The sequence below is a fragment of the Molothrus ater genome, chromosome 23 (genome assembly GCF_012460135.2).
Source record: "Molothrus ater isolate BHLD 08-10-18 breed brown headed cowbird chromosome 23, BPBGC_Mater_1.1, whole genome shotgun sequence".
Lineage (NCBI taxonomy): Eukaryota > Metazoa > Chordata > Aves > Passeriformes > Icteridae > Molothrus > Molothrus ater.
Window position 1 is genome coordinate 7,241,611 of NC_050500.2, and position 69,222 is coordinate 7,310,832.

The 69,222-nt window shown below is 50.7% G+C and overlaps 4 protein-coding genes and 1 long non-coding RNA gene across 5 annotated transcripts; 1 reads left to right on the top strand and 4 right to left on the bottom strand.

The window, feature by feature from the left end:
* Positions 1-1,206: 1,206 nt before the first annotated feature.
* Positions 1,207-3,122, bottom strand: LOC118695043 (chymotrypsin-C-like). Its single transcript, XM_036396428.2, has 8 exons — positions 2,756-3,122; positions 2,548-2,639; positions 2,373-2,470; positions 2,165-2,290; positions 1,912-2,048; positions 1,683-1,828; positions 1,372-1,524; positions 1,207-1,279 (listed from the first exon to the last, which is right to left on the bottom strand). Exons 1-8 carry the CDS (start codon positions 2,937-2,939, stop codon positions 1,262-1,264), a joined length of 954 nt encoding a protein of 317 aa, XP_036252321.1. The 5' UTR covers positions 2,940-3,122; the 3' UTR covers positions 1,207-1,261.
* Positions 3,123-16,148: 13,026 nt separating this feature from the next.
* LOC118694902 (chymotrypsin-C-like) lies at positions 16,149-18,354 on the bottom strand. Its single transcript, XM_036396221.2, has 8 exons — positions 17,698-18,354; positions 17,490-17,581; positions 17,315-17,412; positions 17,107-17,232; positions 16,854-16,990; positions 16,625-16,770; positions 16,314-16,466; positions 16,149-16,221 (listed from the first exon to the last, which is right to left on the bottom strand). Exons 1-8 carry the CDS (start codon positions 17,879-17,881, stop codon positions 16,204-16,206), a joined length of 954 nt encoding a protein of 317 aa, XP_036252114.1. The 5' UTR covers positions 17,882-18,354; the 3' UTR covers positions 16,149-16,203.
* Positions 18,355-18,428: 74 nt separating this feature from the next.
* On the bottom strand, positions 18,429-23,069 carry EFHD2 (EF-hand domain family member D2). The gene is made up of 4 exons (XM_036396223.2): positions 22,870-23,069; positions 19,809-19,956; positions 19,543-19,677; positions 18,429-19,404 (listed from the first exon to the last, which is right to left on the bottom strand). Exons 1-4 carry the CDS (start codon positions 23,067-23,069, stop codon positions 19,270-19,272), a joined length of 618 nt encoding a protein of 205 aa, XP_036252116.1. The 3' UTR covers positions 18,429-19,269.
* A 1,119-nt stretch (positions 23,070-24,188) lies between these two features.
* Positions 24,189-42,658, bottom strand: FHAD1 (forkhead associated phosphopeptide binding domain 1). The gene is given in 29 exon segments (XM_054517147.1): positions 24,189-24,653; positions 24,930-25,095; positions 25,497-25,588; positions 25,590-25,718; positions 26,314-26,409; positions 26,739-26,869; positions 27,150-27,285; positions 28,492-28,600; positions 28,928-29,087; positions 29,731-29,846; positions 30,245-30,326; positions 30,816-31,041; positions 31,220-31,309; positions 31,501-31,608; positions 32,409-32,546; positions 32,853-32,923; positions 33,241-33,436; positions 33,772-33,924; positions 34,655-34,738; positions 35,139-35,246; positions 35,645-35,737; positions 36,133-36,198; positions 36,925-37,055; positions 37,412-37,535; positions 37,982-38,209; positions 38,469-38,560; positions 39,584-39,854; positions 41,736-41,942; positions 42,361-42,658. Coding segments are annotated over 29 exon segments (3,783 nt in total). The 5' UTR covers positions 42,457-42,658; the 3' UTR covers positions 24,189-24,569.
* On the top strand, positions 42,369-43,892 carry LOC118694904 (uncharacterized). The gene is made up of 2 exons (XR_004981489.1): positions 42,369-42,672; positions 43,532-43,892. It is a non-coding gene; the product is annotated as an uncharacterized LOC118694904 (long non-coding RNA).
* The last annotated feature ends 25,330 nt before the right edge of the window (positions 43,893-69,222 follow it).

Here is a 69,222-nt window from a genome sequence, read left to right on the forward strand (position 1 = left end):
CACCTCCACACATCATCTGACTGGCAGGCAGGCCTTTGATCGCCTTAGGGGTGATCCCTACAGTTCCTTTGCCATAGCACATCTCCTGCCCATCCAAACCGTTTCCCACCCTGCATCCCTCTTCACCTGCTAAAGCTTTGGGCAGGCTGACAAGTGCCAGGGGGTGCCTGGAGAGTCCCCAAGTGGCTCACAGGGTGCCAGGGCTCGTGCCAGTGCTCTTGGGCTGCAGTGCAGGTGCCAGTGCTGCTCTCTGGGCTGGTGACGGTGCCGCTCAATGGTCCAGTGGCACCATGGCTCCTAAACCAGGCACTGTCCACCACGTCCCCCACTGAGCCTGAGCTGCTGCCGTCCATCCCTGCTCGCTCTGCTCCTCCTCCTCACCCCGTGAGGATCCCGGCTGGGCTGCAGCAGCCACGATGGGATGATGGTGTGATGGATGGCTCTGCTCGGGGGCTGAGGGTGCGGCACCCAGCCCCACTTCCTGGACAGCTCCTTCACACCTGCTCCCTCCAACACACTGCCCTCTTCCTGGAACCCTTCCCTGCCTCCTCCAGGGCAGCTCGGGCTCCTCCTGGGAACTCCACAGCTGGGAGTTCTGTGTGCTGCCCACCACCCACCTTGTTCCTCCAGCCACCACAGAAGGAGATCCATGGTAAGATGCTCCGCTCCTGGGCCATGTCACAGGTCCTGTTGTTGGAGCCGGCAGTGCCGTGCAGCTGCCAAAGGTTCCGTCTCCAAGAGAGCTCCTGCAGGCACCCCTGACCCCTCCCAAACCAGTCAGACACTCTCATGCTCCCCAAGGCCAACCCAGTTCCCTCAAGGGCCCCATTTGAAAGTCAGCCCTCATCTAGGCAGTGCCAGCGAGGTCCCCTAAAGCACCCTGGGAGCTACCAAGTGTTCCAGATTGTCCCCGAGGGCCAGCTGGGTTCCCTGGAGCTCCCCTGAATAACCTGGAGAAACCCCAGCCCCTCTCCCATCAAAGTAATTGCCAACCCTCAAGGCCCGTGCCTCAGCCATGGCTTGAGGACTAGAAGCATCTTGCAGGCGGTGCCTGACAGCCTCTGCAGAGTCCTGCCCAGCCCCACCGCACAACAGGGACACCTTCCCCAGCACACAAGCAGGACCTTGGCATCAGCAGACCCAGCCCTGGATGTGTGTCCCCAGCTCCACTACATCCCCTCCCCCCAAAAAACCAGCGAGACCAGCTCAGCATTTTTTGCTTTTATCTTGTCAACAGCGGTATCTCCACAATGCCGTGTCCTCAGTTCGCGCTCATTTTCTGCCAAAAAGACACAGGGTGGTCACAGTAAGAGCCTCAGTGGGGCAAGAACAGCCCCGCTGTGGGGTGGGGGCAGAGGAAGGGGCACCCACCTCGTTGATCCAGTCGATGTAGGCGGACACCCTGGTGAAGACTGTCGGCTTCTTGGCCACGTTGCAGCCCAGGCCGGAGCCGAAGCTGACGATGCCCTCGACCTCCCAGATCCCATCGTCGCGCTGGCAGTTCAGGGGGCCCCCAGAATCGCCCTGTGCAAACAGACAGTGAGGGCCATCTGTCCTGGGCACCTGCCAACACTCCCCTCATCCCTCCTGGCCATCCACCACCGTGGCTCCATCCCCTCTCCTCCCAGTGCCCACGGTTCCACACCATTTGGGGATCCACCACGCGCAGTGCCCACACTCACGTTGCATCCAGAGACGACGCCGTCGCCGCCGGCGCACACCATGGTCTCCTCCACAAGGCTGCCCCACCAGTCCCTCTTGGAGCAGGTCTCATAGTCCACCACGGGCAGCAGACCCTGCTGCAGGATCGTGGCCAGGGGCCCGTTGGCTGCAATGAGAGCAGAAGCTCGTACCTCTCACCCTCTGCCGGCATCCCCCTTCTGGAGACCCTCCCGGGGACCCTCTGCTTACTCCTGATGCGTCCCCAGCCGGTGACATAGCAGGGGTAGTCATTGGGCAGGACCTTGCCAGCAGCCGGCAGGCAGGAGGCACGGATGGTGTCAGTCTCCTGCACCTCCTCTGCCAGCTTGATCAGGGCAATGTCGTTGCTGCAAGGAGACATGAACCATGGTCCCTGGCCATGAGAACAGGGTCCCTGGCCAAGCCAGCCAGGCTCTGTGGCCACACCACCCACAACCCAGCCCTGATGACTCCCATCCCGTACATGATGAGGTAGGAGTCCCAGTCCTCATGGACGATCGTCTTCTCCACACCCACGGCCACAGAACCAGGCTCGTCATCCTCTGACAGGTCCTGCTTGCCCAACACCACACGATAGGTCATGTAAGAGCTGCCAGGGGGAGAGCGAGTGTCAGTCCCCACAGATATCTCATGCTGCTTGTACAGATGCCCCCCAGCACCCCAACACCCACCTGATGCAGTGGGCAGCTGTCAGCACCCACTGGGGGGCAATGAGGGTCCCGCCACAAGTGTGGTACCAGGATCCAGAGCTCCGGTACTGCAGCGAGATCTGCGAGGGCAGAGGCACAGGGTCAGAGCAGGAATGTCCCCATCCCTGTCGCCATCCCTGTCCCTGTGCCCCCTCACCTGCCATGGCCAGCTGTGGGCTACAGCGTCTTCACCGCCCACCACGCGGGAGCTCAGCTGTGGTGGCACGGCCGGCTGACCGCATCCGTAGGCTGTGTGACACCCGGCAAAGGGACATCAGAGGCTGCCTGTGCCCGTGCCCAGGGCCAGGGCAGGCGCCACGGGCCTGTCCCCCCTGCCCTGACCCTTGCCCATCCCCTGCACCTACCGTAGCCCAGCAGCACGACGAGACAGACGGCTCCCAGCATGGTTGTGCGGAGCAAAGGTGCCGTGGTGGGGCTGCTCACCCCTCTTATAGTGTCTGGACTGCTGGGGACCTTGGAGTGTCCCTGCTGGCTGCTGACACGTGGGGACTGTCCCACGCTGTGGGCACAGGGGCTCCTCAGCCCCATTGCCCGCTCTTATCGCACTCACGGTCCTGCCTGGGAACTGCCACATCTGCCCCTCATGTGCTGGCACCATGCTGGGACATGGTGGGGACACCTGGCCCTGCTCTGGGAAGGGGCAGGGTCCCTGTTGGGGCACAGGGTCACTCCCTCCTGGGACAGCCCCCCAGCCATGATGCTGTCAGTGAGGGGCTGGGCCGCCCTGCTGCCCCCCAGCCCTGAGCAGTGACTCCCCCAGGACACTCTCTGCCCCCAGCTGTAAGAGCCGAAATGAGGGATGTGTGAGTCCAGGTGGGTCTCCAAAATGCAGTTTATTACTTCCAAGAATTTACAGCAGTCCAGGATCATGGGTGACAGAGCCTGTGCCTACAGCTTTCAGTTCCAGCTGCAGGCAGGCTTGGAGACCCTTTAATTTTGGATACAATCAATTCTAGACTTTTCTTTGCTGTGTGTTTTAGTGCAGTAGAACCAATCTATACCTTTACTTTTACCTGTAGCCTATCATAACTGCTATAATTACCAGATTCATGTTACTATTCTCCAATCACTAAAAGTTAGTACGTTACAGTTTAAGCTAGAATTTGTTTTTCAATTTTCTTTCAGTGGAAAATTCTGTGACCTTTTTTCTACTTGCAAGATTGGCAGATTTGTTTGCCTGTGCTATCTTTCTGCTTGGTAAAATAATTTTCTTTTTTGAGGTGGGTTTATCCTTTTCTCTAAGTCATAAAACCTCTTACCATCTCGACATAACCTTTGCCTTTTTGTTGTCCAGCAGAACTGGATCCGCAATTGTTAATTAACACATCTATTATTCTTCTATATCCAAACTTGCTTTCATTTCTATTCCTTCTTTGGATTCTACATCCAAAAATCTTTCTGCTAAGCATGCATATCTGTCTGACTTTTTTTTCAAACTTTCATCCTTCCTAACACCCGGCTCCTCAGTTCCCCAGAGATAAGGTGCTCCCTTTCCTGAAAGGCTCATCACTGGGGATCTCTGAGTCCCTGTCAGTGTTTGTTCACCTTGTGTATCCATCCTTGGCATGTCTGGGTGCTTCTTCCTGGCTGCTGCCTTGGCTGTGGCATCATTGTGGGTGCTGGTGGTACATTCTGTGCTCAGGAAAGCCTGGGGGTGAGTGGCTGTTCCATGTATGACAGTCAATTGCATGCGTTTGGATTTGGGTGGCTTTTGCTTTGCTTTATGTTGTCATTTTAGATTGTTGTGATTATGGTTTGAAGATAACTGTAGAAGTTTATTTTTGGGGGTTCTTTTTGTATCTTTGTATCTTTGGTTGGTGGTGGGTGCCCCAGGGCAGTGGTGGAGGCCAATGCCCACGTGTGGCTGGAGAAGAGCACCTGGACAGGTGTGGCTACTTCTGCCAGAGGGAGCCAGGGCCAGCCAAGCACCCCAAGGGGGTCCAGCAGGAGCCAGGATGTGGCTGGAATGGCCTTGCCTCTGCCCAAGGTTTTCCAAGAACTCAGTTGCACATGTGCCCCCTTCCCCACCACCTGTGGTGTGAGAATCTGGGTTGCCCTGTTCTGTCTTGGCTACTTCTGCACAGGGCACCTGGGTGTACAGGTGGTGCTGGGGCTGATCCCATCTCCCCTGGACCTGTTTTCCTTTGAGAAAGGTGACCATGCACTCTTCTCCCTGTTTATTTCCCCAGTTCTCTTGCCAGTGGAGCCTTGGGACTGGGCTGTCCCATGGGCTGGGGATGCAGGGAGCTGGTGCTTGAGTTTGGGCACAGATGGCTCCATCTTTTCCTTTTCCTTCTTCCATGATGTGGACTGCAGTGGCTTGTCCCTTCCTGGGACATTCTTGGTGGAGGTTAGAACAGACCAGAAGCATTGCAGTGGCACAGCTGTGGTGTTGGGGTGTGTGGTGGAGCTGGAGGAGAGTGGGGGCTGAGGGAGAGATGGGGAAATGCTCTTTTGGGCTTTCTCCATGGGCCCCACTGCTCTTCTCCCTCCTCCTTGCGTTTCAGTGCTGGATGCCTGTCTTGGATTGAAAAGACAGGTGTCTGCTAAGGAAGGCAGGAACATCCCCTGAAATGGAAAATATAAACCCCCTCCCTCTGAATTGCTAAAATTTTGAAATTAAACGGCTCTCAGGCAAAGATATGGGAATAGGAATAACAGTTCTTTACTAGGAAAACTAAGAAAATACAAATGTAATAGTACAAACAAATAAACTATTGACAGAGTCAGAATAGGCCCTGACACCCTGTTGGCAGCAGTCCCATTAAATGTTGGCTCAGCCCTCCTGCAGTGCCAGCTGTCGTTCTGTTGGAGCAGGGATCCTGTAGAAGGGTGGAGTTTCCTCTGAAGGTCCAGGGTTGGTGTAGATGGGCCTGGTCTTGCACTGGGAATCCAGTGGAAAGACAGCTGCTTCTCTGGGAATGCAGTGGGAAAAGGCTGCCCTGGTCTTCCAAATGTCAGATTATATCCAGGTAGTAATGCTTGGCTCCTCCCTCTGGGCAGAGCTTCTCACAATGGAATGATGGAATTTTATCAGTCATGTGGTGAGACTCAATGGCCCATTAACAGAAAATATCTCCCAGAGGGAGGATTGGTTGTGGAAGAGATAAATAAAACTGCCCATTTAACAGAAGAGAACTGCTCCACATATAGGAATAGAATACACACACCCATTTCCAGCCTAAGGCATTACTCACTCCTTATTCTATTACTTTCTGCATCATACTCAAATAAATAAACTCTACTCAATGAAATCTTACACACAGTTCTCACTTAAAACTAGGTTTTCCTGTGGTACACAATGGGTTTCTCTATCTTTCTGCATTACCCACCAAGTGTAACCAGGTCCTTGAGCAAAAACAATCCCACAGATGGGTTTGTCTTTGCCTGAGGTGGGATTAATCCAAGTAGTCTTTCCTAAAATACCTTTCATATGTACCACAGGGACATTGTTTCCATCCACTGTGTGCAAGGGCTCAGACTGGGCAGGACCAGCTCGATTGATGGACCCTCGGGTATTGACCATCTAGGTCACTTTTGCTAAGTCCATTTCCCAATTTCTAAAGGGTTCTCCCCCAAGTGTAGCAGCCACAGAGCTTGCAAGGCCCCCCTGGTGGTCAGTTGCCTTAGAGAAGAAATGCCTAGTCATGATGACTGGACCAAGAAACCCGTCTTCCACCTTCGGACCCTTGTTATCTCTCTGTAACACTATAGGTCATATTCACCTTGACCCTTTCTGTTGGACTGTTTGCCAAAACCCACATACCCCATATAATCCCTACTTCTGCCCAGTTTGGCAGAAGAGCTGTCACTGTCACCCTTAGTAGAAGCTTCCAATAAAGCTTATTATAAAAATCTGTGGAACTTCATACAACTCTTCTCTTCTCTCATCCCTGCATCTGCTGAGGCACTTAGCAAGCAAAGAGCTGAAATTGTTAAAGAGCTGAATTCATCAAAGAGCTGATCTCACTCAAAGAGCTGAGCTGCTTGCTAAGATGTTTCAACACAAATAAGGTTCGATTCACTAGTTCTTTTGGATTGAGGACCTCCTTGAATTTGCTTAAATAGTCCTTTAAAGTTCTGTTGTTTCTCTCTACAATAGCTTGTCCTGTAGGGGAGTTTGGAATGCCTGTTTTGTGTTGCACTCGCCATGTGAGCATGAATTGTCGGACCGCATTGCTAGTGTAGGCGGGCCCATTATCAGTTTTTCTCAGCTCTGGTATGCCCAAAACGGTGAAGCAGGCAGTCAAATGTTTACAAACATGAACAGCTTTTTCTCCTGGTTGTGCAGTGGCCCATATAAATTTTGAAAAGGTATAGATGGTGACATGAACATATTTTAATCTTCTGAACTTGGGTACATGAGTTACATCCATTTGCCAGAGTTCTAAGGCTTGTAAACCTTTTGGATTTACTCCTATTCTGAGGCCTGGTCCATGATTGCTGCATTGAGGGCAAGTGCAGACTATGCCTTTGGCCTCATTTATTGATAAAGAGAATTGCCGCCTTAATCCTTTAGCATTCTGAAGAAACTGTTCATGGGAGATTCTGGCTGCTTCAAATTGATTGACTGGTGCTTGATTTTTCTTTACCATGCTAACCAACTGATCAGCTCTGTGATTTCCTTCCCCAAGTCCTTCTTGCCACTTATGACTCCGAATGTGAATAATGCAATAGGCAGCTATTCTTTGTCTTGTGGCTCTCTGCAGTTGCTGGAAAAGGGCAAGCAACCGTTCGTTCTGTATATCCTTGATGAATGCATCTTCTATCCTTTGGGCCACTCCAGCAACATAAAGAGAGTCTGTGACAATATTCAACGGTGTAGAGAGCCATTGTGACATGGCCCAGCAGACAGCTGCCAGCTCTAATGTTTGGAGTGTATCCTCTGCTAGGGCTTGCAAAATTTGATTTTTCCATTGATTGTTCTGGTACCAAGTGATAGTGGCTCTTCTGGTGTTTTTTCCAGCATCAGTATATACTGTGAGGCCATCCTTTAATGGTCTACGTGAATATTTTTCCAATGCTATCCAAGAATGCTCTGTAAGAAACTGAGCTTCTTTTCCTTTGGGAAGAGCTGTTGAAATGTACCCTGTGTAATCTAAGAGCGCAAGTTGCAGAGCAGTAGAATGTCTGAGTGCCCATTCAAAGTCAGATGTGCTCATAGGGATTCGAATACTTGCAGCCTCCATCCCCAAGATAGCTGTCACCTGATCTTGTCCTTTCCGGACCACATCTCCTACTGTATCCAGTTGGGTTTGAATACTTCATTTAGGTTGGAAACTGACAAATATCATTCAAGGATATATAGTTTGTCTTCATTTCTTCCTTTCTTGGTTTTCTTTTTCTACTGCGCCACAATGGCAAACACAGAAGTCGGTCGAGAAATGACCAGGACATGGACAGGGAGACATAGGTAGCGTTGGGATGCCCACTGTGTGGATATAAGGGTGCCGATATTAGAAATGCACTGTTCTTGCTCTGGGGTGAGAGAAATCTGTTTTGCAGCATCTGTACCTTTCAGGAGAGGCTGCAGAGGAGCCAGATCATCATTTGTAATGCCCACGAGGGGTTGGACCCATTGCAAATTGCCCATCAGGATTTGAATGTCAGTATGATTCTTGATTTCAGTAGTGATGGTGGTTTTTTGCAGGCAAATAACACTATTGGTGATCTGCCACTCAAGATATTTGCACGATGAGGTGCGTTGGACCTTTCAGGTGCAATCTGCAATCCTGCCTTGGACAGGACTGCCGTTAGAATCTGCAACTGATCATTGGTGAAAGGATTTTCTTGTGCCAATAAGATGTCATCCATGTAACGATAGATCAGGGCGCATGGCCAGAGTCACCATACTGGCTGCTAGGCTGTGGCCACAAACAACTGACACATAGTGGGGCTGTTACGCGTTCCTTGTGGTAGTACAACCCATTCGAATCTTTGTGCAGGCCGGACCTTATTCACTGCTGGCAGGGTGAAGGTGAAATGTTGAGTATCATGAGGGTGCAATGGAATGGTGAAAAAGCAGTCCTTTGGATCTATAATTAGCAGGGGCCACCTTGCTGGTAACATGGAAGGTGATGGCAGACCAGGTTGTAGGGCTCCCATAGCTTGCATCTGCTCATTCACCTTCCTGAGATCATGCAGCAACTGATATTTTCCAGATTTCTTGGGAATGACAAAAATGGGGGTGTTCCATGGGTTAGTAGATGGTTTGATATGTTGAGCTGCAAGTTGTTCCTGGACCAGCTCATGTGCCTTTTGCAGCCTCTCTTGGCTTAGTGGCCACTGTTCTACCCATAGAGGCTCATCCGTTACCCAAGTCAGCTTTAGAATGGGGGGCTGCTCGACAGGGGCCATTGCCAGAAAACCGTGTCTGGGGTGGTAAGAACAACTCCCCATTGTGTCATGCATTCCCTTCCAATCAGGGTGTTCACTCCTTTCGGCGGTGACAATACTGTAACTAGTATGGTAGCAATCTTCTATCTGGAAGGTGATGGGCTGAGTATTTAGGCATGCCAAGGACACTCCTCCCACTCTGTTCACCACTGAGTTGCTATGCTGAAGAGGCCAATGCCTTGGCCAAATATTGTTTGAAACAATAGTAATATCAGCTCTAGTGTCCAACAAGGCCGTTGAAAGTAATAGTTTCACTGCCATTCGTTATGGTCACTCATTGCTCTGGTCTATTATGCATATCCAATATAAGGCAGACGATCTCTCCTGTGGAACCAAAACTTGCATCTCCTCGCACACCGACTTCTTTCAAGGGGGTTTTACATACTTGGATGGTAAGATTTTGCAATGGTACAAGTTGTGCAATCTTGCTGCCTTTTGGAATGTGTAGGGGTGGATGCATAGTATATGTGACAATTTGGATTTCCCCAGTAAAATCTGCATCAATCAAACCTGGTATTACTATGATTCCTTTAAGGCTGGAGGATGATCGGCCTATCAGTAGGGCCCCTATCTGGTACTGTGATTCGTGCAATGGGCCATTTATCGATGTAGGGATTCGGAGTGGCTTATCATCGATTAGTGTTATGTCTACTGCTGTTGCCAGGTCGATCCCCAAGCTCCCCCGGGTTGCTGGTTGGCCAGTTCTGGAGTTTGAGCAGCCATTATTGCCTGCGCACAGCTGCTCCCCACACTCCTCTTAACGTTTCCCAAACTGCGACATGCCAAAGTGGAGTGGGAGTTGGACTGGCAGTAGTCACACCATACCGTGACGGAGCAAGTTCTATGCAAGTGGCCTTTTTTCCCGCATCGATAACAGGCACCTCCATTATTCCCGGGTCTAGGGCGATTATTAGTCTTTGTCAGTGGCTTTAATGCTGCAGCTAGAACTTGAGTTTGAGTAGATACAGCACTTTTCACAGCTTCTGAAACAAAGGCAGCTTGTTGGCTCAAGGCACTGTGCGCCATTTGTTCTACCATTTCTTCTATAGACGTGGTTCTCGGCAAAGTTGATAAAATCATCTTGGATTTGCCATTCGCATTCTCAAATGCAAAAGTTCACAGCATTTGATTCCGCATGTCATCCAATAGATCAGGAGCCTGCTCAAGTGATTGCACAGGTCTGTTGATAAAACTCTCATATGGTTCTTGTAGTCCCTGTTTAATAGTAGTATATGAAGGAGCCTTGCCCTTTCTCTATCAGCCAAGCCTGTATGCTTTCTGCACTACAAGTATCTATACTCTTAACATGGCAGATGGTGGAGACATGCTTCCACCCCTGGGGCAGTCAGTTCCAGTGTACTGCACGCCCCTCCAGGGGAAAGCAAACTGAGGCCTGCATTCTGCTGCAAGAGAAATGGAGAAAAATGGGTTAGCAATGTCAACAGTGGCGTACCGCTTTGCTGCCTTGGACTCCCCCTCGTACTGGAGTTCCAGCATGTCTGGCACAGCAGCGTTCATCGGTGGAGTCACTTCATTCAAGCCACGGTAGTCCACAGTCAATCTCCATTCTCTGTCAAACTTGGGCACAGGCCAGATAGGACTGTTGAAGGGTGAGTGGGTTTTGCTGACCACCCAGTTGGCTCTCCAGTTCACGGATAATTCTGTGGATGGGGATCATGGCATCCTGATTCATTCAATACTGCTGGCAGTGCACCGTTGAGGTGGCAATTGGCACTTTTTGCTCTTACACCCTCAGGAGTCCTACTGCAGATGGGTTTTCTGGTAGTCCAGGCAAGGTGTTCAACTGCTTAATGTTCTCTGCCTCTACAGCAGCTATGCCAAAAGCCCATCTGAGTCCCTTTGGGTTTTTGTAATAACCATTCTGGAGGAAGTCTATGCCCAGAATACACAGGGCCTCTGAGTCAGTCACAATAGGATGTTTCTGCCACTCCTTCCCAGTCAGGCTCACCCTGGCTTCCAACAGGGTCAATTGCTGTGATCTCCCTGTCACCCCGGCAATGGAAAGAGGTTCTGCCCCCACATGTCCCAGTGGCATTAGGGTACACTGCGCACCAGTATCAACTAAGGCGTTGTATTTTTGTGGCTCTAATGTCCTAGGCCATTGGATTCATGCCATCCAGAAGATCTGGTTTCCCCGCGCCTCTCCCTGGCTAGAGGCAGGGCCCCTCTAACCCTGGTTATTATTTCTTTCCTGGGCATATATGCTAGAGGTACCTTCAAGGGGATCTGACAGATCATACTCAGCAGCTCAGTCATGGTTGAGACTGCTTTCACTTTAGTGGAATTCCCTCGGTTAGTGTTTCCCTCCTTGAGTTGATGCACCCATGCTGCCAGGACAGAAGTGGGTTTCCCATCCCACCTTCCCATGTCTTCCCCATGGTCACGCAGAAAGAACCACAGGTCAGCCCGTGGGCTGTATCCTCTCTCTCTAGCAGGGGGATGTTGGGCTCTGACTTTGAGGCTTGTGACTACCATGGGTGCTGCATTGATCTTCCTCACCTCCTCCCGCATCTCCCTCATCTCCTCTTTGAACTCCTTAATCGCAGCAGAGACATGATCCTGCACCAGGCCATTGATCATATTCTCATAATTTCTAAGCTTGTTGGTGACAGAACCCACTGTCTCTCAGTTAGTATTGGCATCAATCGTTGCAATGAGGTGATGTATTGAGATGGCTCTAGATTTGCCAGACTCCACAACATTTGCCCTGTGCACCTGACCTTGTCAGGGTCATTATTGTGCTGTCCATCCCTCCCAAAGAGTACCTCCAATACTGCCATGTCTCTCAACTGTTGGACCCCTTCCTCAAGGGCCTTCCAGCACATTCTGTGGTGGTGGTCCTGCATTCTCTCCCTGTGGACAAACCTCTCTCTGACACTCATTAAAAGCTGCTCCCAGAGGGAAAGGGACTCTGACTCCTGTGCATATCTCAGTTCAGTTGAAGAGAGAACAGAAACAATTTCTCCCAGATTGAGCCTGGGAATCTTAGACAAAAGAATTCAAACAATTATTATGTCTCTTTCTGGAATCATTGTTTATTGTTATGGCTATTCATAGTCACCAATAATGTGAGATGTTTCTACTTTGAGACCAATCAGGTCTCAGTGTAGCGAGTGAGGCTTAAAAGCTCGCAACTTCTTGCTAATAAAGGAATTATTCTTGAGCCTTCTGACCTGAAGACTGGAGACTTTCTTACCGTCCCTGACTCAACAGCGTCAGACTCCCTTACAAAAATCTGATTCATACCTGAGTCCTGGGTCAAGGGTCCCAAATTCCTTGCCTCACCACCATCCAGTTGCACGCCTGTAAGGTCCCAGACCCAAAGTAGCCAGTTTGTATAAGCTTCACGTCCCCGTTGTAAAATGTCTTTGTGCAGATTACGGAGACTTTTGTATGTCAGAGACTCAGTGATGATTTAAACTTCTGGCTCCCCTGTGGATTTTGAAAGCCCTCCATTCTTATCCTTGTCTGGGTGTTCTGATTTCATCTTAGACTTCCTTGTTTCCACAGGGGCGGCTGTTGCTGGCTGTGACTGCCTTTGTGGTTCAGCTGGAACTTGGGCTGTTGTAACATCTGTGGGTTCCACTGCTGCACCATCAGATTCTCCTTCTTTGAGGAAGGGTGAGGGCTTCTCACCAGCTGGGGAAATGTACTTCTTTACATCTGGCTCATCTCGTGTATCTCTTTTTCCAGAACCCCCACCCAATCTGGGGGTTCATTTCTGAGGTGGGCTGAGAGGCAGGGTCAGGCTCTAGAGTAGCAGCATCCCTAGTCTTTGAGGTAGGTGTCAGGGTGGTAATCCAGGTTAATCTTCCCTTATCTCTAAATGCTAAATAGACAACAGGCATATCGGTAACACCAACCATTGTATGATAGCATTAGCATTTAGAGTGCACCTGAACCCTTCGAAAACTGGTAGGGTAGACCCAAAAAGCTGGTTGAAGGGTTAGGAGAAAATTTCCCCTGGTGTCATTTCCTCACAGTAATTACCATTATTAAAGTAACCCCCAAAAACATACAGTCAGTGTGTGATAGCTCTGAATTCATGTGCTTGCCATCCAGAGGAACTTAAAGATCCATTAATTCCTCACCTTATTAACCCATAAAACAAACTGTAAAACAGCCACAGTAGGCACAGTTATAGGACCCATATTTAGATAAGGGCCTGAATGGCCTGAATGGGAGAAATACAGCAACTATCACATGCCACCCAAACCAGGGTAAGCTGGACCACATGGTGATACTAAACAGAGGTTCTATATTAGCACAGAAAAATTAGATTACTCAAGAACTGTTATTCCCTATTTTCACTCTTTTTCTCTCTATGCCCTTGAGCCCCATCTTGGGCGCCAAAAATCTGTCATAGCTTGAAAAGACAGGTGTCTGTTTAAGAAAGGCAGGGCCCTCGCCTGAAATGGAAACTATAAACCCCCTCCCTCTGAATTGTTATAATTTTGAAATTAAAAGGCTCTCAGGCAAAGATATGGGAATAGGAATAACAGTTCTTTACTAGGAAAACTAAAAAAACCCACAAATGTAAAAGTACAAACAAATAAACTATGGACAGAGTCAGAATAGGCCCTGACCCCCTGTGGGTCAGGGAGGTGGCAGCAGTCCCATTAAATGTTGGCTCAGCCCTCCTGCAGTGCCAGCTGTGGTTCTGCTGGAGCAGGGATCCTGGAGAAGGATGTAGGTCCAGTGGTGGCCTAGATGGGCCTGGTCTTGCCCTGGAAATCCAATGGAGAAGACAGCTGCTCCTCTGGGAATGCAGTGGGAAAAGGCTGCCCTGGTCTTCCAGATCTCTGATGATATCCAGGTAGGAATACTTGGTGGGCCCTTTCCCCAGAGCTTCTCACAATGGGATGATGGAATTTTACCAGTCATATGAGGAGACTCACTGGCCCATTAACAGAAGATATCTCCCCAGAGGGAGGATTGGTTGTGGAGGAGATAAATAAAACTGCCCATTTAACAGAACTGCTCCAGAGATAGGAAGAGAACACACCCTAAGACAATGCCCCTGAGTGGAGCCCAGGATGTGGACTGGCACCATGTGTCAGGGCAGTGCTTCCCTATGCTCTGAGCCATCAGCATTGGGATGCTGCTCAGTGTCAGGGGAGTTTGTTCATGTGTCCCTGGGTGTCCCGAGCTCTCATTCCCAGGAGTGGGTAAAGATCACTTTTGACATGTAATTTTTATGTAAGGGATTGTATGAGTACTTATACTTCAATAGTGAAGTAAAAGCAATGAACTTCACAAAGTTTTGTTGTATTCTTTTAAACTTCCCCTTATTCTCCCATATTGTTAAATACTTGCTAATGGACACATCCTATAGGGTGTACATAAGATGTTAGACATTCAATAAAAAGAAAGCTTACACTTCTTTAGGTTAACCTGTAGATTTAATGTGTCAGTTATAAACTGTATGAACAGAATACAACAATAATTGAGAATTAACATGTAAGCGTATCAAATATTCATTAAACTCTATGCAGCCATAGAGATTAAAAGTAGTTGAGGCTGAAGTCACACGGTTAGTTCAGCTGGAGGAGGCTGAGGTCAGACCTCTCTGGAGGCTGCAGCTCCTCCCAAGGGGCAGCTCTGATCTCTGCTCTCTATGACCAGGGACAGGACCCAAGGGAACGGGTGGAGATCTGGCCAAGGAAAGACTGGATGTTAGAAAAAGGTTCTTCACCCAGAGGGATCACAACTCCTGACCACCTCCTGGGCAGGGGGACACAAGTTATTGGGGTGAGACACACGGTGGAGGGATGCCAATGCCTGGCTGGGTGGGGCAGGGCTGACGCCCCAGCACAGAGGCGTGTGGCACTCTGGGGCCCTGTCCAGGGCTCCTCCATACACCAAAGCCCCTCTGAGGATGGGACACAACGCACAAGGACACACACAACAGGCTGTGACACCAAGGTCCTGCACTCCCAGGTCAAACAGCTGTCCCCATGGCACAGGTGGGTACACACAGAGGGGACAGGAGTGCCCCACATTGTTCAGCCTCCCATGGACAGCCTGGAGCTCTCCATCCAAGCCAGCAGATCATGCTGCCAGTCCCACGCCAGTGTCCCAAGTACCTGGCCCCATCCTGCTGTGCAGAGTAGCCACCTCCACACATCATCTGACTGGCAGGCAGGCCTTTGATCGCCTTAGGGGTGATCCCTACAGTTCCTTTGCCATAGCACATCTCCTGCCCATCCAAACCATTTCCCACCCTGCATCCCTCTTCACCTGCTAAAGCTTTGGGCAGGCTGACAAGTGCCAGGGAGTCCCTGGAGAGTCCCCAAGTGGCTCACAGGGTGCCAGGGCTCGTGCCAGTGCTCTTGGGCCGCAGTGCAGGTGCCAGTGCTGCTCTCTGGGCTGGTGACGGTGCCGCTCAATGGTCCAGTGGCACCATGGCTCCTAAACCAGGCACTGTCCACCACGTCCCCCACTGAGCCTGAGCTGCTGCCGTCCATCCCTGCTCGCTCTGCTCCTCCTCCTCACCCCGTGAGGATCCCGGCTGGGCTGCAGCAGCCACGATGGGATGATGGTGTGATGGATGGCTCTGCTCGGGGGCTGAGGGTGCGGCACCCAGCCCCACTTCCTGGACAGCTCCTTCACACCTGCTCCCTCCAACACACTGCCCTCTTCCTGGAACCCTTCCCTGCCTCCTCCAGGGCAGCTCGGGCTCCTCCTGGGAACCCCACAGCTGGGAGTTCTGTGTGCTGCCCACCACCCACCTTGTTCCTCCAGCCACCACAGAAGGAGATCCATGGTAAGATGCTCCGCTCCTGGGCCATGTCACAGGTCCTGTTGTTGGAGCCGGCAGTGCCATGCAGCTGCCAAGGGTTCCGTCTCCAAGAGAGCTCCTGCAGGCACCCCTGAACCCTCCCAAACCAGTCAGACACTCTCATGCTCCCCAAGGCCAACCCAGTTCCCTCAAGGGCCCCATTTGAAAGTCAGCCCTCATCTAGGCAGTGCCAGCGAGGTCCCCTAAAGCACCCTGGGAGCTACCAAGTGTTCCAGATTGTCCCCAAGGGCCAGCTGGGTTCCCTGGAGCTCCCCTGAATAACCTGGAGAAACCCCAGCCCCTCTCCCATCAAAGTAATTGCCAACCCTCAAGGCCCGTGCCTCAGCCATGGCTTGAGGACTGGAAGCATCTTGCAGGCGGTGCCTGACAGCCTCTGCAGAGTCCTGCCCAGCCCCACCGCACAACAGGGACACCTTCCCCAGCACACAAGCAGGACCTTGGCATCAGCAGACCCAGCCCTGGATGTGTGTCCCCAGCTCCACTACATCCCCTCCCCCCAAAAAACCAGCGAGACCAGCTCAGCATTTTTTGCTTTTATCTTGTCAACAGCGGTATCTCCACAATGCCGTGTCCTCAGTTCGCGCTCATTTTCTGCCAAAAAGACACAGGGTGGTCACAGTAAGACCCTCAGTGGGGCAAGAACAGCCCCGCTGTGGGGTGGGGGCAGAGGAAGGGGCACCCACCTCGTTGATCCAGTCGATGTAGGCGGACACCCTGGTGAAGACTGTCGGCTTCTTGGCCACGTTGCAGCCCAGGCCGGAGCCGAAGCTGACGATGCCCTCGACCTCCCAGATCCCATCGTCGCGCTGGCAGTTCAGGGGGCCCCCAGAATCGCCCTGTGCAAACAGACAGTGAGGGCCATCTGTCCTGGGCACCTGCCAACACTCCCCTCATCCCTCCTGGCCATCCACCACCATGGCTCCATCCCCTCTCCTCCCAGTGCCCACAGTTCCACACCATTTGGGGATCCACCACGCACAGGGCCCACACTCACGTTGCATCCAGAGACGACGCCGTCGCCGCCGGCGCACACCATGGTCTCCTCCACAAGGCTGCCCCACCAGTCCCTCTTGGAGCAGGTCTCATAGTCCACCACGGGCAGCAGACCCTGCTGCAGGATCGTGGCCAGGGGCCCGTTGGCTGCAATGAGAGCAGAAGCTCGTACCTCTCACCCTCTGCCGGCATCCCCCTTCTGAGGACCCTCCCGGGGACCCTCTGCTTACTCCTGATGCGTCCCCAGCCGGTGACATAGCAGGGGTAGTCATTGGGCAGGACCTTGCCAGCAGCCGGCAGGCAGGAGGCACGGATGGTGTCAGTCTCCTGCACCTCCTCTGCCAGCTTGACCAGGGCAATGTCGTTGCTGCAAGGAGACATGAACCATGGTCCCTGGCCATGAGAACAGGGTCCCTGGCCAAGCCAGCCAGGCTCTGTGGCCACACCACCCACAACCCAGCCCTGATGACTCCCATCCCGTACATGATGAGGTAGGAGTCCCAGTCCTCATGGACGATCGTCTTCTCCACACCCACGGCCACAGAACCAGGCTCGTCATCCTCTGACAGGTCCTGCTTGCCCAACACCACACGATAGGTCATGTAAGAGCTGCCAGGGGGAGAGCGAGTGTCAGTCCCCACAGATATCTCATGCTGCTTGTACAGATGCCCCCCAGCACCCCAACACCCACCTGATGCAGTGGGCAGCTGTCAGCACCCACTGGGGGGCAATGAGGGTCCCGCCACAAGTGTGGTACCAGGATCCAGAGCTGCGGTACTGCAGCGAGATCTGCGAGGGCAGAGGCACAGGGTCAGAGCAGGAATGTCCCCATCCCTGTCGCCATCCCTGTCCCTGTGCCCCCTCACCTGCCATGGCCAGCTGTGGGCTACAGCGTCTTCACCGCCCACCACGCGGGAGCTCAGCTGTGGTGGCACGGCCGGCTGACCGCATCCGTAGGCTGTGTGACACGCGGCAAAGGGACATCAGAGGCTGCCTGTGCCCGTGCCCAGGGCCAGGGCAGGCGCCACGGGCCTGTCCCCCCTGCCCTGACCCTTGCCCATCCCCTGCACCTACCGTAGCCCAGCAGCACGACGAGACAGACGGCCCCCAGCATGGTTGTGCGGAGCAAAGGTGCCGTGGTGGGGCTGCTCACCCCTCTTATAGTGTCTGGACTGCTGGGGACCTTGGAGTGTCCCTGCTGGCTGCTGACACGTGGGGACTGTCCCACGCTGTGGGCACAGGGGCTCCTCAGCCCCATTGCCCGCTCTTATCGCACTCATGGTCCTGCCTGGGAACTGCCACATCTGCCCCTCATGTGCTGGCACCATGCTGGGACATGGTGGGGACACCTGGCCCTGCTCTGGGAAGGGGCAGGTCCATGCCAGGGCACAGGGTCACTCCCTCCTGGGACAGCCCCCCAGCCATGATGCTGTCAGTGAGGGGCTGGGCCGCCCTGCTGCCCCCCAGCCCTGAGCAGTGACTCCCCCAGGACACTGCCCTCTCACCCCACCACCCCCTAGGCACAAGGTCTCCTTATCTCACTCTTGAGATGGTCAAGAGCAGCCCCTCAAGTTCTATAGGTTGGGGCAGGTGCAGGTATCAGCAGCGCTGCTGATGGTGTTTGGTACACATCCCCACACCTGGATCAGGCCCCTGCTGCTTCCCAAACCATTGTGCCATACAGATGGCACAATGAGCCACAGTTCATCCCTGTTAAATGCCACCACCTCCAGTGGGAACTGCATGCCCACGGTCACACCCCACTCCCCAGATTCCTTCCCCCCCACCCAACCAGCAAGCAGCACTTTAGAAATATAATATTTATTTGGGATTAAATTAAAAAAAAAACATAACACACCCCCTATACCACCAGTTGGGGGACACTGCGGGACAGATGTGGGTTTTTACAGCCACCCACAAACACGAGAGTCTCAGTGACCAATGGCAACCACTTGTGGCCACCACATTCATCCTGCCAGGCTGAATACAACAAAAAAACACAATAGAGCCCCATGAGCCAGCAGCTGCCTTTCTGTATGTCTTTGACCAAAATAAAGAGAGACACAGCTCCTGAGGGGCTCCATTTCAGCCACGTGGGCATGCACCTCCAGCACCACACACTCACACACACACAAACACAGAGCCCCTCTTCCAGCACCTGGCCCTTGCCACAGCTTTTGTCACTGGTGTCAGACATAGGAATACCAACAGATGCTGGGTCAGCATGGCCACCAAAACACCCACCACGGCCACCTGCACAAGCCCCCATCCTGCAAACCTCCCAATGCACTCACAACATAAAACAGGCTGGGCACAGGTGTCCCAGGGACAGACATTCTGGACATAGCTCCCCTGGGACTCAGCAGCAGCAACCCCCAGTGCAACTGTGGGCAGAGAACAGGGTGCTGTTCAGGGTGGGGGGCACGCTGGGGATGTGGGGGCACAAACAACACCTACAGACACCACAGCAAGAGGGGAGGGGGGAGCTGGGGCTGACTGGGCTCTGCCAGCAAGGTGGACGCCGTGCCGAGCCCGCGCCGGGATCGCGGGCGGCACAAGGCTCGGGCATCGCTCCCGGCACGGCTGGCACCTGGCACAGGCAGCGCTGCCACTCTGGGCACCGCTGACCAGTCCTGCCTGGCCCTGTCACTGCGTGAAGGTGGACTGCAGCTCCTTGAAGGCTGCCTTCCTCTGCTTCAGCTCTTCTGCCTGCTTCTTCTTCTCCTCCTGCTCTGCTTTGATCTCCTCCTCAAACCTGCTGGCTTCGTTGATGGCTTGTGCCTGTAGATGGAAATGTTCAGCTGTGACCTCCACCAAGCTCTTCTGCCCACCCCAACATCTCCACCTCCTGCCTACCCGCCACCAAACTGCCCTGGTGCATTGCCATCTTGCAATGGGACCTCCTGAGCCCTGCCTCACCTTGGCCTCAAAGAAGTTCTTGGCGCCTTTCACGCCCTCTGTGGAGACATCGATCTCAGAGAGCCGAGCCAGGGCGTGCAGCCCGCTGTCCTCCTGCAGCTCACCTGCTGCTGCCTTCCGGAAAATCAGCAGGAACTGTGAGGGGAGATGGCAGCATTGGCTCCCTGAAGACCTCAAAGCCACCACAGCCACTGCCCACCTTCTCACCAGCCTGAACAGTGGCTGGGCACATCTCCCTGCCAGCGTGGAGCCTCCTATCCCCTCACCTCTCGAAAACTGAGCTTGCTGTCCAGGTCTTCATCCACCTCCTTGATCATGTTCTTCAGTCCCAGGTGTGTCTGTGGAGCCCCCAGCTTCTCCATCATCAGCTTCAGCTCCATCAGGTCAATGAAGCCATCTTTCCCTGCATCGTACCTGCAGGATGGTGGCACAATCCTGACTCATCACCACGGGGTGCAGAGCCCAAACAGCCCCCCACACTGAACCCCCAGCAGGAGACCCCTGTGTGCTCTCACACTGGCTGGGAAGCAAAGAGGGCTGAGCAAGGACTTGGGCACTGACGGTCTCCGGCAGCTCTCCAGACCACAGGGAGCTGCCTCTGAACTGCTAACAACCCCCTGGAGCATTATCCAGGATCGTGCCTGTTTCCGTGTGGCACTTGGCAGGAGAACCTGCCAGAATGCTGCCAAGCCTGCTGCCAGCTCCCTGTGCCAGGAGCCTGAGCACACGCTCCCCTTGGCTGCAGCATGGGATAACAACCATGGGGCTTAGCTCACTGGGCACTGCTCCCCAGGTCACAGTGAGCTCTGCTCACTGATGCTACCTACAGACCTGTCAGGAATGCCCCTCCTCTGACTCCTGCCTGTGGCCATGTCACAGTCCCCTCCAGCTTCCCCGCAGCCACCCTGCTGTTCTCTCCCCTGCCCACTGCCTGTGCACCGTGGGCTGTGCCAGCAGCGTGCTGGCGTGGCACAGCAGGATCTCCATGGGGAGCCAGCACACAGCCACGCTTTGTACAGCTCCACACGTTGTAGGTGGGCAGCTACACACTGCACCCGTTGTGACAAGGCTTTTTTTTGGTATCTTGTCACTGCAGCAGCCACGCAGAGCCCCGGCTCCCCATGCTGCAGGTCCGTGACTCATCTGTACCTCCCCTGCTGCTGTCGGCTCTGTCCGTGTCTCCAGCAGCACCTTCCTGATCTGCCAGGGACCCCAAAATGGGGCTGGTCCTGCTCATCCCTGCCTACTGCTGCCATCACCCTCAGAGTGGGGCTGTGGGTACAGATCCCACATGATTTTTGCCTCTAGTACCCCACTTGGACTATAGGATCATAGAATCATAGAATGGTTTGGGTTAGAATAGACTTTAAAGACCACCTCATTCCAACCCCCTGCCATGGGCAGGGACACCTTCCCAGATTGTTCCAAGCCCTGTTCAACTGGGCCTTGGACACTTCCATGGATAGGGCAGCCACAGCTTCTCTGGACAACCTGTGCTAGGGCCTCACCACTCTCATGGGGATGAACTTCCTCCCAGTATCCAAACTAATCCTGCCCTCTGTCACTTTTGAAGACTTTCCTCCTTGTCCTATCACGCCATGCCCTTGTCCAAAGTCCTTCTCCATCCTGCATCCCACAGAGTTTCTCTGCAAGGGGCAGGTCAGCTGGCCTGACTTTGCCCCCTCATGCCATGCATGCCACCTCCCCAGATGCAGGGCACTTCCTTTCTTTCAATCCCCTTCTCTGTTTTTTCGGGATACCAGCATCCTGCATCTCCCAAAGGGCACCATCTCCCCTGTGGAGAGCCAGAACCCTTCCCTGCTTCACTTTATCCTCTACAGCCGGATTGTCACATCCCGAGGACAGCAGCAGCAGCAGTGAGGACAGCGTGGCAGGGCTCTGTTCCAGAGCATCCTTCCCTTGGGAAAGCCCCAGCTCCCAAACCTCCCCAGTGGCTCGCAGCCCCGGCGCTGCTCCTTTCGCTGCAGCGAGACGCCGCAGCTGTCAGAGCAAACACTGAGCTGTCGGCTCCGGCCGCCGCTCCCGCCTGCGCGGCGCCGACACCCGCCCCGCCATCTGCGCCGGGAGCACGGGCACGGCCACCATCGCCCCGGCACCGGCCGCTGTCCTCCCGCGGGCCCCGAGCGCGCTGTCCCCGCCGCAGGCTCCCTCCTGCCCCGCTGCAGCGCTGGGCTCGCTGCCGTGTGCTGCCGGGGGTGAGAGCCCCCCCGAGGGCACGGGAGGCTCCGCGCACCGCCAGGGCTGCTGACAGGGTGTGCCCGCACGCCACGCATCCCCGCAGCCTCGTGTCACGGGGGTCACAGCCCTGGCTCCCCAGTTCCTCCGCCTCCCCGCTCGGGTCCGAGCGAGACCACCCGGGACGCGGATGCGGATCCTCCCCCGGTGCCAGACGGGCTGAGGGTACTGGCATGTCGCAGCCATGCCTTCGTCTGTGCTGTATCTCCGCGCCTTCCCGGAGTCGCGCTGTGTCCACGCCTCCTGCACAAAGCACGCAGCGCGGGATCCATGGGGATGCTCCGGGCTGTCCCGTTCGCCCCTGGCTACTCCCGCGCATACTAGCGTGACCACGGTTGGAGTCACCCCGATTTCTGGCTCCCCCTGGAAATTTCCAGGGCTGGAGGCTCGCTGCCAGCCCCCCCTTCCCAGGGGCCGAGCTCGTGCTCCGAGTCACGCTCCGCCACGCGTGGTGGCACGCAGCGCGGGCAGGGATGCTGAGGACACGCCAGCCTGGCCTCTGCGGCCCCGGCAGCTGCAGGGATGTGGGATCCCTCGGTGATGCGGCAGAAGGAATGTGAAGGTCCCCGATCCCCTCTTTCAGACCCCTTTCTCTGGCCTCAGCACCGGGGTACCCCCTCATGGGGGACAGGAGGCTCCTTCTGCGAGAATTTCGGGGCGCACAGGAACGCGTCCGGCAAGGAGCTGGGGAAGGTGTCCCCGGCACCAGTCCTGGGAGGGGTTTTGGGAGGAGAGGGGTGTCCCTGGCATCCCTCCTGAGAGGGGCAGGAGGGAGATCCCTTCTGCAAGGAATTGGAGGTGCCTTGGCATCCCTGCTGCACAGAGCTGGGGCAAGAGGAGTCTCCGGCAAGGAGCCGGGGGGATCCCTCCCGCAAGGGGCTGGGGTGCATGGGGGTCCCTCTCAAAAGGAATAGGGGGGTCCCGCCCGCAAGCACGGGGCGGGAGGCGCTGGGACATCCGCCCTGCCAGAAGCCAGGATGCCGGGATGCAGGAACGGGGATGTCCTGGGTCCCCCGTCCCCCCCGGCACTGCCATCCGGGGACCCCCACTCTCCCTGTGCCCCACACTCACTGTCGGAAGAGCCGTTCCATGTCGCGGAGCTGCCGCCGGGAGAACTCGCGGAACTCCCCGGCGGGGCTGAAGACGCGGCGGCCGCTGCCCCCGGGCGAGCCCTCGCCCACCGCCCGCCCCGCGGGGCTGCCCGGCGCCGGCCCCGGCCGCGGCCCCCGGCCCCGCCGCCCCTCCGGCTCCTCCGCCGCCGCCGCCGCCATGGTGCGGTGCCCGGATGGCCGCGCCGCTCCGCCCCGCTCCGCCCCGGGGCCGGGCTGCGGCCCCCCGGCTCCGCGCCCGCCCCGGGGGGCTCCGGCTGCCCGCCCCCGTCAGCATCGCCGGCCCCGCTGCGCCCGCCGGGCTCCCGCACCGGCCCCGGGGGGGGCCCTCCCCGCCGCCCTCCATCAGCCATCACCGCCCCTTCAGACCCCCTCCCCTCCACCGGCAGCATCCGCAGGGCTCATCAATCCCCCGGCGGGACCAGCCTGGATGATCCTTAGGGCCCGGCATCACCATACCCCGGTGGGATCCCCCCGGACCATCTTCAGGGTCCCTTTCAACCCAAACCAACCCATGATTCTATGAGTCCATAGGCTCGAAGGAGGGTACGGGGAGTCTGGTGCACTCACAACCACCCGTGCTCTTGCCATCTCCATCCATTCGTGATCCAGAGTTTGCCAAGGGTGGCATGGAGAGGACACACAGAGTCATGGAGCAACCCAGCATCTCCAGATACACCTGCAGAGGATGCCCATGGCAGCACCTTTAACCTACTCAAGCCTACAAGGTCATGCTTTGTCCCAAAGCAAACCCAGGCATTCAGACAGGGAAGGATCCAGCTTCTCCTAGCACAGGGAGCAGGAAAACCAGGCCACACCAATGCCCAGAGCCCCACTAGGGACTGGCCATTGAGCACACAGGGGTGCTTTGCATGCCCAGAGACGATGCAGCCCTGCATCAGCCCGCTGCAGCCCTCTGCTTCCAGACCTTTTTGTCCTATTAAAAAATAAAGACCAAGAAACTGCAGTGGAGCTTTGCTCACATCCAAATTATCCTCACCTGAAGGGGTCTGCAGAGGACTCAGCACATGGATTGCTCCGAGCGGTGCTGAGGCAGAGCAGCTGCAGGGATGATGTGTGGAGCTGCCTATTGCCTGCAGGGACCCCCTCCCCAAAACACTGCTGCCCCCCAAAATCCAGGGTCTGCTCTCACCTTTGCTAAGGATCAGAATCAGTAAGTGAGCGTTCCTGGGGCGTTCCAGGAACTCCAGAATTCTGTACTACATCATGCCTTATGTTCCAGTTTCCCCGTGACACAATGGAGACTGGAGGACACAGGAGTTGCAAGGGATATTTCAAGCCATGTTGGCTTCATGTGCTTGAGGCCACTTCAGCAAGGACAGGACATGCCCCCCACAACTGACTTTACACATCACTGGGCTGTATTCACACGCACAAATACACACACACACGTACACTGGGTATATCCTCACCACCTTTTCCATTGCCATTACCCCCACCACACTCTATGGGACATGGACTGTGGGAAAGTCAGGTCCTGCATTGTGCAGTCACACCAGTGTGCCCAGGAGCTACAGGATACAAACTGGAGCTCCTCAAAATGCACCCTCACCTCGTGCCACCCCCACCCTGACAGAGTCCACAGCGATGACTGTTCCTACTGCAGACCACCCCCTAGTGAAGGTCCCTGTGGTGCTGCTCCTATGAGCTCCCCGATTTGGCAGCACCTGCCATGCACCCCTTGGCCTTCGGCTTGCCCGAGCAGAGAATCTTTGTGGCTCCAGGCTGCAGAACAGAGACAACAGACACAGCATTGACCTCGAGAGCTCAGCATCACCTGCTCCTTTCCCTCGCTCTCATACATGGTGCAAACCCATTGCTACAGGTGTCTGCACCTCCTCCAGCCTCATCAAGGGATGTGGCCATGACGCTGCGGCTGAGCACTGGGGGCCTGGAACCTCCAGCCTCTTGGGATGGTCCGACTGACCACTCTGTGGATGGTTCCCAACAGGTGGAGCTGGCTGTTGTACAAAGAGCAGGGGTTGGGTGTTGCCTTCTCACCTTGTGCCGTTTGGCCGCTTGCCGCAGCCTCTTCTCCTGGTCCAGCTGGAGCTGCATCCTCTCCAGAGCCTCTCTCAGCAGGGCCTTCTCTTCTGCCTCCCTGTGAGCTTCATCTTCCAGGTTGGACATCTCCTCCTGGCACCTTTGCAGGGAAGCTTGGCTCTGCCTGTGCAAAACAGGAGGGGAGGATTCTGTTGGTCTGTTGCCCTTACCAACACCCTGACCCTCAGATGTGCTCTCCCACGCCTTCCTTGGTCCTGCTGACACTGCCCCTCTGCCCCAGCTGCTGCCACTGCTGTCCCAGGCTCCAGCCACCCAGGACAAGGGAACCTGTCAAGGCTTTCCTGGCTCTGACACTGCTCAACTGTGTGAGGCTGCAGAAGGTACCACTGCAGAGAACTGGGAGATGCACTCCTCTTGACATTTGATTTTTGTACCGTGGCCATAGACACAGACTGGTCCTGGACAGACACAGGACTCGGCAGTGTCATGTCACTTCTTGCCCCAAGCACCCTGTCACTTGGCATCCAAGGACCAGGTCTCCTTCAGAACCCTGGCTTTCCATACCTGAGCTGCTCCACACTTCCCTCATAATCTTTCAGCATTTCTTCTTTCCTTTCCAGGCGAACTTGGAGGTTCCTGATCTTTTTGTACAACAGCTCCCAGGGCCTTCTGTCTCTGCAGCCCCACTTCTGCCCTTCTCTCCCGAGGAAGGTGCTGCAGAGGCTGCATTCCTGACAGCTCCTTCATCTCCACCAGGCTTCCCAGAGCAGCGATTACATCCAGGTACTGTGGGAAGAAGAGGGAATGCATTATTTACCAGGTCTGCTGCATTCCATCACGCTGCTCAGCCATCTGCTTTCTGTCTGCTTTCCTGAGGACATGACAGTGTCCCAAGGAAAGTAGGTTTGCATCTCATTCCCACCTGCACAGCTCACTGGAATTGGATTGCTTCCTTTTCTAAGATGACTGTTTTCCCTGCTGGGTGTTTCCCTGCATTTTTGGAGGGAAGAAACCCCTTTGCACAACCCACCAGTCGTGCTACCCATGGACCCCTTCCCTGGCAGCTCCCTCCATTGCTCCCCAGCCTCTCTGATGTACCATGGCATGTTTTGGGGTCCCAGGATGTCCTGGCAGACACACAATGTGCTCTGGGCCATAGAATAGTTTAGATTGGAAGGGAAATTTAAAGGTCATCAAACCAATCCCCCCTGCCATGGACAGGGGTGTCTTTAACTGGACCACAGAGCAGTTCATCTTCAACATTCCTGCAGCATCCTGATGTGACATACCTCTGAAATGTTTTCAAGAAACATCTAAACTCTACACACTCTGGGCATGTACACACACTCTACACCATTTACCACATCTATCCCTGACATACCATCTTCTCACCCAAGTCTGTCGCCTCAGCCATTTCCAAGCTCACTGTGCTGTTGGTGATCCTGAATGAGCTCCCATTAGGAACATGGTCAGGAACCTGCAAAGACAGGGAAGGACCCATGGAGCCCATGTTGGGCCTGGCTTTTGGTCAAATGGCCTTGTGCCTCCCTTTCATTCCATGGGAAAACCACTCCAGTATTGCTGTGGTCCCGAGCCTCCCACCCCGCTCAGCCCATGGCATCCCAGGCAAGGTGCTGGTCCTGATGGAGCTGCCACCCTCTGCAGGAGCACTGCCTGCCATCCATCAGGCTGCATTTCCTACCCTGACTTCTTATGTAGCCGCTCTGAAAACCTATTTCTCCCTTTCCCAGGGTGCACTTTCCAAACAAAGTCACAGGCATTACAAACCACACACTGCCTCCCTACCTTGCCAGCCCTCAGTTTTTCTCCCAACACAGGAGCAGGTTCCAGCTCAAGACCTCTTTGTTGGGCTATTATTTTCTCTGGTAAGTCTTCCATCCAGACCACCAGTGGCTCTGAATCTCTCTTCACAGCACCTGGAGGCAAACAAGCAGGTGCCAAATTGTTCCACTCTCCATACAACTCTGAGGCTGCCCAGCTTTCCCAGCCTCCCTGTGAGGGTGGGCAGGCCCTGGCACAGGTTGCCCAGAGCAGCTGTGGTTGCTTCATCCCTGGAAGTGCCCAAGGCCAGGCTGGATGGGGCTTGGAGAAACCTGGGATAGTGGCAGGTGTCCCAAGGCAGGGAGCAGAACAAGATGGTCCCTAAAGTCTCTTCCAAGCCAAACCATTCCATAGTTCTAGGAGAGCCCTGCTCACCTGAGCCCTGTCTCTTCTCCAGCATCTTTACTCTCTCCCGGAGCTCGGCCAAACCTTCTCTCTGGCGCTGGATCGTTTCCTCGTGCCTGAGGCCTCGGCACTTCGCACCGAGCTCAGCCAAGGCTGATGGTGGCTCCTGAAAGAAGACAGCTTCTCCCCCAGTCTGCATCTGGCACAGCACAAGCTCAATGTAAACACAGCCTTGCTGCCAGACACTGGGCACTTGGCACAAGAGCAAAGCCTGGGGAGCATCTCCATGGATTGGGGAGGTATAGGAGACTTGTCAGAGACCTCCTTCCTGCTCTGCTGTGCCATGGTCAGGATATGAACCCTGAACATGCTCTGGAGAGCCAGGAGAGGTTGGTGCACAGCTCTGAACAGCCACGTTGGCGTTTTCCCCTTGCCCTTTGCACCACCAGAGAGCATTTGCCATCTACACACAAACACTGGTGCACTTCAGAGACTGTGTCCCTACACAGACTTGGACATCACTCTCTACATGTGCACTGCCTCTCCCAGCCCCATCTAGATCCCCACATTATGAGAAACATCCAAAAATCTGTGATGGGGCTAGGGCCACAGGGCTGATGATGGCTGCAGACCCCCAGCTCTGGTCTGGCTGCTGTCTCCCCACATCTCTGCCCATCCCGCTCCTGACTGGCACCCCCAGCACTGGGATCTCCCCCTCCCATCAGGGAACGTGGAGCAGGACGGGCAGTGCCTCCCGCCCCTCATCAGCTGGCAGTGAGTCACAGCGCCCCCGCAGCCAGCCGGCCCCGCTGGCACGCTGCTGGCTGCCACCTTCGCTGTACAGAATGTACAATTCCCACAGCCCCTCCATCTGCTGCCGCCACCACCTGCCAGTTCTTCCCTTTTCCAGCCTCGGGAAAATCAAACCGGGATTTGGCACAGGAGAATGAGGAACGTTTCTTCCTGTCCTGTGCAACAAGCTGCCCCTACTTCTGCACGTAGAACCCTAGAACTGGTTCTGCACTACCTGCACAGCCAGCATCCACAGCTCGGCAAGCTGGGAAAAGGAAGGAATGCTTGCATGTTGCTATTCCCTCTAATTGGCAATTAACGCAGCCATTAGCACTCACAACACTTGGTGGTTCCAAAGTGCTGTGCAAACATCAGCTCATTAACCAGCAGCAGCCTGGTGGGGGCTGTGGGTTCCCCGGATCACAGGCAGCACAGGCTGCCCTGGCTCGGGAAGGGTGCCCGGCCATCCCACCCTCGGGCCAGTGCAGGGCAGCTCCAGGCTTGGCTCTCACCGAGAAACACCACGTGCCATCAGTGCTCTTGGCAAACCCACACCTTGGTGCTCTCCATGAGCACTCACCCTCTGGGAGGCTTCACTCAGCTGCACTGGTGTCCTGGGAGCATCCTCTGTGCTCTCCAGTGTTTGTTGGGAAGCATCCCTCAGCACCTGGCAGCGCCTTTGGGCTTGGCTGTGTGGAGAGACAAGAAGTTGTGGGACCCCATGCTGGATGAAGGTGACCCAAACAGCTTGTGGAGAGCAGCACCCTGGGCACCCACTGATGACTACCATGGTGTGGGTGGGAACACTCGCTTAGATACAAGTGCCTGAGTAACAGATCTACTGGCATGAGCTCCACTAAACCCCCATTTCAGTTCCTGTGTCATGGATTCAGAGCTGAGTTCCATCCTGATACTCTCACATGTGCCTTTTGCTCTGAGGAGAACCCTAAGCGCCATCAGCTGCTGGGGACACACAGAGTGGCATCCGTGAAGCCTTGGGTGATGTCAGGGTGTACCTTAATTCTTCACCTGCTGCTCTCAGGGCCTGATCCTTCTCCTCCACAAGGCTGGACATCTCGGATAGCTTCTCCTGGAGCTGGTTCACTTCCCACTCCCGGTGTTTCAGCTGCCTCTGGCTGTGCTCCAGCTCCACCTTCTGCTCTTCACTCAGCTCCCCTAAGCACAGAACAGCCTCGTGGGATGCTGGCTGACTCATCACCCAGTCCTGGGGGATCTGCAGCTGGTGCACCCTCATGGAAGCAACAATGGGGCTCATCCCTGCAGAGTCCTGCCCTTGACAGCTGCCCTCAGATCCTGGGCCATGCCAACAGGACATCCTGCTTTACTAAATCCCAGTCTCTTTGTGGAGGTACAAGCCAGGGCAATTCCTTGCTGTGGCAATTTTCCTTCAGTTTGAAGGAGGACAGGTCACCAGCATTTCCTGACTTGCAGTTTTTGACTCCATGCATTCCTTGTGGGCTCTGTCCTCATTTCACAGCCCTGCTCATGGAGGAATTCTAGGCAAGGCTTTCCCAGTCCACTGGCTTAGAACATCTTCAGCTCCAAGAAGTTCACCAGGGTGATTCTGAGCTCAGCTTTGTCTACCTGCTCTCCCCCTGATTACTCTGCTCCCTCACTGTCACTGCTATTACTTAGCCAAGGATGGGAAGAAATTCACCTTCCCAAAGGGAACAGACTGCCTGCTTTGCCCCCAGCAGGACAAGGCATTGCCTGAGAATTGTGACATCAATTTCCTGTGATCTGTGTGTGCTTGGAGGAGGATGGGGATGATGGCAGCCACACAGTGCACATCACCCACCTCTCATGTCCGACATCCTGGCTCTGGTTTCTGACAGCTCCCTGCTGAGCCTGCTGATCACTGCCTTCTTTTCCAGGAGCGTGCCCTGCACCACTGCCAGCTCCTCCTGCAGTTTCCTGGGAAAGATCAGTGCAGATCTCACAGCCACCGGGAAGCCTCATTGCAGGAAGCCCATGCATGCCTTCCTGTGCTGCAGTCCTGCTTAATATTTTATAATTTAATTCTTTTTTAACCTGCCTTTTGGTCCCCTGGGGCCACCCTGTGGTGTGGGATTGGCCACACCACTTGCTGTCACCTGGAGCCATCCAGAGGGGATGGCAGATTGTCACGTGCTGTTTGGCATCACTTTGATACTCTTTGCCCTTAGAATCACTTCAGCCTAGCAAAGGGACTCAAGTCCTGTCCCAGACTAAAAAGATCTTGGGACAGGTGGCGTTGGACTTCCTTAGGCTCTCCCAAGTGGTCCCTGCCCTTCTCTAAGCATCTCTGATCACCATCAGTGAGTGCTGCTCACCTCAGACAAACATGAGACTCCATGGCAGGACAAATCTCCAGCCAGGTTCCTGATCCTGAGCTGTGGGCATCACACTGAAGTCCTAAAGGACACAAGAAAAAAAGGTCTATTACTTCTTTGTAGCACACACATGCTTGTTGCTTCTGCTACACAAATAATTTCCTTTGTGTGGCAGCTCTGAGGACTGTCTCTTTGGGAAACCCATGTCCCTGAGAGCCCAGTTCCAAGGCCAACTGGACAATTCTTGATATCCAGCCTTGACTGGGATTGCTTCTGTCTTGGAGAAGCCCAAAGCATGCCAGTCCTGTAATTTTAGAGGGCAAAGAGCCCTTCTCCAGTGGCAAAGCCCTGACAAAGCCACCAAACAATGAAAAAATGTTCTCCAAAACCACCAAACAATGAAATGGCTTCTGCAGAGCCTCACAGAGCTTGTCCTGCAGGGGAATAACCTTCATTCAACATCTTCCCAATGTTTTCTATAGCAGCAAACTCACTGTTCCATCTCCACACACATTTCATGTTAACCCAGCCAGTTCCTGGTACAGGCACATCCCATACAACCCTCACCTACCTTCCATCTTTTCCACAAGTGCTGCCTTTTCCTCCTCCAGCACCTTCTGCTGCTGAGTGGCCTCTAGCAGCCTGTCCTCTAAAGCCAGGATGGTCAGGGAATGCTGCCTGCTTTGCTCCCTGTATCCTGCTACCTCTTCTTGCAGTTTCTGCCTCTGCAACTCATTTTCCTCCTGGACAGCCCTGAGCTGTTGGCTCTGCTGGAGCACCTGCTGCTGTAACACAGCCTGGGAAACAAGATGTGGGAGCTTGGTTGGAAGCACTGGGGTTTCTTTTGGGATCACCATCAGCATCATCTCTCCTGGATGGTGATCACAAGAATGGGGGAAGGGAAGGATTTCTGGGATGGGGGAAGCCTTCTTCTCCAGCACTGCATCCTCCACCTGCACAGGTCGGTGCAAGTACCTCTTGTGCAGTGATTGTCTTCAGCTCGTGCAAAGCTTCTCTCAGCTTTCCTTCTGTCAGTTCCTGCTCCTCTGCCTTCTTTGCTGTTGCCTATCAGAGGAAATTAGCAGTAATTAGGTTAGCCAGGAATCCACCTTTCTTTGTGCAGAGCTGCTCTCTGTGTATTTGCGGGGGCAGGGAAACCCCTTCTTCCACTGATTTGAGCCCCTGGAACATCACACTACACTTTCCCTTTTCTTCATTCCAAGAGAGAGCTGTTCTGCTTCACCTCCCATGCTCACCTCAGCCATGCTTCTTAGGTGGCTTTCCAACTCTTGGATCTTCCTCTGCTCTTCCTCCACAGATTTCTTGCACTTGTCCTTCTCCTCAGTGACAGCAGTTTCCAGAATCTGTGAATCAAGAGACCACAGATTCACTTCAGGAAAAAAAGACCTCAGCTCCAAGGAGGAAAGCTGCAGGGAGGGTCATTGCTCCAGAGCAGGGGCAGGTGATGTGAGAAAAGCTTGGCAGGACACAAGGTAACTCAGTGAAGGAGAGGATGGGAGCACCTGGGGAAAAGCACAGCTGCGAGACTGGGTAGGAGCTGCTTGGCTGCTTCTTGCCTGAATCCTCAGAAAATTGAACACCAGGAAACCACCATTCCCAAGGTGCCAGCCACGGAAGCAGACTGGAAACTGTCCTACAAGGCCACCATGATCACAACACACACATGGCAAAACACCCATTCACATCCTGACTGACACTGCACCCCACACCAGAGCCACTGGCGCAATTGCCTGGGCCCCCCTGGGGCTGAGGGGGACTGCTGCCCCCCTGCTCCACAGGAATATCATTTTCCTGCCAAAAAGGAGCCAACAGGACCCCAGCAGGGGGAGGGGGAGAAGGCTTGAGAAGAAGCAGGGCAATGTTTCCCTAAGCTCATGGATCACAATGCTCCTTGCTTTCCCCTTTCCTCTGGTGACTGACTGGAGGCTGTGCATCCTGATATTACCTGCAGGTGCTTCCCAGCTCCACCATGGGTATTTTTGTGAGTTTACACCTCCTGGATCCATATGGGAGGATATCTAGTCCCTTGGACTGCATTCAGTTTGGGGCTAGAGGTTCCTCCTCCTGTTATCCAACACTCCTATAGACATCCATTTTTCCTGCATAACATTCCTCTTCTGAAACACCATCCATGTCACTGTACCTGTTTGCTCTCCTTGTCCTTTTCCAGGACAATTTGCTGGATTTTTATCTGTAAGTCTTGCTCATGTTTTGCTTCCAGCTCTTTTGTGTGCTCCTGCAGCAGCTCTGCCTGCAGCTCCTGGAGCTTCTCTAATTGCTCCTGCAGGGAGACATGGAGGTATTAAAGGAAGTGTGTCAGCAGCAGGGCAAGAAATAAAACGCCTGTGTACATTTACTCACAAAAAATTCACAAAAGAGATCTCCTCTCCATCCTGCTGCATTAGGGATAAGGACACACTGACAGTGGGCTCTGTCTCCCTTACCTTACATTTCCCATAGACTCAGGGATCTCAGACACTGCACATCCCCAGTCCAGGTGCTACACTGGCTTGCTTGGGACTGCCATCATATTTACCCATAGAAAGAGTCCAAATCCACCTGGTTTATGTGCATAAATATTCTGTACCTGCAACATCTGATTCCTCTGTGCCATCTCCTGACTCTTTTCCAACAAGCTCCCAAGAGCAGCCAACAGCCCTGCAAAAGTCAACAGAGCCTCACTGTGTGAGGTGCTCACACACCATATTAGGGATATCCAGGAAAATTTCTTCATGAAAAGGATGGTCAGGCATTGGAATAGGCCACCATCCCTGGAAGTGTTCAAAAAAGTGTGAGGCTGTGGCACTTGGGAACAGTGCTGGCTTAATGGTTGTACTTGGTGACCTTGGAGGTATTTTCCAGCCTTAAAATTTCCACAATTCTGTGATTCTCTCCCCAAGGAGTGGCTCATGCTGGACTTTCTCCTCTACATCTGGCTTGCCAGGACATCCCACATTCCCAGGGATGACACATACCTTTGCCAGAGGTGTGCAGGTCCATCCCCGCGCTGTCCAGGAGCTGCTCTGCACCCTCCAGCCAGGACAGGGGACCACGTGCCATGTCCACCACTGCTGTCCTGATGGCTGAGACACAGGGATCCAGGCACAACAGCTGCAGCTGCCCCAGCTCCCCTTGCAGGCTGGCACTGCTGCAGGGGCTCCTCAGGCAAGCCTGGAACAAATGGATCCAGTGGGGAACAAGGCAGTCTCCACTGTCAGTGGCCTTCAGGGACTGGCAAATGACACAACATTTCTGAACATCTCAGGCCAGGCTGGATGGGGCTTGGAGCAACCTTGTCCAGTGGAAGGTGTCTCAGCCCATGGCAGGGGGTGGAACAGGATGGGCTTTATGGAGAATCTGTGACAAACTCCAGGGAACATGAACACTTAGGGATGATGCTTTATTTCAGGGTTGTATCTTTACTCTGACCTTCCCTCAGGCCAACAAAACACCCTGTGCTGCCATCTCCCAGCTGCCATTTGGTCCTCAGTATTTAAAGGGCTGACCTGGAGCTTCTGCAGGGAGTTCTTGAACACCTCGATGTTTGCAGACACCTCCCTCTCCTTTGCAAGCCTGGAGCTTAATTCCTTCTGCAGAGTCTTCTCTCTCTCATGACTTTGTTTGTTTTCATCAGAGATCTGCCGGACCTTCTCTATCACCTGGCAAAAGTGGGTGAAGAAAGACGAGGATAAGGCTCATGCTGTTTTCCAGCTGAGGGGCCAGGGATTGTCTCAGAGAGAAACAACTGAGAGTTGCTGCAATCTGGCAGCCACATCAGACTTCTGGGCTTGTCCCTGTTGCAGACCACTGACTCCCTCCAAGCTTTGGGAGACAAAAAGAACTGTGTCCCCTTCGTGTCATGGAGTGTGGCAGCAGCTCTGGCCACAGAGAGAAACACACAACTTTCCCAGTCATCATTCTGGGAAAGTCTGTGAGAAGATCAGAGAAAAGAACGAGAAACAATTCTTAACTTGCTGCACCTGGTATTGTGAACATGTGGAATGTGCTATAGAGATTTGTTTACCAAAGGGTGGTTTCTTAATTAGCCAGTGGTGATGATGTTTTAATTAAAAGACCAATCAATTCTACCTGTAGGGAACTAGGATATAAAAAGAGCAATGGGTTTCTTAATAAAGATTATTGATCAGCCTTCTGTGAATTCATGGAGTCTGTGCCAATTATTACCCAGCCAGGGGCTGGTTTGCTGTAACAGTGGAGCAGTGCCATTAACCTGAGACAGCCACAGCTCAAATCCTCCTCTGGAGAAGCCTGGGTGCTGCAGCCCTACTGCATATGGAGCAGGCACCAGGGCTGTTCTGCAGCAGCTGCCGTGAGCCGCTGGGGCTTTGCAGGCTCCCAACATCTCTGTGAGCTGCTGTCCAAACTCACCTGCTGCTCTGTTACAGGCTTCCCTGTGCTGCCAGCTGCTGATGGAGAACAGACTTGCATCACTCGGGTCTTGAAGGACTCCAGCTGCAGCAGGGATCCACACATGGAAACAAACACCACCAATCATTGACAGCCACTCTGCTGATCACTGATGGTCCGTATCTAGCGTGATGTTATCTGCAAAGGGCTGTCCCTGCCCAGAGCAGCATTACCCAGGCACTGAGGAAGGTTGGTGTGGCTCCCAGACACCATAACTAAGATTAGAGATTCCTTTTCTGTATGCTAATAAACTGCTAAGTTGTCCACGCTGCCCACACCAATTCTGGATAAGCCTTTTATACTTCACCCAATGACAAATCCCGTGCCAGGGTTTGGTGCTCAGGACTCTGGGTTTCTGTTGCCCCAGCACATCTTCCCCATGGGAAGCTGCATCCCTGTGCTGCCCACGGCCCAGTGGTGATGTTCCCATCCCTGCCATCCCTACCTGCTCCCCAGCTCTCTGCACATCAGACCGCAGCAGGCGCTCCCTGCGCTCCATCTCCCGCAGCTGCCGCGCCTGCTGGGACCACGCTGCCTTCAGCTCCTCCTCTGCCTGCAATGAGAGCTTTGGCATCTCAGAGTGACCTCCAAAACCATGCCACAGGCATTTCAACCACTGTTCCTATCAGACAAATCCAAATGTGCCTTTGGAATACCAGGAGACAGACAGCAGTCCTGGTGCAGGGAGTGGGGGTGCAGCATGGACCCTTCATGGCACTTTTTCTCTGCGTTTCATCCCTGGGACATTGTCCATCCTTGACTTCCTCACCCAACACCCACACAGGGCACTTGGCCATCTATTTTTCTTCTTCCATCAGGGTCCATGGTAGAGCTCAGGGCAGTTGGATGCCCTGCCCATCCAGCCTGTGCTCCCAGGGATTGCTGGTCCCCATCCCACCCCTCTGGGATGATGGCACCTGCCCTCTGTGTGTCCCCTGCAGCCAACGGTACCTTGGCTTTCTCAGCCAGTTGCTTTTGGACACTCTCATGCTTCTGGATCTGCCCCTGCAGCCCCTCCAGGTCCCGCTGCAGCTCCTCGATGCGCTGCAAGAGCCCAGGGAGGGTGGGGGTCTCACCAGGGCAGCTGGGCACTGCCCCTCTGGATGACCTCCACTGATCAGCAAGATTTTCTGCCCATCTAACTCACTCTGTTTACTGGAATTATCTTCTAACTTGCATTTACTGTGGTTATATCAGCTTACAAGTGGAAGTCAATCTGATTTCTGACCACATCCCCCCCAAGCCCCCTCTCCCCCACCCTCCCCTTCACACTGTAAACCAGCGTTGCAGGTCCAGGACTTGCTCAGGTCTCATGCCCATTGTGTGCCTTTCAGGACAGGAGCTGAGTTCCAAACAGCTCCCTTACAATGCCCAGTTAATTATTCTCTCACTGATGTGTTCCTGCAGCCACTGCTTACCCAAAGTGACTTTTGACTCACGTTTCTGCAGGAGATTAGTTCTTGCTCTCTGAGTTCGTGCTTTGTTTCTTCTTTAATTCTTGAGCACTAGAAGGAATGGCAACCAAGGAAAATAACCATCAGGGCAGTGATACCATTGCTCCTGCTGTGAATGGGACACTGGCACAGCCTGCCCAGGGCAGTGGTTGAGTTGACATCTCTGAAGGAGTTTAAAAGACACTTGGGGACATAGTTTGGTGGTGGCCTTGGTGGTGCTGGGCTAATGGCTGGACTCAGTGATCTTACAGGCGATTTCCAACCTCAGCAATTCTGGGACTCACAAATCAATCCTTGTGATCTCCTGGTACACTGCAGCCAACACAGTCTCTGCCCTTATCATGTTCCCAGTGCAGCTCTGCCAGTTGAGGAGGAGCTGCCCATGCAGAGGAACAACCTGCTGCTGCACAAGCCACCTTCTTTAAGGACAAATCCAGGCTGGGCCACAGGGAGCTCCACGGCACAGTGACATGGCTCCTCGAGAGGAGCTTGGCAGGAATATTTTGTGTGTACAAACAGCTACTGTGCTCACAGGAGCCCAGAGCACACAGGACCTGATGCAGAGCAAGGAGGGAGATCCAGCTGGGGAAGGAGACCCTGATCCATGGGCATCCTGGCACACCCAGACATGGTCATGGGACCATCACCACTATATCCCAGTGATACAACAGCTACCATCCTCACCAGAGAGAAGCACAACCCTTCTCACCTGCTTTCCCACCTTATGGCCATGTCAAACAGGAGGTCATAAATTACTGAGCCCCTAATTAGTGCTACCTTGGCTGAAACCACGGCCAGCTGCTTGTCCTTCTCTCGGTTTTCCTTACTCAGTTTTTCAGTCTCTTGCTGGAGCTGCTGGATTTTCTGCTCTTTTCGCAGGAGTTCTCTTTGCATGTTGCTCACCAGACCTGAGGAAAACAACTCTGGTCAGAGGTCACCCAGGTGGGACATTTAGATGGGATATTGGGAAGAAAATCTTCCATGTGAGGGTGGGGAGGTTCTAGCACAGGGTGCCCACAGAAGCTGTGGCTGCCCCATCTCTGGAAGTGCCCAAGGCCAGGTTGGATAAGGCTTGGAGCAGCCTGGGATGGTGGAAGGTGTTCCTGCCCATGGCAGGGGTGGAATGAGGTGCTCTTTAGGGTCCCTTCCCACAAGGAACTAGGAATAATTTGTTGCCTCTACAGTTTGGCCAATGCTTGCTGCTTATCCAGAGCCAGTCCCAATCTGCTTCATGCCCTGACTCAGAGCTCCAGGGATACAATACCTGCAGTCAAAGCCTGGTCCCTCTTCAACTTCTCACTTTCCCTCTGCAGCCTCCCAACCTCCAGGTCTCTCTCATGGAGGGAACGGCTGAAAACTTGGTTTGAGCCTTTCTGCAGGTCATTGATCTGCAAAACACAGATTTACCTGTGCTCCTCACCAGAACGTTCACTGACTGCTGCCCCTTCAGAGAGGGTCAGCTGGCACTTGTGGTTTGGTTGGACTGCTCTTTAGCATCTTCAAATACCATCCTAAATGTGCTCTGGCTGTTCCTGCTGAAATCCTAATGCCAGAGGGAGGGAGGGGAGGGGAGGGGAGGGGAGGGAAGGTTGGGAAGGTTTGGGAAGGTTGGGAAGGTTGGGAAGGGAAGGGAAGGGAAGGGAAGGGAAGGGAAGGGAAGGGAAGGGAAGGGAAGGGAAGGGAAGGGAAGGGAAGGGAAGGGAGGCTCTCTCCCTCATTTCCCTTGATTTCAGACACACAAACCTCTCCTGCCCAAACCTGGCTGTTACCCCACAAACACACCTGTACCTGAGAGGTGTTTTCCCTGCTCGGTGCCTATGGAAGCCTCCAGTACCTGCTCCCTCAGGGCTTTGATCTCCTCTGTTTGGGCTCCCAGCTCTTGGTTGAAGGTGAGCAGCTTCTGGGTCAGCTCAGCCTCGTTCCTCACGGCTGCCTGGGCCAGTTTCTTTGCCATGGCTGCGATCTCCTCCTGTAGGTCTCTCATCACCACATCCTTCCCCTTTAACTCTGTTTCCAAACCAAAAAGGCGACCCACTTCCTTGTCCAGCAGCTTCTCACCCTGCTGGCAGATCCAGGTTCCACTGGTCACTCTGCAGCCACAGAAGATGCCCAGGGGTACCAACTCAAGGCCATCAGCAAGGGACCCTCTGTCCCCGGCTTGGCACATCCTCCAGCCACCCACTGTCCCCATCCACCCGCTCTGGTGGCAGCCCCCACACCCTGCTGGGACTCCTGGTGGGACACAGACATTGGACAGGATTCACCTGCTCCTCCAAGGACCAGGACAGGGTCCTCCCTCTCCCCTCCCTGCCCAGCATTACCTTCCCCTGCAGGAGGAGGTCCACCTTGTGAGGCCCCAGGGAAGGGGCTCTCCCCACACTGCTTGCACCATCACCTGAGAAGCTGGCTGAGACTGGAAGAAAGCAAATTATCAGCATGAGAGGTGGCTGCAGGCAGCAAAAATGCTCCCTGCAACACCCTTTTCCCTTGTCCCAAAACTACTCCAAGGCAGTGGCTACTATTCAGGGCATGAGCTCACTTCACAACCAGCAGAGAATCAAAAAAAAGACTGCAAAAAACTTAGACTGCAAACAGTCTTTACAGAAGACAGAGTTAATTCACCTCTGGGAACCAAAACAGCCTAAAAGCAACAGAGACACAGCAGAGAGAGGTTGCCTTTATTTTTCAACACTGGCCAGCCCCCCAGAAAGCTCTGCTTTTCTGTCTTTCCACATGGGAACAGCTCTGCTCACTGCCATTAGGGCATGGACATCCTTGGGGCTGTTCTCAAAAAAAGAGTTTGTGCTACCCTGGCTGTGTGTGTCCCTGCCTTTGCCCTCACTGAGGTTTTCAGTTCAGCACTGGGACTGCACGGTGCTGCCTCACTGCTGGCTTTGTGCTGCTCATGACAGCTCAAAAATCCCAAGCCCACAGCAGGAAAAGCACAGCACTGTGCACCAGGCCACAACATCCATGGCAAATGTCCCATTCTCCAGCCAAACCCTCACCTCTGCCCTGCTCTGTGACATACTTTATTTCCAGAGGTGCACTGGATCACTGGATACAGATCTATTTTAAAGTGCTTTCACTTGAGACAGCCACTTCAAAGGAGGAAAAAAACCCACTTTACACGGGAGTCAGGAACAGGTACAAGAGTCAGTGGTGCAGATAAAGTCAGTCATGGCCCTTCTGGGTCCCACACCAGGAAAAAGGAAGAGGAAATGTCCCTCTGCAAGGGCAACAGCATTCCCCTTGGGATGGCACAGCTCATTTGCCCATTTCTTCCCTGACCCAAATGCCACTCAGGACCACACATGGATTTTGATCAGCTCCAGGGGACAATGACTTGCACCCAGTTGCTCAACGCTCTGCTCCAATCAAGTGGCTCTGTGAGGACACTGGGACAGAAATGGCTGGGTTTGGCACCATGGAGTACCTGGCCTCACGGCAGAGGTCCTGCTGGAGGTGTCCAGAGAGGTGGCACTGGCTGTGTTCCTGTCCCGGGCACTCGCAGGTCGCCTTGGCAGCACCAGATGGGGCACACGGCCAGGGGCTCTGGGGGCCCCACTGCCCAGGGAGTCAGGGGGAAGCTGCCCCTGCAGCGAGGGCAGGCACAGAGGAGATGCAGGAGTCCAGGGTTTGGGCTCTGCAGCCACCTGGAGCTGCCCACTCCACCCCACGTGGCGTTTCAAGGGGGGACAGGACATCTATGGTGGGAAAGCACCAAGTTATCTGTAAGATTTTAGGAAATATTTTAGCCCTGGATTCACGTGCACTGTGTCGTGGAAAACCCAGGCACAGATCTAAGCAGAAGCACAATTTTAGATTTTTCCCATTTCCATTACGCGAGGATCAGATTTTAATCAGGGCATTAAGATGCTTTGCTGAAACAGAAGGAAATTATTGGGGTTTTCTGCTTTTTGAGCTTTTCCCTCTGCATCTGAATGCCCTAATTCTGCACATCATTTGCACAATCCAGGAGCACTCCTTTCACAGCTCTCCTGGCTCACACATGGTCCTATCCCATTTGTTTCTCCCATTCTCCTAGGCAAACCAAAGCCTCTCATTATGTTCCTGTCTTCCCATCAGCTGGGCCTGTCAGACTGGGAATTAGGACACTGTGTGCTGCTCTCCCAAAGAGCAGAGCTTTCCAGGGCAGTGGGGACAAGCCACCACCAATGTCTCAGTGACAAGGGCTGCACTAAACATCTGCCAGGGGGTCAGACCTGGGTGTGGGTCCTTCAACCCCCGGCTGTTAACAGAGCCCCAGACCCCAGTGCAGGCTCCCTGCACCTCCAGCACCTTCCCTTCTCCCAGGGCACATCCCAGCCCTGCTGCTTTGCTCCTGCTGCTGCCCATGGCGCTGGCTCCCAGCAGGATGGCACAAAACCTGACAGGGTCCTGTCTGGGCATGGCAGGACATGATTCCCAGCCAGGTGTGCTCCTCTGCACAGCACCCCCTCTCAGACTCAGAGGAGAGATCCCTCCCCTCGTCAGACACTTCACAGCGAGGTGGTTCCCTCCCTGCAGGCAGCAGGGTCAGGCTTCAAAGCTGCCCCTCCAAAGGAGGATCCCAGGGCGAGGAAAAGGCACCCATGGACGGGCTCTGCATCGCTGTGCAGACCAGATCCTGTGCTCACCTGCCCTTGGGAATTCAACTGTCACTGCTCCAGCACAATCTAGCTTTACCTAGGCAGCATCTTGGATTCTTCAAGAGCCAAAATAATAAAAATATTACTGGGGATTATCAGTTGCTCTATGTTTTATTTGAAACCAAACTTCTCTCTTGTTAAGTGGCTTGGGAGGAAACACAAAATGCAAATAGAGGGAAAGGACATTTTCTAGGTCTTCCTTTGCTAATGCATCTCTATCCCATGCTTTTCCATTTTCCTACCGAACTGCCTGAGTTTCTTCAGCAGAGGGAGCTCCAGCTTTTCATTTCCTCCTCCCCGGTGACAGGAAAGATGTGAGCTACTGTCTTTACAAATAATTTGATGGGTCAAGGTATGGGTGTTGACATCTTTGAAATGGGTCTTAATGTCTCTACTGACTTTGGGCAGCAGGTTTGTTATAGAGCCCAGATAGCTTGGCTCCTGAGATAGGCAAGGGTCTGCACAAGGCTGAACTCCTGAACTTTGGGGTAAAACAGTAGGTTCAAGGGGGAAATATGTGGTAGGCAGTTCGGGAAGGCTGTACCTTCCTAGTACCTCGGCCAGAGGGAAAAGGAAGCAGGCACCATGCAGCCAGGAGTGAGGATAAGAGGAGGCTGAGCCCTCCGAAACCCTGAGAGAGAGAAAACCCCAGGGGCATGTGCCTCACTGGACTCTCTCCCATTATTGGGAGAATAATTTATCTGGGAGATAAATTGGGAGAATTATTATCTGAATAAAGTGAAGGACTACTCTGTCTCCTTTTTGGACATAAACCTCTGGCGTTTGTGGATTTTCCTGACACTCATCTTTGGCACCTTTCCTCAGGATCTCCAGATGAGCTGGGAGCGAGTTCCTGCTTCTGAAGCCTTCCCTGGACAGCAGCACCTACCCAAGCAATTTCCCCGGGCACCTTTCCCTGGGCATCCCCAGCCCTACCTGGGCAGCCCCCTCCAGCACCAGCTCGAAGGACGCTCCCGCGGTGCCGAAGCTCAGGATGTCCCCCGGCCTCACCCTGACAGCCGCGTTCTGCACCTGGCAGCTGTTGACAAAGGTGCCGTGGGGGGAGTTGAAGTCCTGAAGGATGAAGCTGTTGTCTGAGGCGGAGAATTCCAGGGCTGCATGGAGCTCTGCTACCCCTGCAGACTGGGAGCAGGTGAGGGACAGGCAGGGAACGCTGCTGGAGGTGGCTCCAGGTTCATTCCTGCTTTGCCAAGCCCCTTTCCTGCACAATCTGGTACCTCCACACTTTGCATGGAGGGCTCCATCCCCTTCCCTTCCCTTCCCTTCCCTTCCCTTCCCTTCCCTTCCCTTCCCTTCCCTTCCCTTCCCTTCCCTTCCCTTCCCTTCCCTTCCCTTCCCTTCCCTTCCCTTCCCTTCCCTTCCCTTCCCTTCCCTTCCCAAACCTTCCCTTCCCAAACCTTCCCTTCCCTTCCCAAACCTTCTCCCTTCCCAAACCTTCCCAAACCTTCCCAAACCTTCCCTTCTCAAACCTTCCCAAACCTTCCCAAACCTTCCCTCCATTCCCCTCCCGTTTTAGGATGCTCAGCCGCCTTGGCCCTACCTGCAGGACGATGTCAGCCCCTCTGTGGCTCCCGATGGTCGTGGTGTAGGATTTCAGCTGGAAACACCCCTCCGAGCTCTTTAGGAAAGCTCGCATTGCCCAACCCCCCCTTGCAAGGCTTGCACCAGACAAATAAGTCCTCAGTCAGCAATTTCCCCCCCAAAACACAACTTGAGCCACGAGTGGCTCTACCAACTCAAACAGTAAAAATTGTACAAAGCGACCCCAAAAGCGGCCGTGTCCCAGCTGGCAGTGTGGCTGCAGTAGCCTTGGAAACCTCGGCCACGCCGGAGCCTGCTGCTGCCTGCCTGGGTGAGTTTTTCCTCTTCGATTTGTTTAGGTTTTTTTTCCTCCTTTTTCCAAGCAACTGTCCCGGCAGCACAACACAGCTCTGCGCCGGCGTGGCCACCGATCCCATCAGCTGGGGACACACGTGGGAATGCGTATCCCAAACCCCACAGGGGCCCTGCCACCTGCTAGGACTTCTTGCCCTCATTTTACTTATATTTTATTTCATGTCATGCTGACACACACACAGACACAGGGTCTTGCAACCTGAGGGGAGGGGATAAGCATTGCTGTCAGGTGGGTGCTGTCACCCATCAGCACTTTGCCATCAATATTCCTTGGTCCTAGGCTGCCACAGCCCCTTTTTCAACAGAATAGAAAGGAAAAAAACCCACTTGCCACCAACACCCCCCACTTTGCCCCCTACAGTCCTGCAAGATTTCATTGTGCTCCTTTTTGAGATAGAAGTGGCACATTTGGCAAATCAGAGCTTCCCTGACAACTTCTACCAGTTTGAAGCCATTCCCTTTTGTCCTGTCACTCCATGGTCTTGTATTAATCTGTGTTGAAACTGATGTCAAATTTTACTCTCAAATGACTGATATAAATAACAAATATAGTTATTGGCTTTTGCATTTATGTATCAACTTTTGCAAGGTATTATTGATCACAAAAATCCTGATATAGTACAACTTGTAATTACTGCTTTTGATATAGTACAATCTGTCAGTTTATGTTTACACTGTATAGCTTTTATAAATAGTAGTGTAATATGCACTATCTTAGACTGTAGTATAATAGAAACTGTGAAATGTTAAAATGCTTTTTCATGTAACTAACTCGGAAAATGGTGTGAAATAATCAGGTGATTTCTCACATTCAGGAAATCTAAAAGACAACAGAAACCAGAGCACCGAAAAAAAGAAGAATTTATTGACCCTCGTTATCAGGGAGTGAAAATACAACAGGATGGAACCACAAGAAGAAATAAAATATATTGATTTAATCTACAAAATTGCATGAAGACAAGTCAGAGGTTAAAACCAAGCAGAAGAACATCTAAACTCAAAGGAATGTTTGAATATGTATAAATTCTTTAGGAATATACTTGTAGCCCCTGCAATGTAACAGTACATAGAGAACATGGTGCTAAGTTAACCATATGCTTTTGGCAAATAGCCAAGCACCTCAGTGCTGGATTTTATCCCTTTTATCCCTTAATAAACTTTTACAAAATTTTTAAATGGTGAACTGTTTCTCACATGACTAAGCTGCACAGAAGTGTATCTGAGGAAGTGTAACAAAATAAGTAATGCTATGAAGTTGTAATAAAGATTTTTCTTTCTGTTCCTTCTTTCTTTGGTGTGATTTACTCTTTTTTCTTTGTGTTTTGTGTTGACTTTGTCTGGGTCTCTCCCTGTCTCTCTTTTGCTCGCTGCCCTGCCTCTCAGTCTCTCTCCTTCTCTCTTGGCCATCTTTGTCCTGCTCTCTCTCCACCTCTCTCTCTTTTCTTCTCTTTCCTCTTTGCTTTGCCCCTTTTACTCTCTCTTTTGTCTCTTTTTACTTTCTTGTCTCTCAGTTCATTTTCTCTCTTCCCTCCATCTCAGATACTCTGTCCTGTACCTTTTCCAAATGATAAACCCACACACACAGAAGTGGAGGCTTGCCACCAGCTGCAGGTGTGTAGTGCACCTGGACAGCATCTGAGCATCAGGTGGCAGTCAGAGGTTCAGCAGATTCTGTGTTATAGATACATATTATAATATTGGCTTTTCACAAATATTAAAATGGATTTTATATGTGTAGTGTTAAAGTTACTTTGCTACATAGTTTTTATTTCTGTTGTTAATTAAGCTTAGTGAAATAGCTGATATAAGTATGCTTGTGTTAAAATGCCTGCTTGGATGGGATAACATCCAATGCACACAGGATGAGGACACCTGGACAGATCTGCCAACTATCAGCACTCACCCTCTGAAGGCAGGGTGGACAAAGGCCCAAAAACTGGAGGTGGTAAGAATGGACTAAAACCACACCCAAGGAATACCCATGCTCTAAAAAGGTGGATCCAAGGAGGAGATATGCTAAATAATTCTTGGAACATGTAAACTAGTTTGGGGAAAATTTTACTATGCATAAGGGTCTATGAATATGCAACAGGTTGATGTAAGGGAAAAGGTATTTAAGGGGTATCCCCAAAGAAGAGAACAGTGTGCTCTTGGGCCATAATCCTTGCTTTACTATCTTTGTCTCCCATTGGCCTTTCTTAAACTTTTAAAATTTTCACAGGAGAGTGAATGTGTTTTTCACAGTGGAATCCCTGAATCCCTGGGTTGGAAGGGACCTGAACCATGACCTATTTTCAGCCTCTTCCTCCTGCCATGGGCAAGAACAGCTTCCACTAGACCAGGTTGCTCAAAGCCCCATCTAAACTTGCCTTGAACTCTTCCAGGGTTTCTCCTGTCACACTTCCCCAGGCAGCCTCTGCCAGTGCCTCACCACTACCACAGTAAAGGATTTCTTCCCAATATCTAGTGGAAACCAATCCTCTTCTATCCTAAAGCCATTTCCCTTGTTTTATCACTACCTGCCCTCCTCCAACTCTCTCACAGCCCCATGGGGCATTGGAAGGCCACAATTAGAAGTCCTGGAGCCTTCCCTTCTCCAGGCTAAACAACCCCAACTCTCTGGTCCTGTTCCTATAGCAGAGGTGTTCCCTCCCTTAAATTGTTTGTTGTCCTTTCCTTCTCCTCACATTGTTCTCCCTGTGACAAGAGCAGCTAAGTAGTTGCATTAAATTTTGGTAGTTTTTTGATGTCTCTCAACATTAAATTATGAATTTAAGATTTAAAATGTGTTCCATTTATAGAACTCCAAAAAGGCTTCTGACTTCAGACAAGCAACAGTACCACTCCTAAAAAACTACATTAAGACAAACAAGAAGAGTTGTTAATTAGAAGGTAGGATAAATAGGGAGAAGATTTAAATTGACGTTAAATGTACTGTTATGTCTAAAATTAGAGATTATCTGCATTTTTAGAGCCTTTGAATTTGCTTTTCTGTTGTTAACTTTAAAAAATAATTACTTCTTGTGTTATGGAGATCTTTCTCCCAGGCATGTGATGCATAGGAAATATTGCAGTGAAAATTTTTGCTTCGATATTTGACAAGAAACCAGCTTGGGCCCCATTGTGCTGCCCACATGCAGCTATGTCACATTTTTTACCCTGAAATGGAAGCATGGTTTGTGTTGCCTTGTCACAGTGATTTATTAAAAAATATGGATATTGATCTAGTACCGATATTCAACTGTGACCGACAAAAACTCTCTAAAAGTTTAAAGTCAGAAAGTGAATGTTTATTGTGGGATAGCTGCCAAATACACACTGTAATTTACAGGTGATTACAGAGTCCTTTTATCTATACAAGTATTGAATACTGTATTATTGTATATATAAATGTATTATTGAATACTGTATTATTGTATATATAAAATACAAATACATATTCATAACTTTGGTACATCCCATTCCTTGCTTCATATGGTAATTAGTTCCAAAGCTATTAAGCATGAGTATTTTGTCCCTTGAAATGAGTTTGTGATCCCTTTCATGGGGAGGGGTTCCAAAATGAGGAAATAAATGAAGTCTTCCTGGTTCTGAACTTTCTACATTTTCAATGCAAATATGACAAATGGACCCATTGGTAGAACTCCCATTCCCCATCTTCAATTGGTTTCAGAACAGAGGAGGCCACAATTGTCTTATGTTCCTAAAAGCCATTTATCGATTTCTATATTCTTCATTATAAATCCAGCTAACCAAACATTGTGTTGACAAGCAATCAATTATTAGTTAACTACTAACTCTTAACTTCATCAAGGCCTACCTTTTCATTTTAATTAACTCCAATAAAGCTTATCTCTAACTAAAATCTTAGCTCCTCTAAAATCTCTAAATTCCTTAAAGTTTATGTCTCAACAGCACAGTTCTTTGTGTACTTTGTGGTGCATTTACCTATGGCCCAGAGCTGGTTTTGTTTTCTTTTTTATTTGTTTTTTTCTTCTGTAAGAAAGCCATTTTTTCCTAATCTCTCAACACCAAAAAAAAAAAAAAAAAAAAAGAAAGAAAAAAAGAAGTAAACAGCACTTAAAGTCCCAATCATGGCATTGACCCTCAGAGTTTTTATGTGCTGCATTTTTAGAGACAATGAACTAATATGTTTATTAAAAACAAAAGCAACAAACTTATTTGTTGCTTTTTGAAGTTGTAGGATGTTTTGTGATTTATAACAATGAGACCTGAAAATAGTGATGGTGTGTGCTGAAAACTTTGCAGGTGCTCCCTCAAATTTTCTTTGGTGCTGAATTACAGACCCATTTCAAAACTATCAAAAACCATTCTGTGGAAATACATATACTAAAGATATGCAAGATATGTGTGAAACTCTCAGCCTTGCAATAAATGCAGACAAATTCTTCTGTAATCACTTGAAACACACATTATCATAGAGAGCAGTTGATTAAACAGTATTTCATCTAAATATCTATTTCTGATCAATACCCCTCTAATTCCTAACCCCATGTCTCTCAGTCATATGAAAGTAATACAGCTGCTCTTCACAAAATCCTTTTTCTGAGGAATTAAAAGCAAAGTTTTTTTTGTATTTTATTGAAGCAAGTCATCTGCAGGTACAAATAAAAATGTACTTTTACATGACTACTTCAAAATAATGAAATACAGGCAGTTGAGCAGAGACAACTGCTTGGAAGAGGTCAGAAGTGAAACCAGACCTTTGCAAGTATTTGTTCTTATCCCATAAATATTCTCTAGAAACTGGACACATTAAAAGTCTATTTTACCACCAACACAGTATGGTAACTTGCTGTATTCACAGAATACCCAAAACCAAACTAAATAGATTTTTCAGTACATTTTGGTATTTGAAAATGTTCTGTGTTATCTATATGCAAGGACATAATTTTTAATGAGAATGCTATTATGTTGCCACAATTATTTCAGCCTGAGGAATAATTTATTTAAGGCTGTGATTTATCAGAGGTTTTAGAGCTGCAATTTAACCAGGAGTATGCTAACCACAGATAGATTCCAAGCTGCATGTTATAGGCTTCTTATTGATCTCTGAATAGCAGATTATGAGACACACTTGGTTTGGTGTGTGTTGCCATTTAGACAATCCTAGTATTAAATACTACTAGTGTTAATTACTAGGTATTTAATACTAATACTAAATTTACTTAAATTAATGAATAATTTAAAAATTTAAGATTTATTTAATATTTACTATATAGTCAATAATTAATATTTAATACAAATTAAATCATTAAGAAATTAATACTAATTAATACAAATTACTAACACTAATTTAATACTAATACTACTAATTACCTAGTATTAAATACTTACTAGTATTAAATACCTAGTATGAAATACTACTGTCACACTATGTTTGTGTAGCTGTGGATATCATAAGGCCCTAAAAAAATATGAAATTTCTGCTCATATTAATTTATGCATTAAAAACTGTAAACTTTCTCATTTTGTATATAGAGAAAAGTACCATTAGTCTATATACTAATTGATTTCAAAAGAAAAATATGTCTACTATATACAGTATTTTAGAATATAAGAAATTATCAATATAATTAGATAGGGTTTGGAAATATAAACAGAACTTTTCTATATATAAATTAAATAAAAAAGGCTTGAAAATGTAAGAGATAACCTATATGAAGGAAATAAAAATAGTGTGTGTTTACCACTCTGTCCTGCTCACTGCCCCTGATGTTCTCATTCTGGCTCAGGGTCCTCCTCTCTGACACCCTTTCCCTGTTGCTCTGTTCTTTTATCTGTCTGTCCTTCTTTTCTGCTCTGTCCTTTTGCCCGTCCTCCATGCCCCTTTCATGATCCCTCTTTTTTATTCTCTGTTGCTCTGTCCTGCTCTCTGTACCATTTTTTCTTACTGTATCTTTCTGTCCTGTTCCCTGCCCCTATTATTTTTTAATCACTCTGTGTTGTGCTGCCCATTCATTTTATTTTCTTCATCTCCATCCTGGCACCCTGTCCTCATTTTCCTTTCTCTGGCCTTCTCTCACTCTCTCTTTCTGCCTGTCCTGCTCCTTCCTGTGCTTCCAGGCACAATTCCCCAGGTGGGGCAGGTGGTGCTGCCTTCATGTGAGGTGGTTTCGTGGTGGACTTGGCAGTGCCGGGTTAATGCTCAGACTTGGATCATCTCAGAGTCTTCTCAAGCTAAATGGTTCTGTGGTTCTTTATCTCTCTCCTACTCCCTTCCCTCCCCTTCACTGCTGTTCCTATCCTTTTTCTTGTCCTTGTCTTTTCTACCTTTCTCTGTCCCATTCCCAGACTTGTGCTTTCTCACTGCACCTTCTCATCAAACTGGCATCCTCCCTCCTTCTCCTTCTCCTTCTCCTTCTCCTTCTCCTTCTCCTTCTCCTTCTCCTTCTCCTTCTCCTTCTCCTTCTCCTTCTCCTTCTCCTTCTCCTTCTCCTTCTCCTTCTCCTTCTCCTTCTCTTCTCCTCCTGAGGTGTCCCAGTGGCAGTGTCCCCAGGTGACAGAGCAGCCTTGCTGCAGGAATTTCTCCTGTGTGACAGGATTAACCCTTCCTGGCAGCCCAGTGGGGATGGGTGATCCCTGGCTCCTGCAGGGCCCCAGTGGTATCTCTGCTGCTGCCCTCATGGTTCAGACAGGGGTTTTATGTCTCTGAGTCACACCACTGACTTTGTCTGTGCACAATGTGTTCGTCTGTGGGTGTTTGTCTCAAATCCTGTGCAAAAAATACTAAAAGCGGTAACTTTTATCTATTATATAGATAAAAGTTATATTATAACTTTTATCTATTATCTATTATATAAGCGGTAACAAATATATGCAGAAAAAAATATGTATAAAATTTATATTCCAGGTACAATCCTGTTAAAAACGAGAGCAGGCTCCCAGCACTAAAGTGATTTCAGCATTTATTATAATAAAAGAAAGGCCTGAAGCAAGGGGGCCCAGGCCGAGCAGGAGCATTCCCGTGGAGGAATGCTGCAGTGCCGGCGCTGGGGCTGCTCAGCAGCGATGTGCCCGGTGTTCCAGGTGGAGCAGCACAGGTTCACTGGGTCAGATGCCCCTTTTGATCCTGTTTTCTGTCCCTTTGGATTGGTTTCTGTTTGGATCCTTCATTTGCATGAAGGTTTAAGGTGCTTGGTTGGCCATTGCAGCTCCGTCCAGGCTGGCTGGTTTCCCTTGCGGGGCGGTGCACTTTACTGAGGTGTAATACGGTACATTGAGTACCGTACTTCTTGTAACTACCCTTTTAACCCCTTTAACAATATAACAACCAAACTAACAGTACAAGCGTAACAATCTATCAACAGTTTCTAACCTATTTTTAACAATCCCATATCTGCTGTTTTAAATGAAGGATCTTAGAGCATAAGGAATTCTAAATATCAATGTACGTAGGATTTGAAAATACAAATATAACCTTTGTATATTTAAATTAAACAATAAAGGGCCAGAAAAAGGAGAAAAGATGGCCTCTATGAAGGCAATAGAAGCAGCTCTGAGTGCTCAAAAGTTTTTTGTGCATCACCAACTCCGGGATCTCGGCTGGGTCTCGAGCGCTGCTGCCTGCGCCGGGCGCGGAGCATTGCGCATGCGTGCCGTGTTCAACGGCTCGGGGGTCGCCACCTGCAGGCCAAAGGCGGTATTGCCGCAAGGCCGGAGCGCATGCGCACTGCCTTAAACCGCTCTCTGGCCTCACCCACAGAGCAAAAGCGGTACTGCAACTCCGAAACGCGCGCACGCGCAGTGACTCGTCGGGCCGCCGCCTCTTGCCGGTGCCCGGGAACAGCGTGGGAGTACCAGCCGCTGGTCCCGGCTGTGGCGGCAGTGTCGGGCGAAGATTGCAGGGAGCCCGCGGAGCCGCGGCGCGGTTGCCAGCTGGCATTGGGCAGCGGCTGCAAGAAGTCACGTGACAAATAACTCAGGATGGTGGCGTTGCAGGAACTGGCGTCGTTCCACTCTCAAGATGGCGACCGCGGGAGGAATCACATGTCACAACACTCAAGATGGCGGATCAGAAAAAAAACCCCAACTAACCTCGCGGCGCCACACTCAAGATGGTGACAGTGTACATGAAATGACGCCACACCACTCTCAGGATAGCGACCCGGGCGGCCTAACCAAGCCTTCCTTCCCAAGATGGCGGCAGGCTAGGCTTGCTTTTGTGGGAGGCCAAAGAATCGCGGTAGAACCTCCCGCCTCAGAAAGGAGTCTCTCCTCAGAAGGGAGCGCCTCTCCTCAGAAAGGAGCCTCTCTCCTCAGAAGGGAGCGCCTCTCCTCAGAAAGGAGCGTCTCTCCTCAGAAGGGAGCCTCTCTCCTCAGAAGGGAGCCTCTCTCCTCAGAAAGGAGCCTCTCTCCTCAGAAAGGAGCGTCTCTTCTCAGAAAGGAGCCTCTCTCCTCAAAAGGGAGCCTGTCTCCTCAGAAAGGAGCGCCTCTCCTCAGAATGGAGCCTCTCTCCTCAGAAAGGAGCCTCTCTCCTCAGAATGGAGCCTCTCTCCTCAGAAAGGAGCGCCTCTCAGAAAGGAGCCTCTCTCCTCAGAAGGGAGCCTCTCTCCTCAGAAAGGAGCGCCTCTCAGAAAGGAGCCTCTCTCCTCAGAAAGGAGCGCCTCTCAGAAAGGAGCCTCTCTCCTCAGAAAGGAGCGCCTCTCCTCAGAATGGAGCCTCTCTCCTCAGAACGGAGCCTCTCTCCTCAGAACGGAGCCTGTCTCCTCAGAAGGGAGCCTCTCTCCTCATAAAGGAACCTCTCTCCTCAGAAGGGAGCCTCTTTCCCCCTGAACCCAGCCCCGACCCCAGCTTGGAGTGCGATCTTGCTGTGGTGCTTCCCGGCCTGGGGCCGAGGGCGGTGCTCAGCCAGTGGCAGGTGGTGACCGGCGGTGCCAGGCAGTGGCAGGGCCGCAGCCCCAGTGCTCGGTGGTGCGGCCTGCAGCCCAGAGGCGAATGGGGATTTATCCTGGGCACAGCGATCCATTTTTAGCAGGAGCACTTGGAACAGAACGAGGTGTGTGAGAAACAAGGGTGCTGCAGACAGAGCGATGGGAATGGAGAGTGATGTCGATGCAACAAGATAATGCTTGAGCTATGCAAAAAGCTGTAACTATGCAGAAAGAAGTTACTTTGTAACAGGTGTGTAAAACACCTTCACTCTCCTGTGAAAATTTAAACAGTTTATAGATTATGACTGGGTGCATCTTGGCACTCAGCTAAGAGCACACCTTCACCTTCAGGGATGCCCCTTAAATACCTTTTCCCTTACATCAGCCTGTTACATATTCATATACCCTTATGCATATGCCTTAACTAGTTTACATATTCTGGATCTATTTTACATGGCCCCTCCTTGGGCCTGCCTTTTTAGAGCTTGCGTGTTTCCTGGCTGTGGTTTTGGTCTCTTTATCACTTCCAGTTTAGGCCTTGGTCCACACTGTCTTCAGATGGCAGATGCTGATAGTTGGCATGTCAATAGCAGGGTTCTCGTTACATGTTTGCTGGATGTTATCCCGACCAAACAGACAGTTCACTCAGAACTATGTCAGCTACCACTACTACTATGTTTAAGTTTTTGTTAATAGCACAAATAAAAGCAAAGTTATTTGAACATTATGCATATAACATTCATCCTAATATATGCAAAAAGCTGACAACATGATATGTGTTTATGGGTATGTGAATGAAGCACTTTTTAGAAATCAGCAAATTTAGCAGAACAAGCTAATTACAAAAAGCTAACCACTGGCCATCTGAGCAGACAATCTTATAGAGCATGTGTAGAAACAGAGGTGAAAAGTTCAAGCCTGAGGAAGATTTCTGAGCCTTCATCAAAAACGACCACAGGAGGCTGACAACCACCTCGTGCAGAAACCGCTCATGTGCTGCAAGTGCTTACATAATCACGTGATCAGAAAATGTGTTACATCATGAAGGTTAGGAAAGTTCAGTGTGCACATTAGTAAAACAGTGTAAAAGCTAGTGCTGTGCAAAGAACGGATGAGTGAGTTTGTGGTGGAGCCATCCCCCTCACTCCCAGTGTCCAATAAACAAATATCTGCTCTGTAGGCCTCCTGTGGAGTACTGTGTCCTTGCCTAGATTTTGGGCATCAAGGGCCCACAGAGAATGTTGCCTGGCGAGTCTCCTGATGTGCCTGATCCAATGCTGTGCTGTCTCCCAGTGACCTCATTCTGATTTAAACCATCTTGGAATGTGCTGGAAATACAGCTTGTGCTATAAAAGGCCCGAGGGAAATTGTGTGTTCCCAAGGCACTGCTTTAGGGGTGTGCAGCTTCTGAGGGACACAAATAGTTCAGACTGCCACAGAGACCTGCTGGGCTGTGGTTCTGGGGCAGGAGTGTCAGACAAATGGGATCGTCAGTGCCTCCTTAATAGCTGTTTTCCTTAGGGCTGCCAAGATCAGGATGAAGTGGTGATCATGCCCCACTTGCAAGCTGCAGAGTGGTGTAACTGGGTGTGTTTTTCCTGCTTTATGTGCTCTCTTAATGATGCCCTAAGGTGCTCTGGCTCATGGCAGTATAATCTATGTGTGTTATAGATACATATTATAATATTGGCTTTTCACAAATATTAAAATGGATTTTATAGGTGTGGTGTTAAAATAACTTTGCTATAAAGATATAGTTTTTATTTCTGTTGTTAATTAAGCTTAGACATAGTAGTGAAATAGCTATTTCCCATCCAAGCAGGTTAAAAATATAGTATGAATAGCTATATCCCATCCAAGCAGGTTAAAATACCTGCTTGGATGGGATAACATCCAATGAACACAGGATGAGGACACCAGCTACAGATCTGCCAACTCTCAGCACTCACTGTCTGAAGACAGCGTGGACCAAGGCCTAAACTGGAAGTGAGAAGGAGCCAAAACCACAGCCAAGAAACACACATGATCTAAAAAGGCAGACCCAAGGAGAGGCCGTGTAAAAGAGGTCCTGGAATATGTAAACTAGTTTATGCATATGCATAAGGGTCTATGAATATGCCACAGGCTGATGTAAGGGAAAAGGTATTTAAGGGATATCCCCGAAGGTGAAGGTGTGCTCTTAGCTGAGTGCCAAGATGCACCTGGCTGTAACAACCTTTACTCTGTGGTCCTTGTCTCCTATTGTCCTTATTAAACTTCTTAAATTTTCACAGGAGAGTGAACGTGTTTTTCACAATGTGTAACTGCTTGTCGTTCCTGTCTCTATGACTGGGTCAATCCCTGAATGCCCCATGGAATCCCTGAGGTTGGAAAAGCACTTTGAGACCATCACATCCAGCTGCTGCCCTAGCATGGGTGAGGCCACCCCTGAATGTCCCCAAGTGCCACCTCAGGAACCACCTGCTGAGCAGCACGGATTGGGGTGGGGGCTGCAGGCACTGGCAGTGTCATTGCTGGTTGGCACTGGGGCTTGGGGGTCCCAGAGGGGCTCCCAAATCCCTCCCACAGCTGACACAGTGTGCAGGAGGAGCAGCCCAAAGCCAGGCTTGGGAGAGTTACCCCGCAGTTCAGGGAACCTGTGCTGAAGCACCTTTAACTCCAGTGTGCTTGGCACCTTTTTGTAGGTGCAGATTTTTATGCACTTGGAAGCAGATTTTGGGAGATGCTCTGGGCCTCACCATCCTCACAGGGAGGAATTTCCTCCCAATATCCCATCTAAATTTACATTCCTTCAGCTGAAGACAATCCCCCTTGTCCAAAGTGCCATGGCCTGTTGCTGCTGCAGTATTTTCTTTTTATGTTATTATATTGCATTTATCTTTTGTCCAGTAAGGGACACTTTAGGAAGAAATCCTCCCTGTCCTCTTGTCCTCTTGCCTTCAAATGTTCCCATCCTAATGAATTCAGCTTTGATTTAATTCCTTAAGCCAGTTTTAGCACGAGCTAATTTTACTTAGAGCAGAGATACCTTCAAGGGACTTTGAAGTAATCAAACAGGAGTGGAAAGGGGTGTCCAAATGCTTTGGCAGGTGGCTCTGCTCTCCTGGCATCTGACTGAATCCCTTCTTCCTCCCAGACAGGCCTGGCTGCTAAGGACAACCTGTGTGAGATCTGTGCCAAAGCTGCCTGCACCATCTGCTTCTGAGAAGGTGGGAAAACCCACGCAAGGCATGTCCAGCTGGGAAGTTTGTGCATTTCTATAGCAGGATCACGTACTTGCACCCATCAATTCTTCTGGGCTCCATCTCCCACTGCAGCCAAACTGCAGCTGCCAGCTCATGGGGACATCCCTGCAGTCCTGCAGCACCTGGATCAGGTGCCACCAGCAGAGCAGATCTGCCAGCAAGGAGGCTGGGACTCCTCTGAGAGGTTCCAGTGCTGCAGGAGTTGCGTGACACTGGAATGGAAGTGCCCTGGGTTTCATTTCCCACTATTTTGCCTGGGTTTGAACACACTGGGTGAAACTCAGTACCTCCTGCAGCCTTTTAGTAGGCAATATTAATACCTAATATTTAATAGCTAATACTTAATAGCTAATATTTAATGCCTAATAACTAAGATTTAATATTTAATACCTGTCTGTGATTTGGCCTCCCATACACACAAAAGCAGCACTGGGTTATCCCCTTTTTCAGCCCTCATTCCCAGTAGGTTGGATCTCTTTCCCTTCCACCTGTCTGCAGGTGGCACCTCTGAGTTTGTAGCAGAACTGCAACAAGTAACTCCAGATGAATTCCTGGTGTTCAGGAACACTTTGACAGCCAGAAACCAGCCTGTTCCTTGTACTGATTGGGGAATGGATGTAGAGGAGCAAAGGAAATCTTCCCTCATTGTGCATTGAGATTCTTTAAACTCCCTTTAGGAGGAAGGAATTCTAAACTGCAGTGCTGGAATCACATTGAAATGAAAGCATTGCCTGTGCTTTTATTTATTGGTGGCAAGAATGTGAAGATAGGATCTGCACATGTTTATATACTGTATAGGAAATAAAAACTAGGAATAATTTGGATTTTTATGTTATTGCTAGGTTTTGTGGTAGATTTGGTTTTAGGATACTCTTGCTTACTTACTTTTTGCACATATAAAGTGTTTCATGTCTGGGGCTTCCTTGAATAAAAGATATCATTTCATAGTGTCCTGAACTAAAACTAGTTTTTGGTCACAGAATCCCAGAATTACTAAGGCTGGAAAAGCCCTCCAGGAACACTGAGTCCGCCCTGTGTCTGATTCCCTTCTTGTCCCCAGCCCAGAGCACTGAGTGCCATGTCCAGGCCTTCCTTGGACCCCTCCAGGGATGGGGGCTCCAAACCTCCCTGGGCAGTTCCAAGGCCTGAGCCCCCTTTCCATGGGGAAATTCCTGCTGATGTCCACCCTGAGCTCCCCTGGCCCAGCCTGAGGCCGTTCCCTCTGCTCCTGTCCCTGTTCCCTGGAGCACAGCCCGGCCCCCCCAGCTGTCCCCTCCTGTCAGGAGCTGTGCAGAGCCACAAGGGCCCCCTGAGCCTCCTTTGCTCCAGGCTGAGCCCCTGCCCAGACCCCTGTGAGGAACACAAGTTTGTATCAGAGATTTTAAGTTTTTCCCTCCTACTTGTAACTCTTGAATTATCATCTCCATCTGAGGCCCTCAACTCATCAACCAAGTTCTACAAGGCTGCCAAAGCTCCAAAGCTGCACCCTTATCCCAGGAATCTGGTGCCTAAATCCAGAACTGATGTTAGAAAAGTAACATGAAATGTGTAAACCCCTATTTCACTTGACAGGGCAGCTGTCAAGAAGGGGGTTCCTTACATCAGTCTGTTGACTACTCCAGCTGCCCTGGCCTTGGTTGTGAATTCTCTTCCAATGTCCTGGAATGCCCAGATGTGCAGTTCCATAATCAGGTTTTAAGCACATACAGGCTGTGCTGACTCAGGAGAGTTTTAGTGTAATTTTGGAGTTTAGGACTTGCCTGTGTTCATGCCCATATCTGTTATTCTGTACATTTCTGCTCCTTTAAGGGACTAACATGGTTTTAATAGGGAAAAGCCACAAAGACCACTAATGTATAATTTTCTGTGATTTTTTTTTGAGAATTTGCTGAAATTTATAGGGTACTTCTGGTAGCACAACAGTGCCCCTACTGAGCAGCACAAATTTATCTGTACCCTTTGCTCATGAGAACATGTGCAAACCAGTTCTGCTGATATGAGGTGATAACTCAGGGCTGCAGGAGAGAGATTGTACAACTGGCAAGGGAGAAAAGGAACTTTCTGCTCTCCTGCTGCTGTGTACTAAAACTGCCCCATTCCTGGGTACAGCAGTGAGGTGTGGGGGGGATTAAAAGGAGATTTAGGGCTGACTTCTATCAGTTTCTCTGGGTCTGGACTGAAGGCACTTGAGACAGTAGTTCCTGTTCAGACTCAGGTGTTTATTATTTCTTATCAGTAAAACAGTCTCACAACCATGAGTTCAGCAGCAAGGCACAAATGCCTATCTATTGTTACAAGATCTTTTAAGACTAAGCTGCCAATTAAGAGCTGACACCTGGATTATTTTCCCTTTTAACCCAATAACTGATCCCAAGGAGCCCCCAATGCAGACTTTTCGGCCCAATCACAAAATGCCACCCAAACCCATGGAGAAGGAGGAAGAAGAAGCGTGAAGAAGAAACCCAGGACAGCACCCTGTGCCCTCCATCTTGCTGCCATCCACAACATACTAAAAATCCAAAACCTAAATTTCTCACCAAGTGATCCACCTACACTATTCTCTATAATCTATTGCACACTTTTGTGGATTCCAGTCTATCTTGAAGTCTGGGAAACTTTCTCCATGAATGAGGGTCAGAGTCAGTGCTGCCCTGGGGGTCAGGGCAGCCCAGAGTAGACACAGAAATATTCCCAGTGCCCTGGGTTTCCACAGACTTCCAAAGAAAAAAATGGGTTGGAGATTTCAAAGGCTTTTCGTGATCATGGTGGCAAATATTCATTTTTGGAACAAAGCCCTTTGGCTCTTCTGATGAAGAGCTTGAACTTTTTACGAGAGCAGGCGGTGACAGGGTGAGGGGGAATGGCCTTCAGCAGTTTAGATTGGATCTTTGGAGGAAATTCTGGAGTAGAAGCACTGAACAGAGGTAGGAGCAAGAGGCTGTCCATGAGGACAGCAGCCACAGCGGGCAGCTCTGCTCAAAGCTGCTCTTCCTTGGGTGATCCTGCCCATGGAATGTGTGTGGGAATTACACAAGTTACCTCAGCCAGGACAAGAGAACTCCCTGACACAGGGGGATGTTTGCACAGAGGGAAAGATTGATAAGAAGGGGGATTTTATGTTGGGGTGTAACAAAATGGTAGGTGGCTAGATTCAGAGTTTTAGACACCATTTCCTTTCAAAGTATGTGATTAAATAATGAGCAGCTTGGAAGGGAGATTGAGCATCTGCTAATTAAAGTATTGCCTGAATTATCTTTCTTAACCACAGACTTGACATCCACATTCTTTAACCACACACGAATTCCTCCTTAACACATGCACAGCTTTCTCTAGCACATGCCAAATCCCAGTTCACACTGGGCACATGCAGAGGGATTTTTTAGGCTTTATAATCTATGAATTCTTTCAGAATCATTCCCTCTTTCCTTCTGACCCATAGGAAGGGCAGTGTGGTCTGTACTGCCCTGACACCCCCAGGCCTGAACTTCAGCATAAATAACACTCCTTTATTGCCAGCTGCCAACAGCTGGAGTTTTTCCTCAGCTGTTGAGCACTGAGATGACAAATTCCATCAGTTCTGTAATTCCAAGACCTCCTTAAAGTGCTGGATAATGCAGAGACTGGCAGCTCTTCCCTCTGTCCAGCACTGGCCACTCCCAGCCCCTGATTCCCCTTGTCCCTTTGTCACTGTGTCATTCTGTGTTTTGATGCCCACAGTCATCAGGAAGGTGGGATTTCCCCTTTTCTCCCTTATTTTGAATGCACAGACTTTTGTGCCTGTTCTCCCTGAAATTTGCCTCACCTTCCCCCCAGATTTCTCTTACCTTTCTGCTAAGCTCTTCCTAATTTCTGCCTCATCCAGGCCTTGCCTGATACATCCTTGTATTCAGTTATTGGCTGCCAGTTCTGGTCCTTCCTACTGCCACCACCCCAAGACCCTTTCCTTTAATTTTTGGAGTTCCCCTCCTTGATTCTATAATGTGGCTCTTTCCCCAGCTTTCATTATTCTTTCATTCCTGCCCTATGACTCTCTTGGTCCTTTTGGGATTTCCATGCCCATTTCTCCCTCCATTCTGCTGAAGCTCAAAATTCCCTGGACTGATAATTCTTTAATAGTTATATTAAAAGTTATAATTTCTACATATTTCTCATATTTTGACTCCCTCTTCTAGCCACCAGGGTTCTCAAACAACTAGCTTTAGATCCTTTTAAAATCCTAATCCCATAGTTTCTTTCCAATTCCCACCCACATTACCCTCTAGTCCCATTCCTGTATCCCTTCTATCCAGAAATTTTGTGTCTATCTGCTTCTGTTCCCATTAACCTCTGTCTTCCCATCCTTCTGGCCATTATCACTTCATGGTTTGCCCATATTCTTCCTGTATTTCTGTATTTCAGAATGTTTGTTCATTCTTTCTTTTTTCTTTTTTTTTTTTTCTTTTTTGAGGCAAGCAGGAGAAGAACTTGTTTTACCATCAAAAACATTTTCCTCCTTTAAAATGCTCAAAAATATGGAGGCTCAAACCCAGTTCTTCACAGAATCCTGGAGTGGTTCAGGTTGGAAGGGACACTGGGGGTGATCCAGTCCCACCTCTCTGTGACCTGAGTGCCCAGGACTGTTTCCAGATGACTTTTGGGGGCACCAGGGATGGAGACTCCACCACCTCTCTGAGCAGCCCCTTTCAGTTCTCACTCACTCACCCTTCTTTTTGTCTTTTTATTCAATATCAATTTCTGACTTGCCTGTACCTAGGAGATAGAAGAACAGAAGATTTGCTATTTCAAATTAAGCTTTTTTTTTTTTTTTTAAGAAATTTCAGTGCTTTTCATGGAAAAAACTGCAGCAGGGTTAGAGGCACTGTTGATGGGGTTGTTGTCATCCCTGGGTGGGGCTCTGCTCCCACCCCATGCAAATCCAGAGATCCTGGAGTGCTCAGCAAGCACTGAGCACACAAAGATGAGATTGTCCTTGGGGTAACATTTTAACTAAAGGGTCAGAGAAGGTACCAGCGATGACGTGATTTGGTTTCTAAGCAATAAAAAGGCCATAAAAGCAACGGCAGAGCCAAGGAAACTCTGCATTAAATATTTTGCATCACTGCCTTGTTCTGATAAAAACTATCATCATGGCATAGGGATATCTATTATGGGATAGGAATACTCTTTGATCTTTCCAGGATCTTATTTTTTTTCATTTTCCCAGGAGTCTGAAAGACTAATCCCATGTTCTCCTCTGCCTGGGATATTTCACTATCAGGGATATTCCACTATATTTCACTAATCAGAATTAATGATAAAGGTATTTTATTGCTGTTTTCAGTCCTGTCATGATAAGATACTTTTTGACCAGATCAGTAAATATTCTGCTTTGCTGTCCTGGTGACACAGTGAATCCCAATATTCCTTTTGGCATTCAGCTGCTTTAAATAGCAAATACCCTACAGTGTGGTATGTCCCAGCAGGGGCCTGAATTGTCACTCAGGTGATTTACCCCAGGCAATTTTGATTTTTGGTATCTCATGATAGAAGTCCAACCCCTCTCCTGGGAGATACCTGGGGAAAGAAACTGGAAAATCCAGTGCAGAGTGACCGAGGTGGTGAGGGGCCTGTGGCCCATCAGTGGAGGGAGATGAACTTCTTTAATCTGGGAAAGGGGAGAAGAAAAGGGTGAGGGGGGCAACTGTGAGGGACAGGTTAATCATGGGAGGGTCTGTTATTTCCAGATCCTTCAGAAAGGCACATCCAGTGACACTTCTCTGACACCTTCAAGGATCCATGTCTCAGTTTGCTTATGAACTGCTTGGTTATTAATACCTCTGGAAGATTTAAGAAAAAAAAAAATTAAGCTTGTACCAAGTGTGGTGCATATTTGTAGGCGAAAAAGAAATATTTATGATTATTCTGAACCTGCTGCCTGATCATTTTGCTAAATTCCCCCTGTCTGGTGTAAGTTGCCTTTGTGTGCTCTAAAGCTGCTCCTTCTCTTTGATCTCTTGTTGACTCAGACCTTCACAGAGCTCTTGTGCTGGCTCTGAATGAGGTCAGCAGGAGCAGATGTGGCTGAGTGAGCACACAAAGGCACAGAGAACAACATGAAACCTGCAGGAATAACAAAGGTGCCACTCCAGCAATCCAACTGCTGAACAGATTGTGTTTGGGGAGGGTGGAAGGTCTGAACCCTCCTAAGTCAACAGCAGAGATAACATCACCAGAGAGCGGTGAATTCACAGAACATCACACAGAGATTTCTCTTCTTTGTTCCAGGAAGAAAATAGATTGTGCCAAGGGACTGTCCCATGGTAACTCTGGGCATCTCAGGCATGTCATGTGGATGATGTGACCAAAACCTGTCACTGCTAGTCAACAAAAGCCTCTGAGGGACATAGGGATGTTCATGGGCTGGAGCCCCTCTGCTCTGGAGCCAGGCTGGGAGAGCTGGGGGGGTTGACCTGGAGAGGAGAAGGCTCCAGGGAGAGCTCAGAGCCCCTTCTGGGGCCTAAAGGAGCTCCAGGAGAGCTGGAGAGGGACTGGGGACAGGGGATGGAAGGACAGGACACAGGGAATGGCTCCCACTGCCAGAGAGCAGGGATGGATGGGATATTGGGCAGGAATTCCTCCCTGTGAGGGTGGGCAGGCCCTGGCACAGGGTGCCCAGAGAAGCTGGGGCTGCCCCTGGATGTAGCCATGATATTTTCTGAAAAACCCTTTCCTTAGGATTTTTTCTCCTGAGGAGCTGAGAGGCCGCAGGAACAAAATGTACCCAATGGTTATCTGCTGCTGTGGAATGCAACAGGTGCATCTGGGATTGGGCTCATGTGGTTGTTTCTAATTAATGGCCAATCACAGCCAGCTGGCTCAGACTCTCTGTCTGAGACAGAAGCTTTTGTTATGATTCTTTCTTTTTCTATTCTTAGCCAGCCTTCTGATGAAATCCTTTCTTCTATTCTTTTAGTATAGTTTTAATGTAATATATATAATAAAATAATAAATCCAGCCTTCTGAAGCATGGAGTCAGATCCTGGTCTCTTCCCTCATCCTAAGACCCCTGTAAACGCTGTCACAGCTGGATCCCTGGCAGTGCCCAAGGCCAGGCTGGATGTGGCTTGGAGCAGCCTGGGACAGTGGGCCTGTGGCAGGGGTGGAATGGGATGAGCTTTAAGATCCTTTGGACAATGCTCTCAGGCACAGGGTGGGATTGCTGGGGGGTCTGTGCAGGACCAGGAGCTGGCCTGGGTGGTCCTTGTAGGTCCCTTCCAGCTTAGGATATTCCACTATTCTGTAGTCCAGGTGTGAAATCCATCACCATGAGTCCAACAGAAATTTCTCTCTTCTCTCTCTCCCTGTGTAGGGATGTAGGAAATATTCTAAGTTCATGGGAAGGCAAGTTCAGGATCCCATTTGATTTACTGGAGGATGTTCAGGGGAGGAAGCAAATGTGGGGAAATGGAGGGGTTGATGGAATTTGGAGAGAAACAAAAACAGGGAAGAAAAATAAGGCCAAGGAGACAAGAGTGGCCAGTGCTGTGTAAAGAGCTTACTGGGTAGTGTGATCCTGATCCTGATCCGCCACTGTGACGTGGCTTCTCATTAACCTCCATTCCTAAATCCTTCCCTGGGTCAGGGGCTGTTTATTCCCTCTGCAGAGAAGTCTGAGAGCCCCCTGGAGTGGGACTGTGGCTGCAGGGCTGGTGTGCCAGGGGCTGGAGCTGTGTGGGTGCGTGGGGATGTGATCCCAGGGAGTGACCAGCTGGGTAAGAGCCCTGGGGGCCAGGAGTCTGCACGTGTGTGAGGGTGTGAAAACCAGGGGATTTGGCTACCAGAGGCTCAGAGGGCTCTGGCCAGTTGCTGGAGAGGTCTTGGAGTCTGGAGGGGTCAGTGGGGAAGATCCAGGAGCGGCTACTGGGTTCATGTGCAGCTACTGGAGATACACACTCAGTGTTGCTGAGCCTGGTGGGCCTGTGGCAGCCTTGCCTCTGTTGGGGTACCAGATTTGCAGCTCCCCATGAGAAGCAGCATCAGAAAAGAGCCCTCAGTTAAATTAGTCAGGGACTGTCTCTGAGAGTCACTTGTGGGGTTTGTGAGTGCAGGATGTCAGGAACTGGCTTGGAAAAGAGCCTGGGCAAATGAATGCAAATGAAACAGGAGCCCTGCCTCAAAGAGTTTATGGCAGGAATGATGTTTGCTCTCTGTGAAATAGGGGCAATTGCAGATCCTGGTTACTGAGACTGTGTCATTCAAAACCAACATAGGGCCAGGTTCAAAACACTCTCCTTTGTGGTGAAGTTTTATGGGTGTACAGTCAGGTGGTATCCAGGTTATTGGGGCCTTCTCTCCCACCAGCCTTTCATCTTCTCCTTCATAAAAATAACAGATCCATTCCAGCAATACTCTGGCAGTTGGGCTGGGGATTGTTAATGTTTATTACCTGATAAAGCTCTGCACAGGACTGTGACATACTCTCTGGCTGTTCCAGAAGCTGCCTACAGCAGCTGTGCCCGCTGTCCCCAGGTGGGTCACAGCAGTCCATGGACACGATCCCTCCCTGTGCGGATCCTCTGGGGCCCTGATGTGGGAAGGCATGGCCCTCAGCTGGGTCACAGGGGTCTCTCCAGGACACAAGTCAGGGGAGGATCAGAAGAGCCTCCAGCTAGAAGGAGTCTTGGGAGAGAGAAAATCCCTGAGCTGGTGACAGAGGCACCTAAGGCAGAGGAAAGTGAAGGAAGAGATTTGTACAGTGAGATTAAAGATTGGCGTGTGGAGAGGGACAGCTCCAATCTCTGCTCTGTGACCAGGGACAGGACCCAGGCAAGGCTGGAGCTCTGTCAGGGGGGTTTAGGCTGGAGATCAGGGAAAGGTTCTTCCCCCAGAGGGTGCAGGCACTGCCCAGGCTCCCCAGGGGAGAAAGCTCACAGCCCCGAGGCTGCCAGAGCTCCAGGAGCATTTGGACAGCGCTGTCAGGCACAGAGGGGACTGCTGGGGTGTCTGTGCAGGGCCAGGAGTGGGACTGGATGATCCTGGTGGGTCCCTTGCAGCTCAGGATGTTCTGTGATTCTCTGTACACTGGACGCAGAGACAGAATCATGGAATGCTTTGGGTTGGAAGGGATCTCAAAGACCATCTCATTCCTGCCCCTGCTGTGGACTGGGATCCTCTGCTCTGACTCCAGAGCTCACATTTGGAATGTGCAGCTCTGGGTGGTGGGTGTGTGGGTCTCTGGGGTGGGTTTTGCTTTCTTTGTTCAGTGCATTATGAATGGAAGGGCAGAAACAGAGGGTGCAAGTGCCACCAGGAGCCACAGGAGATGGGTCCCTATGAAACCAGAGCAGCTCACACGGCTGCTGGGCCACAGATCTGATCCAGACACATCATAGTGAGCTGCAAATCTATTTATCCAAGTGGATTTATGGTGAGATAAAGGTCTAATGATTCACATTTGGTGAGCTGCAGATCTATTGATCCAGATTTGTGGTGATCTACAGATCTATCTATGGATAGGTAGGTCCATCCATCGATAGGTCTGTGTGCTCTTTTGATCCACACAGATTTACACTGAACTACAGATTACATTTCTACAAAAGCAGAAGCAATTCTTTCCAGGTCATTCCTGGGAGGTGCTTGTCTGACTCATTCTTAAGCCTGACAGACCTGGGAAATTCTGCAATTTGCTCATAAATGTCCAAAGCTTCATCATGTCTGTTATTGAAACCTTTTCTCTTTGAATCAACCCTTTACTGCAGTTCATAGAATCCCAGAATGTGTGGGTAGAAAGGAACACCTTAAAGCCCATCTTGTTCTACCCCTGTCCTGGGCAGGGACACCTTCACTGTCCCAGGCTGCTCCAAGCCCTGTCCAACATGGCCCTGGACACCGTCAGGCATGGGGCAGCTGTGAAATCTTTTATCAACTCCCTACAAACCCAAGGATTGTTTTCATCCTTACCTCAATCATATCTATTTTCTGCTTTTTTTTTTTTGGTCGTCTCTTATTTGTCTGTCCCTCCAGGGACACTTGTCCTCTCTGGAATCACAGCAGCTGTTGCAGCACCTCTTCCCTAGGTGCAGCTCTCTTGATGAATACAAAAGGATAAGATGATGGAAGGGGTAATGACTGTGAGAAGGACTGCAGGAACCAGAGTTTGACAAACTATTTAATTTAATTTAATAAATATTTTATTTTATTTTATTTTATTTTATTTTATTTTATTTTATTTTATTTTATTTTATTTTATTTTATTTTATTTTTTTTTTTTTTTTTCCTGCCTTTATTTTTCTTGTAAGCCACACGAGGGCAATCTTATCCTGTCATTTGTGGGAAATGAGCTGAAATTCCCTGATAAATGTTAAAGAGGCTCTCAAGAGCTATTTCCTACCAGAGAGTGCAATCAGAAACATTCCTCTTGGACTGAAGATGCATTTAAGGGCAGAACTGAACTCAAAATTGAAAGGAAAATAATAAAAAGCGCTTTTTTTTTACACTTTCCCTTGCTTGTTTCCTTAATAAAGCCCTGCTGGCTGCCCCAGTCACCTTCTTTTCCTGTATATGGCTATAAAATGCTTCCATGGGGATCCTTTCCAGGACTTTCCCAGGGAATGAGCTGAGGCTGATTTGTTCGTAGTTCCCAAACTTCCTCTTCAGTTTCCTCTGGAAGATGGGTGAGATGCTGAGGTTTATTTTTCAGGAGCTTCCTTTTTCACCATGACCTTTCAGAAATGACAGAAAAGATTCCTGCAATGATTCCAGCTGGTTCTCCCTGTGCCTTGGGATGCGTCCGTCCCATCCCATGGAGCTGTGTGTCCATCCCATGGAGCTGTGTGTCCATCTCACCCCACGGAGCTGTGTGTCCATCCCATCCCATCCCATCCCATCCCATCCCATCCCATCCCATCCCATCCCATCCCATCCCATCCCATCCCATCCCATCCCATCCCATGGAGCTGTGTGTCCATCCCACGGAGCTGTGTGTCCATCCCATCCCATCCCATCCCATCCCATCCCATCCCATCCCATCCCATCCCATCCCATCCCATCCCATCCCATGGAGCTGTGTGTCCATCCCATCCCATCCCATCCCATGGAGCTGTGTGTCCATCCCACAGAGCTGTGTGTCCATCCCATCCCATCCCATGGAGCTGTGTGTCCATCCCACGGAGCTGTGTCTCCATCCCATCCCATCCCATCCCATCCCATGGAGCTGTGTGTCCATCCCACAGAGCTGTGTGTCCATCCCATCCCATCCCATGGAGCTGTGTGTCCATCCCACGGAGCTGTGTGTCCATCCCATCCCATCCCATCCCATCCCATCCCATCCCATGGAGCTGTGTGTCCATCCCACGGAGCTGTGTGTCCATCCCACGGAGCTGTGTGTCCATCCCATCCCATCCCATCCCATCCCATCCCATCCCATCCCATCCCATCCCATCCCATCCCATCCCATCCCATGGAGCTGTGTGTCCATCCCACAGAGCTGTGTGTCCATCCCATCCCATCCCATGGAGCTGTGTGTCCATCCCATGGAGCTGTGTGTCCATCCCACGGAGCTGTGTGTCCCGCAGACACCAGAGATCCCCAGCTGTGCCTTCCCCCGCTGTGGGATGCGCTCCCACAGATCCTGCCAGGAGTGTTTCAGGGCAGCCTCAGCAGCAAAGCTGGGGCGAGCACATGGAGCACCTCACCCTTCCCATGTCTTCTGACACTGTGGAATAAGTGGTTTCACACACAGGCTCATTTTCTTTCCAGAGGCCACTGGATGATGGAGCACAATGATTCCATGCCCAGAGGAAGGTGCCAATGGAGCCTAAATCTGCTGGGATCTGAGTATGAAGGAGCCTCACTTCTGGTCTGGATTTAGAAAGGGATTTTTCAGTGCCTCCTCCTCTGTCAATTAGGTTGTCTTTTATTAGAGCAGCCTTAGAATGCATTTTCCCTGGAAGCGTCCAAGGCCAGGGTGGAGCAACTTGGTTTAGTGGAAGGTGTCCCTAGGGTGGAACTGAATGAGCTTTAAGGTTCCTCCCAGCTCAAACCATTCCATGATTCCATGGTTCCATGATTCCATGATTCCATGAGGTGCTGCACTTGTGTTGTTCTTCAGCACATCCTTTCCTGGGACCAGATTTGTTCACAGGAGTGAAAGGGGTGAACAATCCTTTAACAAATGAAACTTTCCAGCCTCTGTGACAGCAAATGCAGCCCATAATAGTCCACTGCCAGCAAGAAAATGCAGTCAGTGGCTTTCTTCATTCCACAAACCTCACTGAGGAGCAGCTGGATAAACCTTTTCAGGTGTGAGCACTGAATTGGCCAGTGCATCTTTCTCCCCATATGCAGTGAATGTGGGAAAGCAGCAGAATTCCCCTCATGGAAAAGAATCAGAATCGTGGAATATCCTGAGCTGGAAGGGACCCACAAGGATCAGAGCCCAGCTCCTGGCCCTGCACAGACACCCCAACAATCCCAGCTGTGCATCCCTGAGAGCATTGTCTGAGCACTCCTGGAGCTCTGGCAGCCTCGGGGCTGTGCCCATTCCCTGGGGAGCCTGGGCAGTGCCTGCCCAGCATCCAGTGCCCACAGGGGGATTTTTTTGGCCTGTTGCAGCCCAGACTGAACAGTGCCATATCGAGCTGTGTGACTGAAGTAAGGTCTGCTTGCACTGGAGATTGACAGTCAAGTGCCAGTCCCAGCCACTGCTGAGAAAGCAGCTCAGGCAGGCAGAACTGCTGGGATAAAGAAGGAAACTGGGATACGATACCAGGGATCTAAAGCAGAAGCTCAGCACAGGCTCTCAAGGCCATCAAAGTGCTCAAGAAACAGCTCAGGGGCTGATGTTGAACACCTGCAGATGTAAAACCTCCAGGAGCACTTGAGCACCTGGTTCTGAGCACCCACAGCTTAAACTGCTGTTCAGGGAGCCCTGGGCACTGATACCATTTGAGGGGCTCTAATTAATATCACTACAAAAATATTCCAGACCTCACTGAATTGTTAGAGCAGCAAGGAGAGCTCAGCTCCCACATGCAGGGGAGGCAGGGCTGGGGCATTGTTCTTTCTGTAGGAGGGATCCCACAGGGAAAGAAGGAGCTGTGTCCTCATAATGTAGCTCCAGGCTTTTAAAAAGATGTTCTGCCAGATCTCTGGTCCCAGAGGGAAAATCAGCTCAGTGAGGAACCGCCCCTACTGATCCAGAGTCCCTTCAGAAAGTGTGGGAAATTAGTTAAGACCTAGTTTTGGTGGGATAAGAAAAAGAAACATCACTAGAAGAGGGGGAAAAAACTACAGCTGTTTAGAAAGGATTTTGCTGCTTAGATTCCTGAGCGCGAGGTAACTGTGCTGTGCATGGAATCGTGGAATCACTGAGGTTGGAAAAGACCTCTCAGATCATTGAGTCCAGCCATTAACCCAGAAGCACTGAGAGAACAGAGGAACCAGGGATCACAAAACAAGCTGGAGATGAAACACTGACAGCTGAAATGGCATTTTTGTGTGGGGCTTTGGGCAGGCACAAACTCACTGGAACAGAGAAGGCCAAAGGGTCTGGGAAAGAGGCAGGAAAATCAGTTTGGGGAAGGTTGATGGGATGTGATGTCTCAATTCTAACACAAGAATGGGAGAGCACCACACAAACCTGTGTGTTCAGAACACACCAAAGAATTTGTCTCTTCCCACAAATGATAATTAGCTGTGGATCTGTCATGTGCAGGGTCAGATGGCAAATATTTATAGGGGTTTAAAAAAGGAATGGAAAAGCTCATGGAAGACCAGCCCATGAAAGTCCACTGAGAAAAATGCACATTCATGGTCAGAACGATCAGAGGATCAACTCTATAAATTTATCCTGTTTATCTTATCTTGATGCATCAGATAGTTTTCCAAATGTCCTGACTAAACCCAGCCTCACCTCAATAATGTTTTCCAACATGCTGGACCCTCACAAACCATATTTCTACCAGCTGAGACATCAGCCACCACCATTCCAATGGCACTGAATGGGGACTGATGTCAGGGAATAGGGAACAGAAAAGCAGTATCAGAAAAACAGCTCATCCTGCAGAGTGCAGGGCCCAAGGATAAGAGTTTCTGCCCATTAGTGCAGTGGTTGAGAGAAGTTACAAGAAAATAACTTATTATATATAACTTTATATATATATATATATATATATATATATATATAACTTTATATATGTATGTGTGTGCATATATACACACATGTGCACACACACATTTTTTATGTATATATGAGTACACTGAAAGCAAAAGCTTTAGATCCATAAGTGATTCTGGCACAAAAAAAACTTTTCCACAAAACAAAACCTTCAACAGCAACAACGACACAAAACCCAAACCCCAAAACAAAAATAAAAACCTCCAACCCCC

Excerpts from the sequence above, each read along its gene's own strand:
- LOC118695043 (XM_036396428.2), bottom strand. The coding sequence starts at position 2,939 with ATGGGGCTGAGGAGCCCCTGTGCCCACAGCGTGGGACAGTCCCCACGT. Across the intron at positions 2,640-2,755 it reads CGTCGTGCTGCTGGGCTACG|CCTACGGATGCGGTCAGCCG; the intron begins GTAGGTGCAGGG and ends GGTGTCACACAG. Across the intron at positions 2,291-2,372 it reads ACAGCTGCCCACTGCATCAG|CTCTTACATGACCTATCGTG; the intron begins GTGGGTGTTGGG and ends TCCCCCTGGCAG.
- EFHD2 (XM_036396223.2), bottom strand. The coding sequence starts at position 23,069 with ATGGCGGCGGCGGCGGCGGAGGAGCCGGAGGGGCGGCGGGGCCGGGGG. Across the intron at positions 19,678-19,808 it reads GCAAGCTCAGTTTTCGAGAG|TTCCTGCTGATTTTCCGGAA; the intron begins GTGAGGGGATAG and ends CTCCCCTCACAG. Across the intron at positions 19,405-19,542 it reads AGAACTTCTTTGAGGCCAAG|GCACAAGCCATCAACGAAGC; the intron begins GTGAGGCAGGGC and ends TTCCATCTACAG.
- LOC118694902 (XM_036396221.2), bottom strand. The coding sequence starts at position 17,881 with ATGGGGCTGAGGAGCCCCTGTGCCCACAGCGTGGGACAGTCCCCACGT. Across the intron at positions 16,771-16,853 it reads CGGCTGGGGACGCATCAGGA|CCAACGGGCCCCTGGCCACG; the intron begins GTAAGCAGAGGG and ends CTCTCATTGCAG. Across the intron at positions 16,467-16,624 it reads GCGTCGTCTCTGGATGCAAC|GGCGATTCTGGGGGCCCCCT; the intron begins GTGAGTGTGGGC and ends CTGTTTGCACAG.